Source organism: Lepus europaeus, chromosome 22 (genome assembly GCF_033115175.1).
Source record: "Lepus europaeus isolate LE1 chromosome 22, mLepTim1.pri, whole genome shotgun sequence".
NCBI lineage: Eukaryota > Metazoa > Chordata > Mammalia > Lagomorpha > Leporidae > Lepus > Lepus europaeus.
The window spans coordinates 17,694,366-17,766,454 of NC_084848.1; positions in this window are offsets into that span (position 1 = coordinate 17,694,366).

Here is a 72,089-nt window from a genome sequence, read left to right on the forward strand (position 1 = left end):
TCCTACAATGGTGTGTTGGGACAAAGTGGCTACTAAGAAAGACACTCTTCCTTATCTAGTCACTTGGGGAGAAATGGCATGGGAGAAATCTATGCTCAAGAGCTGCAATCATCAAGACAGGGCTTTCCAGCAAGAGAGAAGGTTTTGCTGGTAGAGCGTATAGCTCTTGAAAGTGAACAATCTGCAAATAAAATGATATCTTCCTCACAGGAAACAATGAGCCTGGCATAAAATACAATGAAGAGGTATAAGAATGATCACTCTTGGCCGGCGCTGCAGCTCAATAGGCTAATCCTCCGCCTGCAGCGCCGGCACACCAGGTTCTAGTCCCCGTCGGATTCTGTCCCGGTTGCTCCTCTTCCAGTCCAGCTCTCTGCTGTGGCCCAGGAGTGCAGTGGAGGATGGCCCAAATCCTTGGGCACTGCACTCGCATGGGAGACCAGGAGAAGCACCTGGCTCCTGGCTTCGGATCAGTGTGGTGCGCCAGCTGCAGCACACCAGCTGCAGCGGCCATCGGAGGGTGAACCAATGGTAAAGGAAGACCTTTCTCTCTCTGTCTCTCTCACTGTCAAAAAAAAAAAAAAAAATCACTCTCAGCCCTACTATGGCAGACCTACTTAAGCTGAGGAGATAGCTAATATTTTCATAGGATCCCCACTTATTCATAATGAATACATTACAAAAGTCACTCACAGAAGAGATTTTTTTATATAATACATGATCTATAATATAATTAATGAATAAATTAATTTTTAAATAAAACAACATAGAACAGTGCAAAGAAGAAAGATAAAAAGCTCTAAGCATTCCTCTTCTGAAATCCCAGACATCTCTATCTGAAATCCACAGATGGAAAGTAGAAAACCTAAAACCTGAATGTGGAGGTGACACTGCTTCCCCTGTTCTGTACTGGAGTGTCTGGGTTCAAGTTCCAGCTCTGCTTCTGATTCCAGCTTTCTGTTAATTCACATGCTGGAGGCAACAGATGATGGTGCAAGTGCTTAGGTCCCTGCCACGCCTTGGGGAGAAATGAATTGAGTTCCCTGATCCTGAATTTGGCTTACCCAGCTCTGACTATTGTGGGCATTTGAAGAGTAAACCAGTATATCTGTTTCTCTGTCTCTGTCTCTGTTTCTCAAGTAAGCAAAAATAAATAATCAAAATGACTGCCAATTCCAGTGCTGACTATTCCACTCTTCATCCAACTTTCTATACGCCTGGGAAATCAGTGGATGATGACTCAACTAGTTGGGTGCCCACCACCCATGTGGGAGACTCAAATGGGGTTACCAGAACCTGCTTCATCCTGGCCCAGCCTTAGCTCTTACAGCTATCTCAGCATTGAATCATTGAATGGAAGATCTCTCTCAATCTCTCTCCTTCTCTCTCTCTCTCTCTCTCTCTCTCTTCCTCTCTCTCTCTCTGTCCTCTGTGTCATTCTCTTTCAAATAAATAGAAGGATGATAATAGAAAAAAGAAAACTGTTGTCTATGACCTATGGCAGACACTGACATCTACTCTTCTGCTTGCATATTGTGTAGAAGTTATAGTACTATATATGTTATGTGTCTGTTCATGTGTATAAACATATATGTCTATATTCATACGTTTACTGATCTATTTATACACACATAGAGTTGTTATGGACAATTATAGTCCTATTAATTTACTGGGAAATTAAATATTTTAGGAAAATTGATGTCCCTCGAAATAATTAGATATCCATGACAATTGTAGTGACAATTTCATATTACAGAAAGACCCAAATAAAAGCAAATAAAAGATTTCATTGAGATCTCTCTTTCTGATAAAAAAGTTCAAATTGAATTAGAAATTAAAACTTTATGGGTGCAAGCAAAAATACCAGCTGATCCAGAAGAAAGACCTGCACTAAGTGTGATTGAAGTGAGATAAAAGATTTTGAGCAAAGTAGTGTATTGAAATTACTTCTCTACAAATGTGCGGCCTTTTCTTCTGGGTGGTGGAGTAAATGGATTGATTATTTTCTCTGCTCAGACTCCTTCTTTCTTAAAGATTAGCTGTCCTTCATTTTGAAGATTCTTCTCCTAATTCTAATATGTGGGGGTTAGAGGGAGATGCTCGTGTGAAAATGATTCCCAATCCACGAATGTGGATTTCTGAGTGAAACTGAGTCAATCAGAATCCACTTCAAGGATTTACTTAAATTAAAAGACGACACAGGACCTTCTCTCCCAGTGTCCTTCAGATTTAAGAATCCAAGCTTTGACAGGAGAAAATCTTTTATGTGTTATAAACCCAGTGTTTTACATAGGACACAGTAGAATGCCTAGTGGAAGGTGTCATTTATTTATTTTTAACCATTATACTCATCTATCTGCTGCCTGATGTACATACCCCTATCTTTGTAGGATTTGGGGCAGAATCTAAAATTGTGACCTTCTAGTGATTTGGAACAAAATCATCTCTTGTTCAAATTGAATATTATTAGTATTATTCTCTTTAATGCTGTTGTCCTTCCATGTTTTTTTTTTTAAATGATTTATTTATTTATTTTTGACAGGCAGAGTGGATAGTGAGAGAGAGAGACAGAGAGAAAGGTCTTCCTTTTCTGTTGGTTCACTCCCCAATGGCCCCCCAATTGCTGGTGCACTGCGCTAATCCGAAGCCAGAAGCCAGGTGCTTCTCCTGGTCTCCCATGCGGGTGCAGGGCCCAAGGACCTGGGCCATCCTCCAGTGCATTCCCGGGCCACAGCAGAGAGCTGGACTGGAAGAGAAGCACCCCAGCACCCCGACCGGGACTCGAACCCGATGTGTCGGCGTCATAGGCGGAGGATTAGACAGAGGGGCACACACACACAGAGGGAGAGAGCAACAGAGATCTTCCATTTGCTGGTTCACTCCACAAATGGCCGCAGTGGCTGTGGCTGGGTCAGGCTGAAGCCAAAAGCTAAGAACTCCATCCAGATCTCCTATGGGGGTGGCAGGGACACATTATTTGGGCCATTATCTGTTGTTTTCTAGACTCATTAACAGGGAACTGGATTGGATGAGAAGGAGCCAGGACTCAAGCCAGCACTCGTATGGGGTGCCAGCATCGCCGTGGGCAGTGCCACAATGCTAGCCTCTCGCCTTTCTCCTAGGTCATGTTTGATCTCCATTCTTTTCTTTCTGCCCACTCCTGTTTTAGGACAGGTGGTGAAGAATTAAAAAGAGAGAGAACTGGCTTTTTTCTTTAATTGGTGCCATTGCCACTTTCCCTCTACTGAGAACACCAGTTTAAAGAGTACTCTCGGGGTGCATGTGTGAGTGGTGTTGCAGCCTCTGCACAATATAGTTCTTTGATTTATAACATTTTTCTGATTTTCTTTCTGTACCCATAGCCCCTCTCACAGATGGGGCAGGCCTCTGAGGACAGGCACCATTAACTGTGCTCCAGCCTGTTTCCAGCTCATGAGTCATGCAGGGGGTAGATTACCACAATCCTCACTTCCAGCCATCCCATCACACTACTGCTCCCAGCAGCCTTTGGCTTTTCATAGTCCTGTGATGCCAAGGAGAAGCCACTACTTTAGTTCATTCACCAAACATCTGAGACCTGTGTCAGAGTCAGCACAGTGGTGATAGCAATAGATGGGTCTCCAGGCCGCTCAATTCAGCAAAAAAGCAGCTTCAGGGAGTTACTAAGCCCTCAATTAAAGTTCTCCTGCCACTTACAAAGTTCCATGGGTGCTAATGCATCTGGGAAAGCAGTAGAAGAAGACCCAAGTCCTGAGACCCATGCACTTACATGGGAGATCCTGAAGAAGCTCCAGGCTCTTGGCTTCAGCTTAGGCCAGCTGAAAAATGAATAAATAAATGGATAAAGGCAGAGTTGCAGAGAGAAAGAGAGAGAGAGAGAGAGAGAGAGAGAGAGAGAGAGAGAGAGAGATCTTCCATCTGCTGATTCACTCCCCAAATGGCTGCAATGGTCGGAGGTGAGCCAATCCAAAACTAAGAGCCAAGAACTTCTTCTGGGTCTCCCACACAGGTGCAGGGGCCCAAGCACTTGGGCCATCTTCTACTGCTTTCCCAGGCCATAGTAGAGAGTTAGTTCAGAAGTGGAACAGCGGGGACTCAAACTGGTGCCCATATGGGATACCAGCACTGCAGGTGGCAGCTTTGCCCAGTATGCCACTGTGCCAGCCCCAATTAAAAAAAAAAGTCTTTAAAAAAAAAGTTCCATGAGGATTATTCCAGACAATCTGTGAAAATGAAAAAAACCCATCTTCAAAGGAGAAAAATTAAGCCAAACCAGAGGGAAATCATAGGTGAAACAAAAAATATGCAATCTTCGTTGTGTTTAGGTCTCTTCTTCTGATTGTCTTGGAGCCAGCTTTGCATCTTTCCACTGGATAGTTACATGAAGCAGGAAGTTTTCCTTTTTTTTTTTTTTTTGACAGGCAGAGTTAGTGTGAGAGAGAGACAGAGAGAAAGGTCTTCCTTCTGTTGGTTCACCCCCCCAAATAGTGGCTACAGTCAGCGCACTGCGCCGATCCGAAGCCAGGAGCCAGGTGCTTCCTCCTGGTCTCCCATGCGGGTGCAGGGCCCAAGCAGGGCCAAGTGGGCCATCCTCCACTGCCTTCCTGGGCCACAGTAGAGAGCTGGACTGGAAGAGGACCAACTGGGACAGAACCGGCACCCCAACCAGGACTAGAACCCTGAGTACTGGCACCACAGGCGGAGGATTAGCCTAGTAAGCCTCAGCACTAGCCCCGTTTTGTGTCAGTTTGTGCTTTTAAAACTATTTAGTGCTTCTTTCTGGGACATTTTTTAGTATGATTCTATCTGCATTACAACGAACTGCACACAGTTTAACATAAAAGGTAGAAATATTCCAGGTATAAATAAAAATTTTCACATAGTGATTGCAACTGGAGAACCAAGGCTTGATGTTCCTTTAAAGCTCGTTATTTTTTCTGAATTAGAGAAATACTCAGGGATTCATGTTTAACAATTACTGGGTTTGTGGTATTTTATACATTTGATAGATAAAAATTTACAAATGCTTTCTATCCAAATAGCTGAGGCTACAACCTAGAAGTTTCATTAGTTTTGAACTACATACATACACAGAATTAAAATGCATCCACTTGGAGGGCAGAAAGGATATTCTGGGTCATCAAAGCCATCATTGAATAAAATATATTCCACATTCTTAAAGCATTCAGCGTAGTTAATTATCTAGTCTGACCTTGGGAATCTCCAGAGATCCTATTCCTGCTGAGTTTTGTTCCATTAAATATATAAAATAGTGTGCATTTACACTGACAGAGGAGTTGGAGCAGGAAAGAAGAAAAATATTTTTTCTTTCTTATATAAAATATCATTTTGTTCTAATAAATACAAATATTATTTTGAAAGCCTGACCCCATTACATTTTATTGAGTTTCACATATTTTTCCAAATTCCGAGCTCTAGAATGTAAGAGGCTCACCAGAGCTGCTATTTAGCTTGCAGATACTAAAGTTATATAAACTGCCACATATCTGCAGCATTCAGATGGTGAAGGTACTAAGATACTTCTAAAGATTTGCTTTTGTGAAAAGCAGAGTGACAGAGCAAGAGACAAAGGAAGCGAGAACGGGATAGATATCCGATTGTTCACTCCCTAAATGGCCACAATGACCACGTCCAAGCAAGGTGAAAGCCAGGAGGCCAGAACTCCATCCAGTTCTCCCATGTGAGCGTCAGGTGGGCATGTACATGAGCCATTATCGAGTGCTTTCCAAGGTGCATTAACAGAGAGTTAGATCAGAAGCTGAGCAGCCAGGATATGAAACAGCACCCAAATGTGGGATGTCAGCATTGCAAGCAGTAGCTTATTGTTCTGTCTCTGCCACAATGCAGGTCTCTGTCCCTGAAATATTTGTTTGAGGTTATAGCCAGTCAATAACTAGCCTGAAAACAAATGCTTTAAAAACAAACAACACAAGAGGTAGTTCTAAGTGAAAGCCTTGCAAGTGTGATAACTAAAACTCTGTGAGTATATATTAACATTTGACAACAGCTTCTACCCTTCCTCAAAGGATGATATGCCACTGCTCTATTTCCCCACTAGATTATCATTGGTTTTGACTCAGTGAGATTGCTCAGTTTTTAGTGACAAATTCTCTGCTTGTTGCTTCATACTCAAACAAGTTTATTGGACTGAAAATTCCAATCTAATATACAATCTAATATATATAAATAATATATAATCTAATACAAAGAAGAGTATATATATTCTGCTCCTAAAACCTATGCCACATGTATCTTTTCTTATAAAAGCAATTTGACTTGCCTTTGTTTCTAATTCCCATTACATTGATTAAAAAAATCATGTATCTTTAATGCTAAACTTAAAAATAATTGATGATCTCGTCACTACAAATAATGTGACCTGATTCACAATTTGGTGAATGTGACATCTGGCCAAAACTGAAACTCAAATGTTAAAACAATTGCAGGATTTTAAAAAATAATTACTCATTTCTGTACATTAAAACACTAAATTTATCCACATAAAATTGTTCTCATGGGTGATGGAGAAGTTAGGAACACAGAGCACAAGTCTGGTTCCATGAAAGATGGGAAGTTAAAGTAAATAATACGTGTAGAAATATGGTACTTAAAAGCTTTCTCATAGATATGCAAGGTGGCTTGTGCTCCGATCACAATGCTTTCTTCAATGAATCTTTTAGTTGGTATGACTAGAAATGTATTGTTACTGGAATGTATATCTATTTGCAAAAAAATATAGTCAAGAGGAAGAAAATAAATTGCTTATTATTTGACTTCAAATCAAAGAATGTTAATGATGGAAGAAATCTTGAGATCACCAATTTTAAAACTTTCCTCCACAAATATTAAATATAAATCTAAGAGAGAGTAACTGACCCTATAATCTATAAGGCCACAGAACCAGTAAATTTATTTGACTAGTAACATCATGATTTTTAAATCCAGATACTGATTTTTAAATCCAGATACAGCACCTTAGAATGAACAATGAAAGACTTTTGAAACTAGCTACCTGAAATTAATTTACTTTTTCAACTGTTTATTCACTTTTTTTCCAAAAATTCTAAGCAAATCTGGATGTTGTGACTTCATATAACTGACTTACCTATAGATGAAAATGATAAATTATTATTTATTTTTTAAAAAGATTTATTTGAAAGGCAGATTTACAGAGAGAAGGACACATGCACACATGCACACACACGAGAGAGAGAGAGAGAGAGAGAGAGAGAGAGAGAGAGCACTAGAGCAAGAGACAGAGAGAGAGATCTTCTATCCATTTGTTCATTCCCCAAATGGCTCCAACAGCCAGGACTGGGCCAGGCCAAAGACAAGAACTTCATCCATATCTTCCATGTGAGTACAGGAGTACTTGGGTGGTCTTGTACTGCTTTTTTAAGGTGTATTAGCAGGGAGCTGAATCAGAAGTAAACAGCTAGGACTTGAACTGGCGCCCACATGGAATGATGGCGTCACAGGCCACAGTTTAACCAGCTATGCCACAATGCTCGCCCAGAAAGGATACATTTCTAAAAAGGAAGATCAAAAGTAATTTTCTTCATTTCAATAAAATGAATATCAAGGTAATAAAAGCTGTGAACAGGGCTTCTTTTTCTCTTCTTATTTCTTTCCATCTTCTCTTCTTTCCTTTATTTTCTGGAATAAGTTCTATCCAAATAACATCAGGACCATGTGGGCAAGGATACTGGGAGGACTGCAGTGGCGCTGGGGAAGTGAAGTCAAACATTTTAGTCCAGGAGTGGGATGGATGCCCCACATCAGAGGCCCTGGATTGGATTCCCTGCTCCACTTTCAATTCCACCTTTCTGCTAATGTAGACCATGGGAAACAGCCATGATGGCTCCAGTAATTGTGGTAGACCTGAATTAAGTTCTTGGCTTCTGGCTTTGTTCCTGCCCAGTCTTGGCTATTATGAGCACTTGGGAAGAAACCAATAAATGGGAGCTCTTCCTGTTTCTCTGGCTCTTAATTTTTTTTTTTTTTAGAAGCAAGCAAGAAGAAAAGAAAATAGCCCAAGAAGTGTGACAATCATCTTTGCTAGGGAATAGTGGCAACCGATACATGTTATTGGATCACACCTGTTGGTGATGAGAACATCTACATGGATAGGAAACCTAATATAGGTGATCAGAACTCAAGCAGGGTGAGGAGAGTGACCATGTGCAGAGTGGTAGAAGACTCCTGGTCCCTTGTGTTAGACCCAGAGTAAGATGAGGGGCATGCACACAGAGGGGAGCTCTGAGATGATGTTGGCACTTTGTGAGAAAAGTGTCCTCACAAGACAGTGGTTTAGTATGTGGCGAGAATTCTTTTTTAAAGATTTATTTATTTATTTGAAAGGCAGAGTCACAAAGAATCAGAGGCAGAGACAGAGAGAGAGGTCTTTCATCCACTGGTTCACTCCCCAGAATGGCTGCAATGGCCGGAGCTGCGCTTATCTGATGCCAGGAGCCAGGAGCTTATCAGGCGCCCAAGGACTTGGGCCATCTTCTACTGCTTTCCCAGGACACACAGAGAACTGGATTGGAAGTGGAGTAGCTGGGACTCGAAATGGTGCCCATATGGGATTCTGGCACTGCAGGTGGTGGCTTTACCTGCTATGCCACAGTACCGCCACCCCCCCACCTTTGTTTCTCCTCCATCTTCTATTCCCATTCTTATTTTTACTAAGATCTATTTTAAATTAACTTTATACACATAAGATTAACCCTACGAGAGTATTGCAAGAGTATTAATCGAATTGTCAGGACAACACCCTCATGACTCACTTACCTCCAAAAGTCCCACCTTCTAATCTTATCATGTGAGGTTAGGGTTTTAACATGTGATTTAGGGGAGCGGATAAAAATATTTAGACCATAAAAATACAAAATACAGACATATTTCATATAATATAGACATATATTTCTTACCTTTGTCCATTTAGAGGGCCTGGGAACAATTACACCCCAAAGGGGGGCACACCTAATGCTCTAATCTTGATTTTTAAATATAATTGCCACTTACAGGATCTGGGACTCCTTGTAGAAGTGGCTGATCCTATGGCTGTTAATAGGAAAAGTAAAAAAAAAAATGGGTCTACAACATATTGTTAGAATATATGGAGTACTCAATATAGATTATACGAAAGGAAGAGAGGCCACCTTGAAATGTATTCAATTAAGCAACTCTGGGATGACTTAAGCCCCAAAATGCAGTAGGATTATAACCTGTTGAATAAATAGAAATCCAGGATATAAATGAATGGACAAAATTTGAGGTTTGAGATATTCTCATACTCTCAGATTGCTTCTCAACAAGCACTAATTACAAATAAGACTGATTTTTTTTTTCAAGATTCATTTTATTTTAGTGGAAAGGCAGATCGAAAGTGAGAGAGAGAGAGAGAGAGAGAGAGAACAAGAGAGAGAGACTTCTGTCTGCTGGTTCACTCTCCAAATGAACACAACAGCTTGGGCTGGTTGAGGCAGAAGCTAGGAGCCTCAAGCTCCATCCAGGTAGCCCACATGGATGGCAGGACCCAAGAACCAAGGCCATTCTTTGCTGCCTTCACAGGCAAACCAGCAGGGAGCTGGATTAGAAGCAGAGTGGCTGGACACATACTAGCTCTCCAACATGGGATGCCAGGATTGTGGGTGGCAGCTCAGCTCGCTGTGACACAAGGCCAGCCCCAAGTGGGCACATCTGGGAGAGGACTCCTTAATCAAATGATCACTGTAACATTATCAAGAAGGGACAAATCAACAGCTCCTATCACCCGACAGGATGCCTTGGGAAGAACAAAACAGCACTTCATAGATGTTTCTGATGTGGGTCATAACTTAAATCAGCTCCTTCAGAAATAAAAAGTGAGCTCAAAATGAGGGACATTTGTCAAGATAACTTGTCTGTAATCTTCAAAAAATGTTCAGGGGGCCGGCGCTGTGGTGCAGCAGGTTAACGCCCTGTCCTGAAGTGCCAGCCTCCCATTTGGGAGCCAGTTCTAGTCCCGGCTGCCCTCTTCCAATCCAGCTCTCTGGGGTAACAGTGGAAGATGGCCCAAGTCCTTAGGCCCCTGCACCCATGTGGGAAACCCGGAAGAAGCTCCTGGCTCCTGGCTTCAGATCGGCGCAGCTCCAGCCATTGCGGCCAATTGGGGAGTGAACCAGCAGATGGAAGACCTCTCTCTCTCTCTCTCTGTCTCTCTCTCTCCCTTTCCTCTCTCTGTGTAACTCTGACTTTCAAATAAATAAATAAATAAATCTTTTAAAAAATGTTCAGGTCAGGAAGGAAAAGGAAGGATGAGAAACAACTCATTGAAGGAGACCAAGAGATTAATAATGTGACTCTGAACCAGATTCTTTTGCTATAAACCCATTGTTGGGATCGTTAGTAAAACTGAAATGGAGGATAGAAGAATGAGGATGCATTACATGACTACACTAATCAGTGTTCCCCAGAATCAATAACGTACACATATATTACATAAAGAGATGCACATATATGCTACATACAGATATATTATCAGCTGGCACTGGTTCTACATTTGCAAAATTGTGAAACTCGTGGTTTCTGCTGCATAGAAAAAAAGGATGTGCTTTGGTGCTGTATAGAAAGTAGGTTTGGATGGTGCACAGAAGGGAGGCTTGAGCACACACAGAAAGGAAGGGAGTTTGGATATTGCACAGAAAAGAGATTGTCACACAGGCTGTTCTACAGTCAGTTGCATTGCTGGCGTTGTCTTGTCATGGGTTGTGTTGTGCCCTCAGAGATATTAAACTGCTGGTCAGCTGGGCCTGTCACTCAGCAGTTAGGCTGGTATGTCAGACCTCAGCCTCTTCCTGTAACAATACCTACTGATTCATATTATTTCTTGCCTCAGAGATTTCCATCCCTTGACCATAAAGAGAGGTTGAGGAAGGAAAGTCCGTCTTCTTAGCTTCTTGCTGCAGCAGGATATCACTCTGCCCCTACAGGCCTGAAGATCCCCTTCTGACTGATCTAAAGATGTTGTTTGAGGGGCTGGAGGTCTGTCACCCCAGTTGTTGGCAATGGCAGGCATCCCTGGATACCATCATTCTGGCATGAAACTGTTGAATTTTAGAAGAGACAAATTTGACAATTAGGAAAAGTACAATTGGGCAAAGAAAGAACAAGGGTAAGGACCATGTTGAAAAAGGGAGAATGTTGCTTACTGCCTCACAGACAATAGGAGTTGACTGGCTTCCCTTACCAAAGTCACAGAGCCACTTGGCTTGTTTATAAATCCTTAAGATATAGTTTTCCATAAGTACACTGTTGTTAATGTAAATATGACAGATTTCATTAGTCACTGCATGTTTTTGCCTTATTATTACCAGTAGGTATTCCAAAAACAGTTGGCTGTCCATGACTACTTCAGCTAGGGAATCAATAGAATTATGTAGTTACTGAATAGCCTATAGTTACTGGTTTGGGCTGAGTTACCCAAGGCATTAAACAGGCTCCTTCAAGCAGCTTCATGAAATGTAGCAAGATATCCTCCTATTACAGTAGAAAAGCTTACCAAGGGCTATTCCTGCCAACAGCAGTTTCCTAAGAAAAATAGTAGAAGTGGAAAAAGCATGTCACCTGGGAAATGCAATAGACTTAATGTCTTTCTCCAGGGAGAAGTTTATGGAAAAGCAGAAATTTTACTTATCTTTTAGCTTTTTTGAAGATAAACTTGAGATCCTCAGCCGGCTCACAAAAATAAGCAGAATTATCCTCTGGGTATACCTGTGAAGTCAAGGGGTAGGAGTTTAGTGCCTGGAAGATGTGTTCAGCTAAAATTTCTCGGCTGATCATCTGGACTGTTGTTCTTCTGCACATTGGAATACCCATTTTTCTTAAATTTTGCTTTTTTCATTATTCACCAAAAATGCTAACTCTCAGGATCTTATAGCCATTTTCTACAGTTTCTTCTGATTGTGCTGATTGATGAAATAGGTACCAAGAAGGACTTTTCCTTCATGAGTGTTGGGGTATATGTAAGTATATTTTCTTAAGACCTCTACCATCCATCCCTGGAATACAGCTGGATTTTCTTCCTTATGCTGTGTTACTGCCTGATTTTGTCATAATTTACTGACTTGAAAATGCATTTTCTCATTCTGGTCAGTTAACAGATAGCTATATGTCTCAGTGTTTTAAATAATCGTGGTCTCTTTGGTGAATTCAATTAGCTTCTATCATTGGAGCTTCTGTAGGTCCCACAGCATATTGGCTGGGTTGGTCTGTTGACCTACAAGGGAGTCAGCATAAGCTTGGGTTTCAGCCCAGATACCCTGTTTCTCCTCTGGAATGCAACAAGTGGATAAGGAAATGTGTATGTTAGATGAAGGTCAGAGGTAAGACTTGAAGCTCTTCAGTAAATTTGGTAAAATTTTCTGAAAACCTTTTGTTTATGTTGACCTAAGTCATTCATGGAGATAGGGACATGTACTCTAATTGTCCTACCGTCTCTGCCACCTGTCTCAGGGGACAAAACTTACTTGTATATGGCTGGTAACAAGCGCCCCCTGCTAGTAACTCTAGTTGGGTTGTCTGCTGGTAGAGGGAAAGAGGGTGTGTTGTAGGATGGAGGCTATGGGCCAATGGAAAGTGAAGGGAAATTGGGGTCTGAGGGAGAGAGAAGGACCTGGTGCCCCCTGTGGATATTTCTAGCACTGAGACCTGCTGACCTAAGAGTGGTAGAAAACTGGGTGGTAGAAGACCCTCAACAGTGAGCCATCTGCCATATCTCCCCATTCTTCCTCTATACCAGTGACTGTATGAAAGCAGGGAGAAAATTATATCCTATAGGTCTTTCTAAGACTTGGGCTTTGGAAGAAGGTCATGAAGGCTGGGGTTTAGAGAAATGCTGACCATCTTTGCTGCCTCTTACAAAAGAGGTCTTGTTGGAAGATGATATAAAATTGAGTGTCCTGGGGCCAGCACTATGGTATAGCAGGTAAAGCCACTGACTGCAGTGCCGGCATCCCCTATGGGTGCCAGTTCAAGGCCTGGCTGCTCTACTTCCAATCCAACTCTCTACCATGGCTTGGGAAAGCAGTGGAAGATGACCACCACAGTGCGCTGGCTGCAGTGGCCATTGGGGGGTGAACCAACAGAAAAGGAAAACCTTTCTCTCTGTCTCTCTCTCTCTCACTGTCCACTCTGCCTGTCAAAAAAAAATTGAGTGTCCTGTTTGGAGGCCAGATCTCCCCATTTTTTAGCCTATTTTATGGCCAGGAAGTTTGCAAAAAGAAGATAACCATATTTTTGATTTTAACATCTACTTGTCAAGTTTCCCAGCTTATTTTTTATTTATATAAAGGGAGAAAATTTCATGTATTTCATACATGCAGTGTTAAGCACATAATGATACTTCCCACTGTACCTTCCCCTTCCCTCACTCTCACCATCTCTCCTCCTTCTTTTCTTACTTATCTTTTAATTTTTACAATGTCATACTTTCAATTTACTTTATAATCACAAGTTTAACCCTCCACTAAATAAAGAATTGAGCAAATACTAGTAGAAATGGTATAGACATGCGCTATATCAATAATCAAATCTCAAAATGTCCATTTTGCTCAAACACTTTATATTTTTTGTACTCTATATATTAGCACAAATCAGAGGAAACATCATGTTTGTGTTTCTGGAACTGGTTTATTTCACTAAGCATAATGGTCTCCAGTTGCATCCATTTTGTTGTGAAAGAAAGGATTTCTTTCTTTTTAATGGCTGAGTAGTATTCCATTTTGTATATGTACCATGACAACCTAGCAAAGAGTCCATGGGAATGGATGGAGAGTTATCTATAGCTTTGAAAACATTCTTTGTGAACTCAGGAGAGAAAAAAAAAAGACATGGCTCTTTGACAGCCCCATGTTGTGCCCAGATATTTATTCCAAACCCTGGGGCATTTTAGGACTAAGACAGATCCAACATTCCAGGATATTGACCTGTTCTTTTTGCACCCATCACTGCATCCAGCATCTTTAGACTTTGAAGTTTTTCTGGTGCTTTAAAGTGGGTATCAAGAATCCTTGGACCTGGAGCTTTAGGGAAATTGGTTGCAAAAAATTTTAAAGTTTAGTTATTTTTCAGCAAGGCTATAACCTGATTGGCACTTCAGGTCCCATCATTAGCAATCAGAGATGATCAATAAAATAACCCTAAAAATTATCAACTGAAGGTAAGGTAGAGGACCCTTCTCTTGAAAAATAAGGACTTTCTAATGGAGTTTTCATCATTTGTGTCCTTGGTCATGGCCACCTGCAGACCCTTCATTTTATGCTTTCCCATGGTGTATGACAACACTCTAACAAATGGCAAAGAAAACAGGACCCCTAAGTAAAAGGGGGAGGGTCAGTGTTGGTCAGATATTGATGCCAGGAGTGTGAGGGTGGTCATGTGTCAAGGGTTTTTCCACAGAGATAGCAAGGGTGCTCAGGGGAGATGGCAGAGTCTATTTGTTATATAAAGGCAGATGCTAACTGCATGGGGACCAAATACATCATGGGTAAAGATGACAAGTTAAGCAACGGGGCAGTCATCTCCAAGAAGCCAAAGGCTGGGTGTTTAGAAGGAGTAGGCAAAAGAGAATTAGGTAAGATGTAAAGGCTATGTATAGTCAGTGATGGAAAAATATAGTGGAGACCCCCCAGGCACTGAACCATTTGGGAACAAGTTGTATCCACTTTTACAAGTATTCCTCATGGGGGAACCAAAGGTGTACTATCTTCACAGTATCACCTCTTAGCCTTCTCACCTCGAAGAGTCACAGGAGGGAGCAGACCCAGTTGGGTTAAGGGGAGTTAGCTCATAGTGGATAAGAATGCAAGGAGAGAAAGGCAGAAGGAAACCATGAACCTGAAGCACAGGGAAGTGAGAGTCAGGCAAAACTCACCAATCAGTATCTGGATGGGCTTCCAACTCCTGCTCTAATACCTGGCTGACTCACCAGTTAAGTAGTAGGCAGTGAGCCCTTGGCTGGGCTTTTTCCAGGCTCTTCTCTCCATGTGTGAAAGAGTTCAAAGTGGAGGCATAAGGCTGCCTGGGAAAGCAGGATTATTTTTAAAAAGAAAAGGAAAGGTGCACACTAAAGCAATAAGTGTGGGAAAGCTCAAAAGAGAGAGAGAGAAAGAATGAATAAAAAGCCAAAGCACACATAAAAACCCCAAGCAAACAAGCAAAAACCCTCAATAAGATTCAGGCCTTATAACTGTCAAAAGGCGTAGGGGAGATGGTATCTAGTGTAGAGCTTAACTGAATATTCAAGAGGGGCCAGAATTTGTGTAGGGCTTGAGTTCTGCCCATTTCCATACCCTTTTTTTGGGGAAATATTTGAAGTGCTATGGCATCAGAGATGTGATGGGAGTGTGAGTATCATTTTATCTGTCACTTTTACTTTTTAAAGATTTATTTTTATTTTTTTTGAAATCGAGAGAGAGAGAGAGAGGTAAAAAGTTCTTCCATCCACTGGTTCATTTCCCCAAATGGCTGTAGCAGCCAGAGCTGGGCCAGGCCAAAGCCAGGAGCCAGGAGCTTTTTCCAGGTCTCTCACTTGGGTGCAGGGGCCAAGAACTGGGCAAGGCCATTAGCAGAAAGCTGGATTGGAAGTGAAGAAGCCAGAACTTGAACCGGAGGCCACATGGGATATCACATTTGCAGGAGGCAGCTTAACCCACTACGCTACAAAGCCAGCCCCATCATTTTATTATAATGACATTATAATGAGCTAAAGGTCATCATACTGCAGCCATGTTGGATATTTGCTGCTGGCTTTGGTTCTACATTTGCAACATTGTGGAACTTGTGATTTCCAAAACACAGAAAAGGGCAAGGACAGGAATTGGTGGTATGCAGAAATGGAATTTGGATGGTCCATAAAAAGGGAGAATTGGGTGTTGTGCAGAAAAGGAGGGGAATTTTGACGGAGCACAGAAGTGGCTGTCATGTGTCAGGTTGGGCTGTCCCACAGAGAGTCCTGCCACTGCTCGTGTTAAACTAAGGTCAGCTAAGGATATCATGTGGCATATGGGCCACAGCTCTCAAACTGCAGATCAGCTGCAGCTGTCCATCTCAGGTCCTTTATCATACTGCCTACCTGGCAATATCAATCCTAGCTATATTTGTCTATATTCTGTAAGATTTTGATTTTTCAAATTTGTTGTTATAATAGAGGAAATGAAATAATGTTATATGTTGGTGAATATTCTATTACAGGTATAAGTTCCCCTGTTGAGGAGTATGATACAGGCTTTAAGGCTGTGTTCTACAGTGTGTTGGATTGTAAGTCTGTCCACTCTGCATGTTAAGGTTGAGATGGGACTGATGTTGTGGCATAGCAGGTAGAAGTGCCACCTCTGATGCCAGCATCAAATATGGATGCTGGTTCAAGTCCTGGCTATTTCACTTCCTATCCAGCTCCAAGCTGGTGGCCTGGGAAAGCAATGGAGAATGCCTCAAGTACTTCTGCCCCTGCCACTAAGTGGGACCTGAATGAAGCTCTTGGCTCTTGGCATTGGCCTGGCCCAGCATTGGCCATTGTGGCCATCTGGGGAGTAAATAGGTGAATGGAAGATCTCCTTGTCTCTCACTCTCTCTGTAACTCTTTCAAATAAATAAATACATTTTTTAAAAAAGAAGTTGAGATCAGGTAATTTTTTGGGTCCTTATAGCAAGAATATCTGGGTCCATAACAATATGAAGATAACTAAAGGATTATTTGGGCAAAATCAAATTTATATTAGAGCACAAGCATTCCCTGAAGCTGGTACAGTAGCAATGCTCCTTTATCCATGGGCTTATTCCAAGATCTCCAGGTAATATCTAAAACTATGGTTAGTACTAAATCCTATAATTCTTACATTGTTCTTAGACATATATGCTTACAATAAAGTTTAATTAAGAAATTAAGAAAAGAGACTAATAATACTAAACAACATTTTTTTTTGACAGGCAGAGTGAACAGTGAGAGAGAGAGACAGAGAGAAAGGTCTTCCTTTTGCTGTTGGTTCATCCTCCAATGGCTGCCATGGCCGGCACGCTGTGGCCGGTGCACCGCGCTGATCCGAAGGCAGAAGCCAGGTGCTTCTCCTGGTCTCCCATGGGGTGCAGGGCCCAATCACTTGGGCCATCCTCCACTGCACTCCCGGGCCATAGAGCAAGGCAGAGCATTAGCCTGTTGAGCCATGGCGCCGGCCACAACAAAAATTTTAATACTATATTATGATACAGGTTACGTGACAAGTCTCTCAAAATATCTTATTGCATTATACATCTTCTTGTGATGATGTGAGATGGTATGATGCCCAAGTGATGAGGTAAAGTGAGGTGAATGACTTGGGCATCAGGATGTAGCATTAGGTTACTACTTAAGGACTGCTAGAACACATTCACTGGGTATGATACTGCAAAAGTTGATCTGACAACCAGACGGCTAACAAATGACTAATGAGCTGGTAGTGTATATAGCATGGACACATTGCAAAAAGAAATGATTCATGTCCAAAGCCGATAGCATGAGCTTCCATTTTGTCACTCAGAATAGAGCATGATTTTAAATGTACAAATTGTTGACTTTTGGGATTTTCTATTTAATATTTTCAGACCTTGGTTGCCTGTCAATAACCAAACATGCAGAAAGTGAAACTAGAGATAAGGGGGATTGTTGCACATTGAAAAAGGAATGTTCTACAAATCATACTCTAGAAAATGTTCCATGCTAACTTGCTAGCTTTCTGTGGAGCCAGTTCTTGGTCTCGTAGTGAATGAGATCAAAAGCACATAGGCTAATGGATTATTTGTTCATTCTTCGAGTGTATACATATTTTAGTTACTTCAGGCACCAAACAGCCTAAGATCAAAAACTATTCTGAGCCTCATACAGATTGAAGCCTTCCTATGTCTTCTTTCCTTTCTTGGCTGAATCCTCCTATAGCTTACCCAGGGGCAGGTCAGAAGCCCCACAGCAGAAAAGCTGGCATGGTCAGTTTGTCTCCCCTGCTTTACACAGTGCTAGATACACACACACACACACACACACACCCCTCCCCATGTCAAGCTTTGTTCTGACTCATTCACAGTAGGAAGGAAGATGTGGGAAAAATTGCTGGAAAGAGCATCATAGATTCTTTTTGGACATTGTCATGAGAATGGTGTTCTCTAGGATAAACAGAACTCAAAGCTAATTTTTTTTTTGGTGGGATACCTTCTTGTTTTCATAGAGTACCATTTCTGGGAGCTTTTTACATTCACAGAGGATACACACTCTGGCTGGCTGCACAGAATACTCCCTGGGCCGGCGTCATGGCTCAATGGACTAATCCTCCGCCTGTGGCGCCGGCACACCGGGTTCTAGTCCTTGTCGGGGCGCCGGATTCTGTCCCGGTTGCTCCTCTTCCAGTCCAACTCTCTGCTGTGGCCTGGGAGTGCAGTGGAGGATGGCCCAGGTCCTTGGGCCCTACACCCGCATAGGAGACCAGGAGAAGCACCTGGCTCCTGGCTTCGGATCAGCGCAGTGCGCCGGTCTCAGCACGCTGGCTGCAGCGGCCATTGGGGGTTGGAACAACAGAAGGAAGACCTTTCTCCCTTTCTCTCTGTCTCTCTCTCTCTCTCTCACTGTCCACTCTGCCTGTCAAAAAAAAAAAAAAAAAAAAAAAAAAAAAGACCACTCCCTGAAGATTTTGCTTTTCAGGCCATTTCCAAGCACCCTTGCTCTCAAGGAGTCATACTGAGTTTCCAGGCAGATCGCTTGTGTAAAATCACCTGCAGAAGGTTTTAGAATGACTTAACTGCTCCTGCACTCTCCTTAGTCCCTCGCACATTCATTCCCTTCTCTCTATTCTACAGAAGTCTGTATCTGACCTACAACTGAAGCAAGTCACATACCATGCTAGACAAACTGCTTCAGCTTGCCTGTCTCAGGCGAATTCTCAGTTTTGATGCAGGCATGAGTTCACTGGCTCTCCAGATTTCAGTGGCATAAACAAAGTACTGAAATCAGTCCTGTGAATTAAAAAGAGGAAGGAAAACAATAAGAAAAATGTTAATATACTCCAATACCTTATTCTGAAGACATTCTCTCACCAAACTCCACTTCTCTGGCCATTGTACTTGGGAAGTTTGATATTGTTGAGTGATTTAAGGGAAGAATATCCAAAAAGGAAATCTAAACTATCTTGGTAATGCTTGATGCTATTTGTACAATATTTTGGTCCTCTAACTACAGCATATGATGTCCTTTCCCCATTGATAGGGTGGTCTGCCTAGTTCTGTTGGTGTTCAGAGCTATATAACCAGCTGTGGCCAATAAGTTGTGAGTAGAATTGACAAGTGTCATATGTGGACAGAAACATGTAACACAGTTTCAAAACCTACCAGAATTCTATTTCTATTTCTTGTGAAAACCAGCAGTATTCCAGATCAAGGCTATTCTCAACCTAGGTGTTAGAGTAGTTGTGTTTAAGGTAAAGTCTCAGTCAACTGCCGTGCTGTGCAGCATGAGTTAGATATGATAACTTGTGGTTGAGCTACTCAGAGGCTGTCACAACCTAATCAATCTATATTGATTTAAAACTTCTGCAGATTTGGTCAAACAGGGCTGGTGTTACGGTGCAGTGTGTTAAGCCACTACTTGTGACACTGATATCACATACTGGAATGCCAGTTTGAGTTGCAGCTGCTTCACTTCCACTCCTGCTTCCTGCTACTATGCCTGGAAAGTCAGCAGAAGATGGCCCGAGTGCTTGGGTCCCTGATGTTCATCTGTAAGACCAGGGTGGAGTTCCTAGCTCCTGAAATTGGCCTGACCCAGCATTATGCAAATCTGACCATAACTTTCTTATTTTATTTTATTAAAATTGTTGTTGTTATTGGAATATCAACCCTTAATGCAATGTTTTTAAACCTCTTCTCTTCCTGCATCTAACTTGTCTATATTATTTAACTCCCAAGACTGGTATTAAGTAGACAGGTTTGACCTGGCTCTAGTCTATGACTGGGTCATGGGAGACAAGGAATGAACTAGCACAAATATGTTAGTCTTTTCTTAGGTCCAGTGTTTGGCTTTGGATAAAGCTGCATTTTTGTGGATTTTGCAATTCCATTTGTACCACAATGATTCTCAGAATACCATTAGTAGAATATTATAGTCAATAATCAATTATGAGTAATTTTATATTAATTTAACAAAAGGAGAATATGTTGGTGAATTGTTAAAATATTCATCTCTTTCTTAACTTTTTTATGTAGAAACTTAATAGAAATGTTTCTGTGAAATCTAAGATAACCTTGGAATGAATCTACTCTCTTAGAGTATATGTTCTCCTTGGACATTTATTAAGGACCCTAACATTTTATTCTGCTGTAAATTTTAGTTGCTATCCTATTCTTTACAGCCAACTTTTCAAGGTTTAATACCAATTCCTAATTTGACTTTAAACTTGGCAAGTTTTTGATTGTGTGTAATATAATAGGAACTTCAAGTTCCCTCATTAATCTCTCCTGCTTTTGTTGTATTCTTTTGGATGCAGCAAAAGCAGTATGAGGGTGGTGAACATCAACTGTAATTGTTATTTGTGAGAAGTAGATGTGCTTAGATTCTGCTGAAAGCAAGTTGTATATAGTCCTTTGGGGAAGAACAATGTACAAAAAATTATATATATATATATATACATATATATATACTATATATATATTTATGGCAAAATTTTCTTTCAAACTCAGTGCTGAAACTAGTTAAATTGAATTTTTACTCTAATAAATAATTTACTATAATATTAGTCTACTTAATTTTTACTATCCCCACATAAAAATGTACATTATAAAGTACCATATGATATTTCTTTTTTTTTAAAGATTTATTTATTATTTGAAAGTCAGAGTTACACAGAGAGAGGAGAGGCAGAGAGAGAGAGAGAGAGAGAGAGAGAGAGGGATATCTTCCATCCACTGGTTCATTCCCCAGTTGGCCGCCACAACGGCTGGAGCTGAGCTGACGCGAAGCCAGGAGCCAGGAGCTTCTTCCGGGTTTCCCACGTGGGTGGAGAGGCCCAAGTACCTGGGCCATCTTCTACTGATTTCCCAGGCCATAGCAGAGACCTGGATAGGAAGTGGAGCAGCCAGGTTTCGAACCGGTGCCCATATGGGATGCTGGTGCTTCAGGCCACTATGTTAACCCACTGTGCCACAGCACTGGCCCCCATATGATATTTCAATATGGTTAATACACTTTATTGTTCAAATCAGGGTAAACATATCTTCTATTTACCTGGTTTTTTTTGTTTGTTTGTTTGTTTCTTTGCAGTGAAAACCTCCTAATACTATCTTATATAATTGAAGATACGTAAATGAAGTAGCTATGTTTCATCCATAAATTTTAGCATAGAATGTGGATTTTCAAACCCAAAACTCAGGCTTCTTAAATAAGGAAGGTCCATCAATTGCTTTAGGTAGTATTCCCTGAAATTCACAATAGTCCAGAATGAAATCAAACTCTACCTGGGATTTCTTCAAGGAATAATTTTAAATTTTAACAAAAACCACAGTGAAGATTTAGTATTCAGTTTAGAAGTTATTATAAATGCCAAATTTTGTCTTAAGTAAAAATTAAAGTTTCATAATGTACTTTATATCAAGTGTATCATATGAAATTAGTTAAATAAGGTATAACAACAGCTAACCATTAACCAAATTCAACTTGTTACTGTGTTATAGTTTATGACACAAAATTCTTACCTAATTCCTTCATAAATCATGTCTTTTTTAATGCAGTAACTTTGGAAATATTTTCATTAGGGTCAAGGAATTCATAAAAGTTTTCCTTAATCGATTTTGATAAACATATTTGGAGAAAGTTGGGTAGAGTTGAGAACATTCCACATCTTTATTTAAAAAAAAAAAATCTGATTTGGGGCTGGCGCTTGGGAGCAACAGGTTAAATCCCAGTCGTGCAGTGCCAGCATCCCACATGGGTGCTGGTTTTGTTCCAGCTGCTCCACTTCTGATCTAGCTCCCTGCTAATGCACCTGGGAACGCAGCCAAGGTTGGCCCAAGTGCTTGGGCCCCTGCACCCATGTGGGAGACCTGGAAGAAGCCCCTGGATCATGGCTTCGGACCAGATTGGCTCAGCTCTGGCAGTTGCAGCCATTTGGGAAATGAACCAGCAGATAGCAGACCTCTCTTTTCTGTCTCTACCTTTCTCTGTAACTCTTTGTCTTTCAAATAAATAAATAAATCTTAAAAAGAAAATAGGTCTGATTTGATTTCTTCTTGAGTTACTATAAATTCATCTTTAGAAACCATCATCTCCTTTTCTAGAGACCTTTGATTTCATGTCACCCTCTCCCATGCCGTTAACGTCACACCCCACCTATCTCAGCACTATATTGTTCATAATTTCATGCCAGCTAATGTACTAATTGGTTGTTACTATCAAGACCCTAAAGTTGATACTATCATTATTTTCTTACTGATGAAGGCAGTGCTGTTTGAGAAGATAAATAAATTCACCAATGTCAAAATTAACCCTAACTCAGATACAGTTGCTGTCAAGTTTCTTACTGTTGTGTAGATCTGCTTTCTAGAAGTTACATCTCATTCTAATGCACTATTTACATAAAATCTGAGAAATGTCTAAATAAGGCAATTTGGACAATTTAACATACCTTTAACTACATTTCTTGTTTCCTAAATCCATGAAGTGATTTTTGTCCTCTTTCTTTCATTGTTTTGATTTATTTACTCTTCTCTCCTAGCAAATATTGTTTGTTCTTCAGGCTTTCCTTTTGTTATCCCTAGAATTTGGAATTGGTGAAACCATTTGAAGTCTGGGGAATTTAAATTCAGGACACAGGAGTGGAAGAAACACCCTCCTCAAAGCAGCGTGAATATTGTTCCCTGCTAACTGATGATGATGGATCCTGGAGTATTAGGCGAATTTTAGAGGAAAGGTCCTCCTTGTGAGATCCATTTCTCCCGAGTGAGATACGTCATACTCACCTACATGGTGTTTATTAATAGCCTTGTTTTTCACATGAGGAAATTCAGGCTCAGAAAAGTCACAAGCTCATGTAGGGACATTTACCGGGTACATGGCAAAGGTAGAGTGCAATACCTCTTATTTCTGAATGGGGATAAATAGCAAAGAATTTTTTTTGCCCCACACAAAATGTGTAAGAACAGGGAGGAATTCATGATCCAGAGGGTGTAAGAGATGACTTGAGGCAGTAGTCTTGCTTTCCCGTTTTTCTTTTTAACATAGACCAACTTTCAAAAGTTACCTCCTCCCTGCCTCTGACAAACTGCATGTCTAGTGTGAGGGTTTTTTATATGGAAACATGCATTATGAAAAAGGTATGCAAGCATTTAACAATTTTTCACCAAAATAAATTTATCTTTTAATTTCACTTTCCCACAAATGTTTTGAAGTACACACATATTTACCATATCTATTGCTTTATTACTACTTATGTTTACCTTAATATTCTTACTTATAGGATTATTATTCACAGATACATTAATTGCTACATTTCTGTAGAGGACAGAAAGTAAAATAAAGCTATTTTTCTTCTGGGAAATGAAAAGGCTATATTAAATCTGGTATATATATATATATATATATATATATATATAGATACACATGTATATGGAAACGACAAAATTGTGGAACTCTCTTTTTAAAAGTTAAAGCACAGCAGTGTTTGCCTTTGCCATTAGATGTATGTGTTTCTGTTTGTTTATTTATAAAATAGCTATTTATGTGAAATCCATATCCTGTGGAGTGACTGCAGGTGCTTAATTGCTTTGCCTTAAGCAAACCATTACTGCACTATCTCTCTATTACAGTATATGGCCAAAATGCTATGAGTAGAAATAACTTTTAACTAAAGTTTTATATCCTATTTTACAAACAATTCCTTTTCAGTATTAAGTAAACTTATTTTTATCTAATACTCCTTTTTTTTTGTTAATGGACCATAAGACAATGGAAAGTTCAGCTATCATAATTCACTCGACAAACTTGGTTAAAAGTCATGAAGAATTTCAGAACGTGTCAACCTAAAATATATCTCTTTGATAAATGGATTATTTTAAGGTAAAGACTAGTGAGAACCAGCAGATGAAGTAAAATTTCCCAAATAAGGGCACTTGTTTTTCCTTGTGCAATCGAAATTTCCATTTGTAGTCCTTTCTTTCATGTACCAGAAGAGGACTCAGCGCTTACAAATGGAGAGGATGAGCATTCAGTTTGATAAACCTCACTGAACAATCATTGCTTAACACACCTTTCCTGATTACCTACATAGAGTTTGTCTCCCTCACCCAGAAGTCCCAAGCACTTTTTCCTTTGTTTTACTCTGAGATAATATAAGAACTTAAGTAGCCTATTGGGTTACTCATCACTAAGTGTACATGTATGATGCACATGCAAACAAATTTCTGTCTCTTTCTCTCATTAATCTACCTTTTTTCCAGTCTAACCTATAGGGACCAACCTGGAGAGCCTACGATAGGTTGAGAAAGATATGGTTTCATTCCCTCCAGTCGAAACAAAGATGAAATGCACATCTTATTGGCCAGTTTTCACTGTTCTAAGTAGAATATGAACTGAATAATACAAAAAATGGATTTACTGTGAACATAGATAATGTATATGTGAATTTTAGATAATGTTTGCATGGCAATATTTTGCTTCTTAAAGTATCTATATCCTTTTGGAGTTTTAAATCCTATTCCTTCTTTTCAAAATAGGAAGCTGCTATTATTTATTTTATTCACTTGTAGGCATAGAAGAGAAAAATATATTTTTCCACCCATTCTAGGTTTATTGTTGAGGGCCCTATAACAAATATAGACTGGTAAGAGAAAAGTACAGCACTATTTTATTATGTGTTATGTGATAAGAAGTTTTTATGAGGAAATGAATACCTGAAAAATGGCTAAACCTATATATTTTTTATGCTGAAGTGGACAATCATGGAGCAATATGATTGGACAACAAGGTCTGAGCTCTTGGTCTTTGACTGGGGCTGGGGCATAACAAGGCTTGTTGATTCTTGGTTCACAGTTTTGTCTGAACCTTGGTCTTCAGGGTAAGTATATTTCTTTCTTCCAGGTATAGGGAAGGCACTGCTCATGAGCATCTTATGAACTACCTTAAGGGAGGGTACAAATATTCTTCTTGGTTAAAAATAATCGGCTTCAGGAAAGAAGGGTAGGGCAACATCAGAGAAAACTTCTAGCTTCTGCTATTTTTGAGTATGACAGAGTGAAATATTTTTGGGGTAGTGTATCCCAAAATCTGTCATTTGATTCCAACAGCTTTTACTCTATACACCCCATCACTACTACCTACAATCTTGGCACATGTAATAAGGATAAGTGGTCTTCTAACAATGACCTGAAATAGATTTTGTATGTACATGTAGAGGTATATTTTATCTTTACATCTTTCTGTTGGTAGTAATAAAAAGAGAGAGAGAGAGGAAAGGGTAAGAGAGACTAGGAGGAAGTTCGTATCTGAAAGTTTCTGTGTTTTATTAAGGAATCCATTACTACATCATTCCACTAAAGTTACCATAAAATGCTTTATTATTTGATTATTTGTTTACCTTTTTAAAGTCAAGGTAATAGTTCACATTCTTAGGCTAAAATGAGTGTTTAAGTGTGTAAAATTTAGATTTTTCATTTCCCTTGTTGTCTGTCCACCAACTTCCAGTGAGACATGGCATGAAAAATTTGGGGCAATAATACTTTTGTGAGTATGATAGCTTTCCTACATGACCCAAAATTTATGCATGGTAAGACATTAGTGGACTAATGTACCAAAAGAGAAATAATCTTAGTATAGGAGTTATTTGCTGTCATCTTCTCTCCATTTTTCAAAATTATCTGTCACTTCTAGAAAGTACTGTTTTCATTCTGGAACTCAGTAACCTCCAAGTCACCCTTTGAGCTATCCAAGCCACTTCAACTGGAGCATTCAGTCCAGCCAACCTTGTCAAGGCTCCACTAAACTGTATTATTTCTCTACCCCTTTCAAAAATCTGTATATTAGGGGAAGGCACTCTACTAAGCTTTACTAGGGAAAAAAGGTAAAAATGGGTAACAGACATAGGTAATTAGCTATAAAATCTAAATAGGGCATAATATTTTCAAAAAGGTTTGGCTCCTATAGTAATGTAATATATAAGTGAAATACATATTTTAGAAATAAGCACTATTTTACAGCCATTTTAATATCAGCTTGTAAGTTAATTTTAAAAATCTGATAATAAGAGTGTGTATGGATGTGTTCTAAACATTTTGGTGATACCTGGGATTGGAAATATCTTTAATAGCCTAATGTTCAGACACTCCAATATGGGAATCCCAGTATTCAAAAAAACATGAAAAGGAAAAATATGCTGACATTCACTGTATCATCAACTGTAATAAAAAGGAGAAAATGAACAGCAGAAAACAAAAAAATCTTAAAATAGCAATGCTTGCATGAATTTTGAAGTATCAACTTGAGTAGATAGGAGCTTTATAATAGGGAGAGAAAAGATTATTTTTGGTTGTTCAAAGATGAGTTTAAGTACATACTTGATAGACATTATACTGACTATGGTCATATTTATTTTCTTATACAATCCTTAGAACAACCATATAAAGTAAAAATTTGTAAAGCATCACAATATATAACAAATTTTATTCATATTATATTTACAAGTAGCATGTAGATATTTGTTCAAAAAGAGGATTCAAAGGCAATCCAGGAAAATAAAAATAGATTTGTTCTGTGATGTTAGGAATTTTTTAAATTCTCTTTGATGTTCTTGAATTATTTTCATGATATGAAAAAAATAGGACTAAAGAGGTATAAAACTAGTAAAAATACTTGCAAAGCCTAAAATGGTAATCAATTAGATATATACAATGACAAGACATAAATGTCCTAGATAGTGAGTAATACAAACAGAAAAGACACCTTTTGTTTTAGAGAAAATAACAGCTTAGAGAATCATATAATAGAGACAATTTAATTTCCATTTGCAACTTGGTTGAATGTGAGAGTTTGATGCTATTGTGCATTAGTTTAAACTATCTATTTAGAAAAAAGAAAAAAAAACTGAAAAATGTCACAGGGGATTTCTTAGAGGTAATCATTTAATTGCTTGAAAAAGAAATCAGAAATAATTCACCTCTTGTAAACATATCCTCAACTAAAGATGTTTCAGGCTTTCTAGTAACGTATTTCCTGGATTTAAGTTTTAGCCTATACTGCAGGATTGAGTAGAAAAAAGAACACTTACACTTTGAAATTCAAGAGAATGTCCTCTAGTTGGCATATGATAGAATTTTGGCTTTTGAAGTCAGAACTTTTCATCTCATTTGGATTCTAAACAAGGTCAAACATCACGTTCATTATATGTCAAATCCTGGCCTTGGCAATTGTCTAAGTGGAAGTCAACATGGAATTGATTTTAGAAGAATGCCAGCTATTAAAAAGTAAGAAATTCCAGGGCTGGTGTTGTGGTGTAGCCAGATAAAGCCACCTCTTGCAGTGCCAGCATCCCATATGGATGCCAGTTTGATTCCCCACTGCTCTACTTCTGATCCAGCTCCTGGCTAATGTGCCTGGGAAAGCAGTGGAGGATGGCCCAAGTGCTTGGGACCCTGCACCCACATGGGAGACCTGGATGAAGCTCCTGGCTCCTGGCACAGGCCTGGCCAAGCCCCAGCTGTTACGGCCATTTGGGATATGAACCAGCAGATGGAAGATCTCTCTCTGACTCTCTCTCTCTTCCTCTCTTTCTCTCTAATTCTAACTTTCAAATAAATAAATAGATCTTTACAAAAAATAAAAATTCTTCCTAATAGAAAAATGAATAAAACTAAAAGCTGACTTTTACAGATTGCTTGTTTGTAGTTGAGACCAATAGAAAAGTAAACATTATCTAGTAGGTTAATAATATATTTCCTTATCTTATTAATGACATTTCCTTTTTTGAAAGATTTATTTATTTATTTGAAAGGCAGAATTGCAGAGAGAGGAGAGAGACAGAGAAATTTTCTATCCACTGGTTCACGTCCCATGGTCAGGGGCTGGGTCAGGTGGAAGCCAGGAGCGAGGAGCTTCTCCCATGTTCCCCACATTGGTTCAGGGGCCCAAGCACTTGGGCCATCATCTGCTGCATTCCCAGATGCATTAGCACAGAGCTGGCTTGAAAGTGGAGCAGCCAGGATTCAAACTGGTGCTGATATGGGATGCCAGTGCCATAGGCAAAGGCTTAACCTTCTAGGGCACAGTGCCAGCCCCTTTGACATTTCTCTTAAAAACATAGTCAGTCACTCATCTTCAACAAAGAAAAATTGGAAATAATTTTTCCCCTTTTTGTCTGAAATAAGTAGAATCAGAATGTACTAGAATAAAAAAAAATTGGAAAGACTGTAGAGTGGAGAACATTGTCAGGGGAAAATCTGTATATCTGGACAAGGAGAGAGTAATAAGGTTAGAAACAGAGTCAAAGGCCAATATATGTAGCAGCCTGTGAAGGGGTCACTCAGAATTTCTGGAGAGACAGGCACTAAAAGCAAACACTAAAGTGTGTTTACATTTTTTACAACTATACATGTAAGACAGCCAGAAGCCAAGTTGAGCTTTGACATGGTAGAATAAAATCTTCAAGCAAGATTAAGCTGCACATTTTCTACACCCACCTGCTCTGCTAATGAGCTTGCTTCCAATATGCTAATGAATTTACAGTGAGAAAAACTACATTGAAATGAAGTAAACAGTCATTGGAAGCAGAGCCATGGGAGTTCCCAGAAGATCCTCTTAGAAAGAAATTCTAATTGAAGTGAAGAGGGTTGCTCTGTGGATCTGGAACGATGGATCAAGGCTTACCTGCGATTTCAAGATGATAGACACTCTCTAAAATAGGTTCTGTCATTGCCCTCTCTGACTGTGCCTAAGTCTGTACAGTTAATAAAATCTATATGTAAGATACACTCATGTTGTCTTACATAATCATTTTATGAACATTACCACCTGAAAATAAAGTGTAGGCGTTACAAAATATGGTAGGCTGGACACATTTAGCAAAAACAAACACAAGTGTGAATACCCTGATCAGAGAAATTTGAATTACTGATAAATATTAAATACTTCTTTAGTATAAATGTGGTCCATCTAATATTTAGATAAATGATGAATTATATTTCTAATATATATATATATGTCACAAGTATAGTGTGAAATATGCTTATACAATGGAGAAAGTCATTGTTTACAAGAAATTCAAGTTTAACTGAGTATTCCTAGAAAGGAGACATGTATAAGTTGATCCATGTAATCCAGGTTCCCACCTTTCCCTTGCAATACATGGGAGTTCAAGGATTCTAATGTTAATCTGCTTGGAGCTGGAAATTAACCAATGTCAGCTAAAATAACCCTCAAATTCTAATGGAACCTGAAAAATTTGCAAGGTTCCTCCTATGCAAATGTTTCAAGTCATATTCACAGAAAACCAATCCTGAATAACATAATCCAGAATGTTGCAATCTGAAAGGATCGGAATCTCCAAAGTGTAAAATTTCAAGAACATAATTCTGGAGAAAGTAATTTAAACAAGTCTTTAAAGCATACATACATTTTAAAAGGGAGATTTATTTGAGAGACATATGAAAACAAGACAGAACACTGCATAAACCAGTTTACGCTATAAAATAGGCAGTAACGCAGATGTTTTTATAAGCATAAACAATCAGGTAAAATGACAACCAAAAAAGGTATAGCAGTTATGAGTAGAGAAATCATGTTTGACCTATAAAAATAGGTCAAAAAGCAAAATATGTAACACATATAACTATGGTTGATAATTGTGCACCCAGCTTTCCCATTGCTCTTATTTGAAATACCATGATACACATACTATGTCTTTGATGAGATTAATCAAAAAACATTAATGGGTTAATTGACAAAAGAGCTAAGATCTTGAGCAATTTTATATTCATCAAATGTAGATGTGCAAAAAAGACATCTCTATATACTGAAGGTTTCAACAATTTCACATACAGGTACAATTCAGACACATGAAGTTAATATTTAGATAATATACTTATAAGGAGTGAAATTTACCAAAAAAATGCATAAACCCAATTAGAATTTTCTAAAAATCTTCACATAGTTGATAATTCTAGTATTAGAAACATTAAGATGAAATACATAGAATAGAAAACTGCAAAAAATAATGCCAACAATTTAAAATAGTGAGAAAAAAAGAAAAAGAAAAAAATAGTACGACATGCCAGAAAATATGTTACAAAGCTCATGGACAATTGTTTGGGGGTAGACCATAAGAGTTGGTAAACTTTCATGATTATAAGTTATAATTTGAAATTTTGCATCACTGTGGCTAGCTGGGTTTTTTCTTTGGTTGGATCTTTAGTTTGTTTTTGTTTTTTGTTTGTTTGTTTTAGATCATGATTCACCTAAAAAAAGTTACTCAAAAGTTCATGGAAAATACATGTTATGAAAAAACTACACATGAATTTCAATATTATTTGTACAAAAATGTGTTTTTAATTGCCTTTGTCCTTAAACTTTTGAAAGTAGCCTTGTTGATTCACATTTGTATTCTGTGTTTAAAATTCACCTGTGATTTGATACAGGTTGACCTGAGGATTACCTATTACATTGTCCATCTACTGTGCCATGCTGCTATGCTATATGACATATGGGGAATCCACTCCTCATGTGCCCACAGACAGATCACAGATTTTGCAGAAAATATACTGGTAATTGAATAGCAAACCACTAAGTGTCTTCTTATCCTACCTTGCACATAATCATTCTCACATTAGTCAATTATTTTGTTGACAAATATTGCTTCAATTCACCAGAAGTTACTGGACTTCATCAGCTGGAAGGAATACAGATGCAACTGAATGATGCATTTTTAAACTTAAGTTTTAGGTGTTCTTTCTTGTGACTAGTCAACTCATCTTAATTTTCCACAAACTGAATTGAACTGACTAGGAAAAAAAAAGACTTATTTGGTAGCATAAAATTCACTTTTGGAAGGATTGTTCGCACCTAATTCCAAATTTGTCATTACAATTTGAGGATTCAATTGAAATCTTTTTTCTTCTGCAAATTCTACCAAATTGTCAAGTGATGGTTTAGAAAGTGTTTCCTTTTTTATATTCAGTAGTATATAAATAAGGAAAAAATAGAATTTTTGAATCTAAAAAGGGCATAAATTGTGTATATTTGATAAAAAGCAGTGGGGAGAATTTTGAACACACTATCAATTAGCTAAAATGAGTATACACTAATTTTTCTATGCTAGATTTAGTAGCAAGTATAAAAAGTCTGTCTTTGACAGTCAAGTTCTTAATTAAGAATATCTCACCATTTTACTGTTTTGTGACACTAGGAGAAGCTCTATATGAACTAGTGTCATTGGTTCAGAGTTGCTAAGCATATCACAGTCTTTTTGGTCTTAGACGAAAGCTAAGAAAGATGAAAGCTTAATAAAGCTACTTTATTAAGGTAAGTATGCTGTATACATGAAGAAGCAGTAGTGCACAGTGAATAATTTGGTGACCATCCTGTGTACAAACAAAAAGGCAGTCATAGATCCCCTGAGAATTTAGCTTTTGATTCTTCATAAATGTTGGACCTCTCAGTTGCAGAGATGCCCACTTGCTCGGGAGGACACCCAAAGATCCAGACTCCAGACCAGTTGATGCAAAAAGCACGAGGTTTTTATTGAACGTTTGCGCAAACGGGCCCCCACCTCAGGCGGTGAGGAGCCCCGAGCGGCAGTTTCACACAGGTTATATAGACAACGAATTAGCATATTCCTAATGCGCATGCGTAGGATTGGTCAGTTCAGAGGGACCATTAGCATATGGGAGAACGCTGGCGAAGAATGCTGGTGGAGAGTGCTGGTGGAGAATGCAGAGGTGCCACGGGATTGGCTGGTTCGGAGGGACAATTAGCATACCAGAGAATGCTGAGGGAGAGTGCTGGGGGAGAGTGCTGAGGGAGAGTGCTGAGGGAGAGTGCTGAGGTGTTACAGGATTGGCCGGTCGCAGTGACATCATAAGTGCGCGCCTAGAGACTCTCCGAAGGGGAGGGGCAGCTCTGCTCTGGGCGTGCCCAGAGGTTTCCTGGAGGGGAGGGGCAGTTCTGCTCTGGGCGTGCCTAGAGATTCTCTGAAGGGGATTGACTTTTCCTTCCCAGAGAAAGTCCTGCCCGCTAGACTCTGGGGAACATCTAACCTCTTAAGAAGCCCCTGATATTTGCCCAGGCCTAGTTTCTTGTCCCTCCCCCCATAAGGGTCCTTCAATAAATAGCTCTTTTCTCCCACTGGAAACTGGTTTTGGGAATTCAACATTCAGAATTTCAGTATTTGTGATTTTAATCATTTGGGGTTCTAATTTTTGGGATTTTAGATTTTGGGTAATTTGTTTTTTCAGGATTTCAATATTTGGTATGATTGTACTTTGAGATTATGATCAGCTTTTCAATGGAAGGCCTCTCTTCACAGCTCTGATTTGGAAGACTTCTGGGGGAAGTCTTGGTATTTATAGTTTAATAAGCACTTTAGATAAATCTGTTATAGATAATCTTCAGGCTTCACTTGAGAAAATAATCTGGCCCAAACCTCCTTTAAAAAATAAGTAAGTTCTAGACAATAAAATAATTCTATAATCTGTCAATTTTATTGTATTAAATATTAAAACAAAAATTATAGTTCATAGTTCATTTGTAATAATAATAAGATCATTCATTTGAAATAAGAACACTTATGTAAGAATAAAATCATATTTATGAAAGTTATTATATTTTCCAAAAATAACAAAATAGTTAAAATTACTTTATTATTTTTCTTTATTTTTCAATATTTTTTCAAATTTCCTTAACATATATTTTAATAAAAAGAGTTGGTTTGGCATATCTTTTGCATGTAATTTTTTATGTTGTATTTTTCCTTGTATCTAAAGAAAACTTGGCCCTATACAGATTCAAAGTTTTAAGACAGATGTATTTTAAATCCCTTTTCAGCTAATAGTGGATATTGTTTTTTTTTAAAAAGCCAATGAGTAGTAACCATCATATTAACTGTACAATGAGTCTGTTTTATAATGTTTTCCAGGCAATCAAGCTTTTAGTGTAAAATGTGGAAAAATGTTAAACAACACAATATTGTTTTATAAGCCTATGCCTGGAACTTAAAAAGAATCATATGTGTAAATATTTAATGGAAACATTTTAAAACAAAGTATCCTTGAATTTTACTGGGCAAATATAACCCATGAATAAATTCTAAACATCTATGTTTGTGTGTGTGTGTGTATTTTATTCCTATTTTATGTATGTATGTATATATATATATATATGTGAATATATTTTATATATATTCTGTGTGTATACGTATATGTGTGTATGTGTGTTTAATGAAAGAATTTTCTTTTCAGTTTAAGTAAACCTTAAGCTCTTCCCAAAGCTAGTTTCTTTATTTCCCTTTTTTTTTTTTTTTAAATTTTACTTTAATAGGCACAGAGTTAGACAACAAAGACAGAGAATCCCCATCTGTTGGCTCGCTCTACAGATGCCAACAGCATGGGCTGGCTGGGCTCAAACCTGGGAGTAGTCAGGAAGTCAATCCATGTTTCCCACATAGTTACCAGGAATCCAATCATTTGAGTCATTTCCATGCCTTTAGGGTCCATGTTAGTAGCAGACTGGACTCAGGAGCCAGACTCAGGAATTGAACCCCGGTACTCCAGTGTGGTCTGCAGGCATCCCATAAACCAGCTGGAGTCTAAATTGCTACACCAAATGCCTGACCTGCTAAATTCTATTCGAATATGAGATAATAAACCTGCTAAATAAAGAACAATAATTTTAATTCTTTTTATTTTATACCAAAAGTCTGAATAAGCTTTAAACTTGTATGATGTCTCTGCTCCACCATTTTTCAAGAAAAAAAATTTTAAAATACAGGTATTGAAAAAAACTACAGAAAATAATATCTGTTCATGAATTGATTTTTCAGATTTATTTTACTCTACTGTTCCCATAACACTACTACAAAATACTGATGAATAGACATCCATGTTGCCTTTGTACCCTGGGAGAAATGTGACCCAGAGAGAGAAGGAAAAAATAAAAAAACAAAATTCTTAAAATCACTCAGAATTAGTTCTGGTAAATAATTAAGTCCTCCCCCCACCCTGCTTCCTAGTGTATTGTCTATTACAGAGGGGAAGAAAGACAGCTGAAGGCAAATTTGTCACTAAGAACTTTCTGAAAGATCTGTGCAACACACAAGACAGCTCCTTTCTCATTTAGGGCTTGTTTTCTATCTGCTACATTTTGTCCTTATTTCTTCTCTCCTCTTTTGTCTTTTTCTGCCATCCTTGTGCTTCATGTTTGAAGTGTGTTCATTTATTTTCCTTGAGCTCTCTGCTGCCTTTGTTCAGATTCAGCTGCAAAATTCCATTGTAATAGGAGTTTCTACCGTCTTACCCAAACAGGCACATATGGGGTGTCATTAAGGATTATACGCAGAAAGCAAGTGACATGTGACTCACAGTCACCATCATAATAACTTCCTTTAGGACACCTACGTATGCTGCGTGCATCAGCAAAATAATCTGAGTCCTCAAAATTATGCACAAATTGTTTCAGTGTACTAGTTTGAAAATTTGTATATTTAATTTTAAACAATCACTACTTTCATATTATATATAGAGAAAGGCCAGAAAGCATTATAACTGTAAGAACACATTTAGGGGATCAAAAATATCATGGACGGGTAGTATGTATATGAATATACATATGTGTATAACAGTCTTACCCTTTATGTCAGTATTGAACAAAGAATAAACACTTTCTCACAAACCTGATATAGTTTTTCACATAAAGATATCAGAAAAGTAGCATATTTAAGTAGTTCAAGGAAAATATGGATTGAGATCTTGGTTTATAATTTTTCAAATTATTGTTTAGAGTAATCATATGTATTCCTAAGAGAGTGTCAATTTGTACGAACTTTATCGAAAGCCGTTTGGCAATACATATTAAGAATTTTTTAGATTTTTTTTTTTTTACTCAAATCTACTTCCTATAGCTTTTCCTAAGGCAGGATAATTTACCCTTTATTAAAAGATAAGAAGCAAATACAATTTCTATATGAGGATGTTCATTGTAGCTTTTTAATTGCAGAAAAATGAATAATTGAAAACAATCTAATATCCAACAAAAAATAATATTTTAGCTAAATCATGGGATTTCTAGGGGTTATTATGTTGCCAATAAACATCAGACTTTCAAGGATAGCTAAGACAAAATAGATGTGTATATATACAAATCTGTCCCATATTTATATTTATATATATATATATTTAATGAAAATACACATTTAATATATATTTTCATAGACAGTTTTGGGAATATGGGTATAATTTTGCATGGGAAAATAATCAGGAAATACCAAAGCATTAATAATTGGTATCTCTGTGTAGTAAGATTTTGGGTAACTAAAAACTTCATAGAAGAGGCCTTCGAAATACTCATGGAAAATGCATATTGTGCAAAAACTATTCATGGATTTCAAAAGTTTTTTGCAGACACATAAACATATTTTAATTCCATTTTCCACGAGTTTTTTTGATGTACCCTCATACATTTCCATATTCTACTATTGTTAGTAATGAAAAGGTAAAAATACACAAAAAAATCCTCATATTTCCAGCATTTATTTTTCAAAAACCTTTGCAAGCTTCCAACAGTGACTTTTGGTCTCAATGTATTTAGCAAATGAGCTTGGATGCTAAAACCACTTTCAAAGTTACCCTTTCGCCTGCATCCCTGGGGGCTTATAAATGTGATAAACACCTTTGGCCAAAGCTTATGGGTCAGCACCATTTTCAGCAAAATCAAATAATCCTATTACTTTTGTTTTTTATGTGTATGAACAAAGACCGCTCCAACTGTACATTGTGACACCCCAGGATGTCTACTGATTGTCCCACTTCATACTGGACTTGGGCCTTTAAATGAGCCCAGGTATGTTTTAATAACCTTGGAACTGGGGACTCTTTTCCACCATTCCCATACCCAGCCAGTTGCTGTATTTCTTGGCAGAGGCAAGCTTATTTCTAAGGAAAGAGAAATATTTCCATTCTTTAATAAGTCATTCCAAGTTTCCTGTGATGTTATAAATAATCGGGCAAACAGCCGGCTTTATTCTGCTTAATTTGATATGGCAGATTTGAAATGTCGAAAAGTTCACTCTCAACATAAGCCATGCAACTGGACTCTGACCAATACTCTCATTCCTGATGGGATAAACTTTATCATCAAGCTCACTCAGGAAGGCAGCTGAGACCCTGCCTGCCTTCTCAGGCGCTGACTGATAGAGAGGTCTGAGCTGGCCGCGCATGCTGTGAGCATGAGGTCAGCCCTTCCTGGGTTTTCTCTAGGGGGACAGGCAACCAGCCTGACAAACTTAGCTAATATACCTGTCATTCAAGGGTGAGGAGAAGGGGACTAGAAAAACAAAGTTGAAATTAATGTGTGAGTAATTGGAAGAAGAAGCATTAAATATCATTTCAGGGTAAACATTTCGATAAAAGAGACATATTTTAGTCTCTCCATAACACTTTGTGTCAAATGTTCTTCATGACCAAGTTCAAGGGCTGATTTATATTTTGGAAGTCCACAGAGAACTGAATTCTGGGCGTAGAAATGAAGGTCACCTGACAGTGGTGATGAAAGATAAAACTACCATAAATTCAGATGCTTGGCTGAGATTTTTAAATCTGTTGAAAGAGCTTAAAGGGCATTTCGCCAATTAGTCTGATTTTTAATAGGATGTTTGTGTTGTTTCAGTTCTTTGCCTTGTATTTATAAATCAAACATCCTCTGATGAAATAGTTCAAGTGTGGTTTACATTGATTCCTAAAAGTTATTGAAGGAGGAAAAAAATTTAATTGTGATGCTTGATTTAATGAGTTTGAATATTAAGCAATTTCCTTTAATAATACAATTGTTCAAAGTAAACTGTTCATAGCTCATCTGGTATTATTTTTTGAATTTGTATTTCATCCAAATCAGATCTCTTTTTCTTTCCAGTTTGTTATTATTCTTTAGGCTGTTCATGTTCCAGTTAAGATCAACGAAGGAAGGGTTTTTCTGGTGATAAACGTGTCGAGCTGATTAGGACTAGCTAAAACCAAATGTAAGCTGCGAGATCAGGTTTCGAATTCTTACAATGTTTAAAATATATTGGCTTGCAATTTTTTTTTAAAAGAGGCAAAAAGCAAACAACACAAAACAGGATTCATAGTTTGTAAAAATACAAATGAGCTTGTGTTTCCATGTGGCCACTTGAATATTAACTCTGATTAATGAATACCACTTTTTCTTTAAGGACTAGACTGTAAGTATTGTGTGAGAATTCTGCATATGCAGAGGAAAAACACACAGAAGCCTTGCACACAGCTAGTGACAGGCAGTGAATGCCTTAGGCCAAAGGGCTCCTGGATTCCCTCCATTCAGCCCTAATGCCCACGGTTTGCCTCCTTCACAGGATGATTCTGAACTCTCATCTTTCCTATTCTTTTCCAGGTGGAAACACCACCACCATGTATTTCAAACTGCATTCATTAGGCAGCTGTCGCGCCTTCACTTAATTTTCTTTCTTGTTTATTTTTTAATTCATCTAATCTCCCTGTGGGTATTTCGATGCTTAAGTAGTACATTAGTAGTACTACATGTAGTGGTACTTATGTAGTAGTACATAAGTAGTACTACAAAATGGATAGCTGAAAACATCAGAAATTTATTGTCTCACCATATTGGAGGCTGAAATCAAGTCACTGCCTGCAGTGCCGGTATCCCATGTATGCTGATTCGAGCCCAGCCACTCCACTTCTGATCCAGCTCTCTGCTATGGCCTGAGAAAACAGTAGAATATGGCCCGAGTCCTTGGGCCTCTGCACCAACATGGGAGACCCAGGAGAGGTTCCTAGCTTCTGGCTTTTTTTTTTTTTTTTTCCTGACCGGCATATCGGACAATGAGAGAGAAAGACAGAGAGGAAGGTCTTCCTTTTTCAGTTGGTTCACTGCCATCAATGGCCGCTGCGGCCGGCACACCACGCTGATCCGAAGCCAGAAGCCAGGTGCTTCTCCTGGTCTCCCATGCGGGTGCAGGGCTCAAGGACTTGGGCCATCCTCCACTGCCTTCCCAGGCCATAGCAGAGAGCTGGACTGGAAGAGGAGCAACTGGTACAGAATCCAGTGCCCCGACTGGGACTAGAACCTGGTGTGCCGGCGCTGCAGGTGGAGGATTAGCCTATTGAGCCATGGCGCCGGCCATAACTTCTGGCTTAAGTTTGGCCCAGCTCCAGCTGTTGCAGCCATTGGGGAGTGAACCAGTATACTGAAGACCCTCCCCCCACCGCCTCTCAAATAAATAAGTGCATCTTTTAAATAAGAGATATTTTCAGGGCTATGCTCCATCTGAAGCCTGTAGGAAAATGCACCCTTGCCTCTTCCAAGCTCCTGAGGTCTTAGTGGAAACCCTGTGGCATTCTTTGTTTTGCAACTGTATAGTTCCATTACTGCCTTCACTGTCATATGACATTCTCCCTGTAATTCTGTCTTTACATGGAAATATTCTTATAAGGACAGTGGTCATACTGGGTTAGAGGCCCAGCTGGATTAGGTTCATACTCTAATATTATCTCATGTTAACTAATTATGTGTACAATGACCCAATTTCCAAATAGGATCATATACTGTCTTGGGGAGTAGGGAACACAATTCAACCCATAAAAGTTATTGAATAAGCAATATCTAGAATTCTATCTCTAATTTTGTTCTACAGTGAGTAGAATATATATATATATATATATATATATATATATATATATATATATATATATAATGTTGCTTTATAATGAGTGTAGCTATACATTGAGTTCATTTTTTATGTAATTTAAGCAACAAATTGTCAAAAGTCAATGTGAACAGTCACAAGGATATTGAACCCCACAGAAGATTTAATTCTGAAATTTCTGTCTACATAATTTTTTTTTCAACTAATAGTAAGATGGGGAAAAAAACCTGATATAATATTCTCAGGTTGAGACACCCTTTTTTAATAAAGTCAATATAGAGTTTAATTGCCTATGTTTTTGTAAAAGGTTTATTTATTTATTTAGAAAGTCAAAATTACAGAATAAGGCAGAGAGAGAGAGAGAGAGAGTGTGTGTGTGTGTGTGAGAGAGAGAGAGAGAGAAATCTTACATCTGTTGGTTCATTCTCCAAATGGCTGCAACAGCTGGGATTAGGCCAGACCTAAGCCAGGAGCCAGGAGCTTCTCCTCAGTCTCTCATATAGCTGCAGGGACCCAAGCACTTAGGCCATCCTCCACTGATTTCCCATATATATTAGCAAGGAGTTGGATCAGAAGTGGAGCAGCCAGGACTATAACTGGTACCCTTTTGGGTGCTGGCATTGTAGCTGATGGTTTAACCTGCTACTCCACAATCCTATCCCCTTATTGGCTATATTTTACTGAAATATTACTGAGAGACATTTCTTACCCAAACAATCCTATGACAGATAAGGACAGTCATAATAAAGATGCCAGGATATTACTTTGGAGCAAGTGAGATCATTATGCAATTTTGTTACTTAGGAAGACAAAGGACAGAATACATTTTGTACTATGAAATGATATACTCTGTGCTTTCAGAATTCAATTTTTTCCTTTCATTTCTTCTCAGGAAATCCACTGGATTAACAGTGGGCTATGATTTTTCTGCTATACTAAACATGTAGAATTTGCTTAAAATGCTCAAATCTTCAGAGATAAGTCTACGATGTTCTAAACAACTTTTAACAATAAAAATGGATAAAATAATTTATTCCATTAGAATTAAAAAGAAATCCCAAATAAGTCATAGAAATTTTTACTTTCTGAAGGCATTCATTTTTTCCATAATTTATTAACTCTTTATTCAAGTTATTGTTTGCTACTGAATTACATCAAAAGATACAAACACTTAATTTCCATAAATTATTATTTCATGCATACCTGAATAGAACTAATTTTTCAAGTAGCCTGTGATAAGTGCTATACTCAAAATATAAAAGTAGGAATGCTGAATAAAGGTCAAGAAAGTTTGTAATTTATGGCTCAGACAACCAGAGGTACAACAGCTAGCTTGGTGTGTGTGCACAAGCACGCATTTATTCCTTCTTCATGGTAGCTGTTCAGTGTGGTTCAGCTGAGATGGTGTAGTCTACTCTTTGTAGCCACTTAGGGAGCCCTTGCTTCAGTACTTGCATTACCATCCATGCACAAGCTAAAAAATGGCAAATCACTCACTCAACGGCTTTTCAAGCTTCCATCCAGAAGGACCTGCATCATTGTTGTCACTTCTTCCCAAATTCTCTGATCAAATCAACTATTGCTGCCATGACAAAATGCAAAGTGGGAAATCTTGAGGTAGTGGAGGTATGGGTAGTATAACCATAAAGTTGAAGAACAATGGGACCTTTGCCTCCATTAAAGTAGCTGTTGACCTTTGAAAGATGAGATAGTATTTCAGTATGTGGAAATTGTGCCAGGGTCACAACACTCAAAATAATGGAAAAGAAAACTGGGAAATTGTTGCTAAAATTTTTGTAAGTGGCAGATGTTTATATTTGACCAATGATAAGTGCTGTGGGAACAAAATGTGGCAAAAGTAAATTGTTACTAGCAAGGATCTTCTGTTCATTTTACTCTGAGACTGAAAATAGGTGCAATAACTTTATTTGGCTAACTGTGATGACTTTCTTGGATAGCATACAGTCCTCCAAAATTCAGACTAATAATTATCAAAGCCTAATAGAGGTGTTGCTATAAATAGATTTTGCAGCTACAATTAGAGCCTCTAATCTTTTGACTTTTCATGAAGAGGGGGTGGATTTTCCTAGATAACCAAACTGAATGAGTTGTAAGATTTTAAAATTAAGTCTGGGGTTTCTCAGAAAGGTAAAAAATTCAACCAATTCAGCCTACAGACAATGACTCTGGGACAATAGGAATCTACCCAGCCCATGATCTACCTTTCTGGGCTGCCTACCCTGTGATACATTCTAGCTTTTTGTCCAGCTCCTGCATTTTCTTAATTGAATCTGTTATAATAAATCTCTTCTTATTTGTAGCTCCTACTGGTTCCATTTCTTAGGTTGGACACTAATTGATATGGAAGTGATCATAGGAAGTACTTGGGGTAGTAAATAAATGGAGAAAATGATGCAACCCCAAAAACTATTTTTAATGAACAAGATTTTGTCATTGGCAGCTTAGTTTTATTCCCTTGGATACCTTCTGAAAGGCTATGTAGAATATTCCTTCAAACCCCTGTATGGATGATGGAGAAAACTGAGGTACTTACCCATTAACTCAAGTTCCTCTGTATCTGAGGCATCTATACTCCTCACTGGACTTCTGCTCTCATTTCCTATGAGCATAGAACTTCTGCAGGAAGAAGAGGGAAAATGCCAAGAGAAACCTGAAAAGATATGACTATGTATGGATAGAATCTGAGCGAAGTCTGTGTAAAAGATTTGGCTTCTATTCTATGTTACTGGGAAGACATGGACACTTTTTTAGAAAGAGAGTAAAATGGGAGCTTAATAGGGGAAGCTGGGTATGGTTCATTTATTGTGACAAAGATACAAATATGAGAAGTTAATAGGGAAAAAGGAATGGATGTGTATAAGGGAACTCTGTGTATTACTATCGTACAATTGTTGCTCTGTAAATTTAAAACATTCTGAAATAAAATGTTAAAAAATAAGAAAAAATCAGACACTGAAAGTGAATCAATATGAGCAAAGTACAATCTCAATCCTTCTAGAAATTTCTGATGCATTAAATCTATTGCAATGAAATTACACAAGCTTTACAAGACTTGCATGCCTGCTGATGGAGGAAGGAGTTAATGCTGTGAGGATTATATAGAGGATAAGGAAAAATATTTACTACACAATCTTGAGGAAGAAGACAGCTGGATGATCCCTGTCAATGGGGACCTGGACAAAGTGAAAAACTATGTAAAAGGGAAAAATCTGCATAAAAATTCAGAGAATTGCACAGGAAACCAGATCAAAATCCTTTAGTGTGCTTGAAAATGTGTGCCTGTGGATATAAAACTGTGAACAGAGAAGACTGAGGAGTTAGGCAAGGGCATGGCTTTGGAGTGGACTTAAGAAAAAAAAAATCTTGATTTTCCTTCCATCGTCTGCAGAGAAAATTCCATGCTTTGCTACTTGGCTTGGAGCTGAGTCCTACCTCAATAAATGTGCTATTTTTGTTCCACGTTCTCTGCTTTTCATTTTTGTTTGGTGCTTGGGAAACCAAACAATTCACCACTGTATCTGAGCTCCCTCATTCTCTTGGTCTTTTTTCACGTGCCAAGGTGGCCAAATCAATTTGACATCAAAAAGCACTTACCTGCGAAAAGCAGGAGGGAGAAACTGGAACCTAGGTATAACATTACTATTCAAAACCCAAACACGAGGCTGCCGCATGCTGGATGCAGGCACAGGCTTGGTTACCAGTTCCCTGAAAAATTAAGAAATACAAATTTTGAAAACATGGTGTTTCATTTTCTCTGCATCTTGATCTAATTATTACCAGCAGGTACAGTTGGCCAATAATCATGTCTCTTTCCTCTTGGACTTTACATAAAAAGCATTAGCTTTCATTTGTTTTCTTTATTTTTCTCTGAATACGGGGGAAGTATTCCATGCCAGCTCCTCCTCATACCTTCTTTTCTATTTTATAAGCTTTGATTCACCTGTAAAACACATTTTTATAAAAGCCAGAGAAATAACTGGCCATAAAAAGCCTACATGCCTGATCGTGGTCCCTGTTGTTAGCAATCCAGAAAAGGCCTCCCGCTCGCAGCAGGCATTGCTTGGCAGCTCCTGTCTCCACTTTGTTTCTTCTCCAACTGTTGTGCGCACAAGCCTGGCAGGGGCAGAACAGCCGAAACATTTTTTTTTTTTTTTTTCATAATCACTTGACAGTGTTTTCTTAAAGCCTCCCAGTTTTACCAACAAAGTAATGGCTACAGCAGATTCATCCTGATAACTACAGGATGGGTGCATGTTGTGTCTGAAGAGGTGGGAGAAAGCAGAAGTAAAGAGATATGCAAATAACCCCCCACACAGTCATAGGTCTTTTAAATCTACACAGGCCACCTTTTTTTACAATTTTATTTTTATCTTTTTTGCTACGTCCAGGAAAAGAAGTGGTGAAAATATATTGCCAGCATGTATTACCTTTCTAGGTTTCACTAGAAAATCTCAAATGCATGTCCTTAACATTTATCTCTACAGGCAAAATGCCAAACCCTTTAGAAAATTTAGGGGGAACAAAACTTACTGTATGGTAATGATTATTACAAAACATTAGTCCTCCCAAACTTTTTTTTGAAAGATTTATTTATTTATTTGAAAGTAAGAGTTACACAGAGAAAAAAAAGAGAAGCAGAGAGAGAGAGAGAGAGAGAGAGAGGTATTCTATCCACTGGTTCATTCCCCAGTTGTCTGCAATGGCTGGAGCTGCGCTGATCCAAAGCCAGGAGCCAAGAGCTTCTTCTCAGTCTCCCATGTGGGTGCAGGGGCCCAAGAACTTAGGCCATCTTTTACTGCTTTCCCAGGCCACAGCAGAGAGCTTGATAGGAAATGGAGCAGCCAGGACACTAGCCAGTGCCCATATGGGATGCCGGCACTGCTGGCGGTGGCTAAAACTGCTATGCCACAGTGCCAGCCCCCACTCCCACACTTTTGTAATGTTTATATTTGCTCTGTATCTCATACTTTAACAGTAAAATATGTGGCCGTTTATGAGTAGTTTGATACTATTGACATTTCAGGGAAATTGTACGAATGACTCAGGCTCTTGAATTGTGTTTTCTGGAAGAGCAATGCTGTGAAATGTTGGCAGCTCTCTGTGAGAAGCGGACCTGTTAGTATTTAATTTGGCAAATATTGTGTTAACAAAGTTAACTACTTTCCTTTCTGCTAGATTCTCCCGTGCTTTAAGGTAGAATGCACGCTAAGGTCTCAAGAAGCTACAGTTATCCAGAACAACACGGGAAACCATTTTGGAAAATGTAAAGCACTTTGTAGCTACAAGGCTGGACATTTCTAGCTGCATTCTGACTTCTGAGAAAAATTCCAGATGTAAATTACAACAGGAGGCCTTTGGGGTCTTTTTCACTGTCTACCTACAGTGCATTACCAATGAAAGGGTCACAGTTGTTTAATACATCTGGACTGATTCATTAAACTGTTGAAGACAGGAAGGTGAGTATTGGCGGTTGACATCTTCTTTAAAAGTTGACTCCATTCAATCTTGGTGTTAAATTGGAAATTACATAGAAAATTAATCATTTTTTTAAAAAAATATCATGCAGGATCTCTGTCATTAATGTGCTGTACACTGTTATTTAATGCTATAACTAGTACTCCAACAGTATTTTTTCACTTTGTGTTGCTATGTGAGGGCAAACTGTTGAAATCTTTATATATGCTAAACTGATTTTCTGTATATAAAGAGAATTGAAAATGAATCTTGATGTGAATGGAAGGGGAGAGCGAGCGGGAGGGGGGAGGGTTGCAGGTGGGAGGGAAGTTATGGGGGGGAAGCCATTGTAATCCATAAGCTGTACTTTAGAAATTAATATTCATTAAATAAAAGATAACAATAGTTGACTCCAGGGCTAATGTGGCTCAGTGGGTTAAACCACTGCCTATGACAAGGCTTCCCATGTGAGAGTACTGTTAGAGTCTCTGTGTCCTATCCAGATCCTTGCTAATGTGCCCGTGAAAGCAGTAGAGTTGGCCCAAGTGCGTGGGCCTCTGCCACCCACAAATGCAGTTTCTGGCTGTTGGCTTCAGCCTTGCCCAGGCCTGGCCACTGGGGCCATTTTGGTTATCAATCAGCAAATCAAAGATCTCTTTCTCTCTGCCTCTGTCACTCTGCTTTTCAAATAAATAAATACTTAAAAATATAAAATATAGAAGATGGATCTACAAAAACATATGATAACAGACTCAAGTCCAGAAGAAACTTAATAACAAATATGAGTAAGTTAACATTTTTCTATTGGTAGGGAAATGAAAATGGGACATTCTATAGGACTTAGGATATATTTTGGCCGGTGCCGTGGCTCAACAGGCTAATCCTCCACCTTGCGGCGCCGGCACACCAGGTTCTAGTCCCGGTTGGGGCATCGGATTCTGTCCTGGTTGCCCCTCTTCCAGGCCAGCTCTCTGCTATGGCCCGGGAAGGCAGTGGAGAATGGCCCAGGTCCTTGGGCCCTGCACCCACATGGGAGACCAGGAGAAGCACCTGGCTTCTGGCTTCGGATCAGCGAGATGCGCCAGCCGCAGCGGCCATTGGAGGGTGAACCAATGGCCAAAAGGAAGACCTTTCTCTCTGTCTCTCTCTCACTATCCACTCTGCCTGTAAAAAAAAAAAAAAAAAAAAAAAGAAAAGAATAGTACTAATAAGTGAAGTGAAAGTTTCAAAAATAAAGATTTTAAGTCGAAACAAATATTTTAAAGCAATCAAAACTACCCCAAAATTGAATTATATTTTAGGAATATAAAGAAAATAATATGTAAATAAATCAGCATGGTTTTCAGTGTTAAATTTTTTTTAAAGATTTTATTTGAAAGTCAGAGTTAAACAGAGAGAGAAGGAGAGGCAGAGAGAGAGAGAGAGAGAGGTCTTCCATCCACTGGTTCACTCCCCAATTGGTAGCAAGAGCTGGAGCTGGGCCGATCTAAAGCCAGGAGCCAGGAGCATCTTCTGGATCTCCCAAGTGGGTACCGGGGCTCAAGGACTTGGGCCATCATCTACTGTTTTTCTAGGTCATAGCAGAGAGCTGGAGCCGTGACTCAAACCGGTGCCCATATAGGATGCCGGTACTGCAGGCAGCAGCTTTACCCACTATGCCACAGTGCCGGCCCCTCAGAGTTAAATTTGACTGGCCTTATGAGATTTTTGCATTGCATGAAAAGGTGAAGATCATTGTTTTTATTGATTTGTTTGAAAGGCAGAGCAATGGTGAGAGAGATAGGGAGAGGGGGTAGAGAGAGAGAGAAGAAGAAGAAAGAGGAGGAGGAGGAGGAGGAGAGGGAGGAGGAGGAGGGGGAGGAGGAAGAGGAGGAAGACGAGGAGGAGGAGAGGGAGAAGGAGGAGGGGGAGGAGGGGGAGAAGGAGGCAGAGGAGGGCTGGTGTTGTGGCATAGCAGGTAAAGCTGCTCCCTGCAATGTCAGCATCCATGAGCACCATTCAAGTCCTGGCTGTTCTGCTTCAGATCCAGCTCCCTACTGATGTGCCTGGGAAAACAGTAGATGTCTCAAGTCCTTGGCCCCCTACACCCACGTGGGAGACCTGGAAGAAAATTCCAGTTCCTGGCTTTGGATCAGCCCAGCTCCGCTGTTGCAGCCATTTGGGGAGGGAACCAGTGGATGGATGATCTCTGTCTCCTTCTCTATCTCTAAACTCTGCCTTTCAAATCAACAAATAGATTTCTAAAAAAGAAGAAAGAAAGAAAGGCAGGAAGAATAAATCATAGTTTCACTCTCCAGCCAGTCAAAGCAGCCAGTTTTGGGCCAGGCAGACATCAAGAGCCTAGAATTCCATCCTGGTTTCCCACAGAGGTGATGGGGACTCAAATACTTAGATAATCTTCCACTGCCTTCCCATATACATGAGCAGGAAGCTGGATTGGAAAATGAACAGGGACTGGCACTGGTAATCAAGGAATATATGTAATTGCTTCTATCTTCTATCCCTCCCTCCGTCTCTTTCCCTTTCTTTTCCTTCTTTCCTTGTTTCATTATATTTTTATTTTCAGACCTACTGTTTTTATAATAACATGCTGTCAAAGGACCTAAATGAGGTCCCATGATAACTAAATTCCTCATTCCTTTTTTTTTTTTATTTGACAGATAGAGTTAGACAGTGAGAGAGAGAGACAGAGAGAAAGGTCTTCCTTCCATTGGTTCACCCCCCAAATGGCTGCTACAGCCGGAGCTACGCCAATCCAAAGCCAGGAGCCAGGTGTTTCTTCCTGGTCTCCCACGCAGGTGCAGGACTGGAAGAGGAGCAACTGGGACTAGAACTGGTACCCATATGGGATGCTGGTGCTGCAGGCAGAGGATTAACCAAGTGAGCCATGGTGCCGGCCCCTAAATTCCTCATTTCTGAGGGTAACTTTGAATCATCTACCACCTTTCACTGAGCTCTGCTTCTTAAAGGTTCCACCATCTCAATACCACCATGAACTGGGGACCCAACTGCTTCCACATGAACCTTTTGGAAACATGCTGAAACCATGTACACACCATGGAAATGTATTAAGAACATTCTGGATATAAGGAAACTAAGAAGCAAGGAAGACAGAAGAGAATAAAAATGAAAGAATAAAAGGGAAATAAAAACAGAGGGAGAAAGAAAGAGGGAAAGAATGAGATACAGAAAGAGAGGGAATACAGAAGTAAGGAGAAGAGGGAAAAGGAAGAGAGAGGGGGGAGAAAAGGAACTAAAGAAAGAAAGAGAACAAGCATCCTAAACATGTGAGGCTTAAAAGTGAACATTAAGTAAGTATCACAAGTCAATCGGCCAAGAACTTGTAATGCATGACGATGAAAGTCAGAAGTGATCAAACCGGATATGGTGGTAGATGGCAGACCAGGAGGATTAATACCAATTATGGCTTGATGTCAATTATAGCTGGGAAGGGTCTCCTTCCATTAACCCTCCTATATTATTTCTTTTGTGGTGAATATGGCCAGTGAACATATTGAAGACTCTGTGAAAGATGGACTTAATGAGGGCACAAATGGATTCAAGTGCACGGTTAGCTGTGTCTTCTGCCTTGCACACATCTTGTCAGTCCATCTTTTACTCCTGCAATTGCTGCTGCCACTAGGTAGGCTAGAACATACATTTTACATCCTCTTCTTTGTTACTTAAGTTATCCTATTTGGTGGCTAAATATCCATTAATGTTTACTATGGAAAAATAGCAGTCCAAAGAATTGAGAGGAAAAGTAACATAAAATTTCTTCTAATTCATCTCACCCATATAGTCTTCTATAAACTCTTTACAGCTTGCTATAATTCTGTCCAAATTTCCTTTGATGAGCGTGTAGTAAACAAAAAAATTTAAAACCAAAATTGCATCAAAGCCATTTCATAGAGATTTTGTGTAACTTATGATTATTTGTGGTAGCAGTAAAATTTTGTCAGTTTTCACCTCCATCATCATCAACTTCATCATTGTCATCCATTATTAGAACCTAGTCTTTACTTCCCTAAATATAAGGTGTCATGTTCAGGGACATATATTGTTTATACTCTCAGAGCCCTTACAATTTATTTGAGGAAACCAATCTAATCTCCATATCAGAGTAACCACTTATCAGGACAAACAAATGAGTAGAGTGGGTAGAAGAAATAGGGAGGAGAATAAATGAGTGGATACAGTTTTGATAGTGTAGAAAATTAGAATGATCAGTGTGACAAACTGAATGTCTCTGTCCTTCCAGAATTAATTTGCTGAAACCTAAGCCACAGGTGCTGTGATCCAAATGATTGTACCTTTCACGCTCAAACTATATATTGAAACATGATATCCAAAATAATTGTGTTAGGAGATGGGGCCTATGGGAAAGTGGTTAAGGCATGAGAGAGCCCCTGTGAATGCTTCAGGGGGCTTTGTCTTCCTGTCTGCCATGTGAGGACACATCTAAGTCCTGCCTATAAGTCAGAGCAAGCCCTCAACAAACACTGAATCTGTTAGCAACTTGATCTTAGAGATCCAGCCTCTACATAAGTGTGAACAATGCTTTTGTGTTGTTTACCCAATATCAGGTATTTTTAAATGGGAACCTATACAAAGAGACAAACATGATGGTATCCGGAGGTGGGGCAAGTGGTGGGGGATTCTCTCTCATGACTGCACTTGATGCCCTAATAATGGAGACTCCAGGGAGTCATTTGCCCCTCTGCTTTGTGAAAATAGAGTGAGAAGATGGCCATTGATGAACCAGAAAGCATATCATATCAGACACAAAATCTTTGACTGAAACTCTAAAAAAATTATGTTGTTTATAACTCACCAAGTCAGTGGAAATGTGTTACAGAAATCCAAAGTGCCTAAGACACTAGGTAAAGTGAGTCTATGTACACAAAGTGAGGTTTGTGATAAAAGTGGGTCTTTATCATGGTGCATGGGGCATATAATCAGAGTGATATCGGAATTTGCCCCCTGAAATATTGAAATGTGGCCCCTTAAAGTTTCCCAGAAGTCCCATCTGGGTCACCATATGACATCAGAATTTGGACCCCTAAAAATTACACCAAAATGTGGCCCTTTAAAGTTCCCCAGAAGTCGAGTCTGGAGTGCCACATATATTATCAGAATTTGGGGTGCCACATGATACCACTATATGCTTATTAATAAATCCCCAATATTAATAAGCCCAAGTGGGTTCTTGCCTAATATTTAGAGAAGAATTCTAAGTACCAGCATAAATGAACGAGGCAGCATGGTACATTTTAAGCTTTTATTTAGTGCGAAAGATGCATAGGAGAGTGAGCGCTTTATCTAAGAGAGAGAGAGGTAAATCTGGGTTCATACCAAGCACCAGGAACCAGCCACGTGGAGGAGCATCTAGGCCAGGAAGCCTAGGGCAGGTGACCCGAAGGTCATGTGCCCTGGAGGCTCAGGGCTACAGTCATCCCCCTCCTGGCCAGAGGCCAGGGCAAAGAAGAGGCCGGACACACTGTGTCCCAGGCTTTTAACCCACTTCCAAAGGGGAGTGGTTAATTAACCTGATTGGCTGGTGTCTCCTCAGGAGTGGCCAGGTAGGGGCATGAGGTCACAGAGGGGCGTGGTCTTCCAGTTCACAAACATGATCAATTTTAACCCGTAAGCCTGCCTACTTCAAGAGGACTTTAGAATTGGTGTATTATGAAATTGATGTCTGTCAGATATTTTGTGAATAGTAGAATGATATGAGGAATATGCTGTACCATAATACAAATCTGAGAGTCTGAGGGAAAAATATTTAAATTATATAGCTCAGCAAGAAGTCTATGATGGTAAGCCCAGTCTGGAGAAATGAAGAAATGAAAGAAATTCAGAATGCCGGTCATGGCAACTAACTTGAGAGTCCTCAGAGAAGATAGCTTCTTAAGGACACTTTCTTAGCTACCTTGTTAAAATAGCAATAATTGGGCAGGAATTGAGGGTTAAGTTACCACATCTCATATTAGAGTGCTGATTCAAAATCCAACTCCTCTATTTCCAATCCAGCTTCCTGCTAATACATCCTGGGTAACAGCAGACGATGGCTCAGAGCTTGGGCCTCTATCACGCACAAGAGAGACCTAGATGGACTTCTAGTCCTCTGGTTTAGGCCTGCTGCAGCCTTGGCTGTTTTGGACATTTGGGGAGTGAAATAGTGGATGGGAAATTCTCTCTCATGCTCTGTTGCTCTACTTTTCAAGTAGATGAATATAAATAAATATTTTATATCTATAATTAACATTCATGATCTAGTCTAATAATTCATTTTATTTTTGGACAGGCAGAGTGGACAGTGGCCGGCGCACCGCGCTGATCCGAAGGCAGAAGCCAGGTGCTTCTCCTGGTCTCCCATGGGGTGCAGGGCCCAAGGACTTGGGCCATCCTCCACTGCACTCCTGGGCCACAGCAGAGAGCTGACCTGGAAGAGGGGCAACTGGGACAGAATTCGGCGCCCTGACTGGGACTAGAACCTGGTGTGCCGGTGCCGCAGGCAGAGGATTAGCCTATTGAGCTGCGGTGCCGGCCTAATAATTCATTTTTCATTCATAGTCTAATAATGACTTTTTTTTCGTTGAAATATACAGATTTTATTTAAAAATTTTGTTCTTTGCATCCATAACGTCTGCAGTTCCTATTTAGGATTTGTTGTTCAATGTAGTTTAAAAATGTGAGGTAAACTATATTTGTTCTTAGGGTTATGTACACTAAAAGAATCTGTTCTTTAAAACTATCAGGCTAAAACTTGCAGAAGTAAAATTACATTACAGAGTATGAGGTTTCTAGATATACGCTGAAAAGATTGTGCATTGCAGAGGACTTTCGTGTACTGCAAAGCGTTGGTCCGTTGTTGCTGTGGTTGTTCTAAGCTGGGCGTCTTTGGCATGAAGAGCTGCTTATCATGAATGTCAAGTGCAAATTGACACATGCATTTAAGAGAGAATATCTTTTTCCTTCGGCTTTTGGGATTAAGCAACGTGTCTCAGTCTGTCCCAAGTACTGAACCGTTTTGTCTTTGGTGTTCCAAAGGAACTGCTCAGTAGAAGTGAGGGAAGAGAATAAATGAAGTAGGCTATTTTATGTGAACAATGCTTCAGAATTTTTAAGGGGTGATTCACGCACCAAGCAGATGAGTAGGGATGATCATTGCTCATGCTCTGTAGTAAGACCCCAGGAATGTGGCCAATGTCAGTTCTTGCCAGGGACACTTTCATGTCTGGGACAGCAGATTGGTGTCCCATTCCAAGGAGTACACATGCAAAAAGCCTGCAGCCAGCTGTTGAGGATTTAGTCCATTCATTAAAATAAAGGGAGTGGTTCAGAATTTGCCATACTGTGAAAGAGAAAAAAAAATTCTCCAAACTTAAACAATTAATCTCCACACAAAGACTAAGTTAAAACTAGCATATTTTACTAGATTGTTTTAAAATTGATGCTAACTCCCAATCTAACCTCTTCAGAGGAGAATTTTGAAACCACATTTGTCAATAATGCTTTATTTATTTAATTAACAGAGACCTAGCTTCAAAAGGACCAGTTTATATGCCCGGATCCACAAGTATTAGTTTCAGTCACACTGAGCATATGAAAGAAAAGGAAATATTTTTAATCACAGAGGGTTTTTTTTTTTTTTTGAACCTTAGTATTATGCTTCTTACACTAAACAGCAAAATCTGTATGTATTAAAGAATTCAATGTCTAAGGTCTGGAACAAGACAAAGATGAACACTTTCATATCTCTTATTCAAGTCTGTATTATAATTTCTTACCAAGAGCAATTAGGGAAGAGAAAGAATTAAAGGCATCTGAATTGGAAAGGAGGAAGTCACAATCACCATGTTTGTAGAAGACATGATTTTATTCAAGAAAAAAAAAATGTAGACACTGCAACAAAACACTGTTAAACATATTTTAAAAAGCATTTTTTAAAAAGGGTTGTTTATTTGAAAGGCAAAGTTACAGAGAGAAGGGGAGGGAGGGAGGGAGGGAGGGAGGGAGAAAGAGAGGAGGGTGAGAGAGAGGGAGGGGGGAGAGAGGGAGGGAGGTGAGAGAGATAGAGAGAGAGGGAGAGAGGGAGAGAGAGAAAGGAGAGAGCTTCCATCCACTGGTTCGCTCCCCAAATGGCTGCAATGGCTGGGATTGGGCCAGGCCAAAGCCATTATCCTAGAATTCCATCTGGGTCACCCATATAGATGCAGGGGTCCAAGAACTTGGATCATCTTGTGCTGCTTTCCAAGATGCATTAGCAGGTAGCCAGATCAGAAGTGGAGTAGCTGTGACTTGAACCAGTACCCTTCTGGGATTGCTGGCATTTCAGGTAGCAGCTTAACCCATTGAGCCACAATGCTGGCCTCAAACAGTAACATTTTTATACATTGATAATAATCTTGCTGAAACAGAAATCAAGAAAACAATCCAATTCACAACACCAATAAAGAAGTGAGATAATAAAAGAAGTGAAAGAGCTCTACAATGAAAACTATAAAACGTTGATGAAAGAAACCATGGCGGACACAAACACAAAAATGGAAATATATTTCATGTTAATGGATTGGAAGAATGAATTTTATTATATTGCCCATAATAGCCAAAGCAATCTCGAGATGCAATAAAATCCATTTCAAAAGACTGATGATATTCTTTACGAAAATAGAAAAAATATTCTTAAAATTCATTTTGAGCCATAAAAAACCCAGAATAGCCAAAGAAATCCTGAACAACAATAAAATAAAGCTGGAAACATCACAAGGCCTTACTTCAAAGCACACTACAAAGTGATAGTAATAAAAACAGTGTGGCGCTGGAGTAAAAACTGACACATAAATCAATGGCATAAGAATAAGACCCAGAAGCTGATTCATGTACATGCAGCCAACTGATCTGTGACAAAAGTTTTAAGATTATACATTGGAGAAAGGATAGTCTCTTTATCAGTGGTAAGCAAAAATATACATATATAGAAAAATGGAACTAGATTCCTATTCCTTATCGTATACAGAGATTATTTCAGGGTGACTCAAAGGTCTAAATGTAAAACTTGCAACTAGGAAATTACTAGAAAGAAACACAGGGGAAATATTTCAAGACATTGGTGTACGCCATGATTGTTTTTGTATAAGACACCAAGGGCACAGGCGAAAAAAGCAAGACCAGGATGATGTCAAACTAACATATTTCTTCACAGCTAAGGAAACAACCAACAGAATAAAGGAACAACTGACAGGATGAGAAAAAAAATGTTTGCAAGCTCTTTCCTGACAAAGAATTAAAACTCAGAAACACACAAACAGAAAATAAACTGATCCAACTAAGAAATGAGTAAAGAATCTGAAAAAATTTTTCAAAGAAGAAATACAAATGGCCTGTAAATCAAAACTGCGATGAGTTCTCACCTCATCCAAGTCTGAATGGCTGTTATCAAAATGAAGGGACGTAACAATCGCTTCTTAGGATGTGGAGAAAAGGGAACACATGTATCCTGATGGGGGTCTTTGAATTAATAAAAAAATAAAACCACTATGGAAAACAGTACAGAGATTCCTTAAAAAATAGAAGTCCCTTATCATCCAGCAATCTCACCACTGGGAATACATCCAAGAGCACTGAAATTATTATGCCAATGAAAGTGGTCTCCTTCAACAGATGAATGGATAAACAAACACACATAAAATATAGATTTCAGATATGTGGAATACTATTCAGCCATATAAAACAATGAAATCTTCTCATTTGCAGCAAAACGGACATTATGCTCAGTGAAATAAACCAGATACAGAAAGCTAAATACCACATGTTCTCCCTCATATATAGAAGCCCAACAAACAAGCTTCAATGTGAACAATAGCATAGTAATTTCTGGAGGCAAGGAGACGTGGAAGGATATAAAGAGAGAATTGGATAATAGTCACAAAATACAAGTTAGATATAAAGAATGAGTTCCCACTACACTGTGGGCTCATGATAGTTCATAATAACCAATTATATATTTTTTGAGCAAATACAGGAAATAGAAGTAAGATCTGGGGCTAGTGTTGTGGCACAGCCTAAGATGATGCTTAGAATGTCAGCATCCCATATTCAAATACTAGTTTATGTCCCAGCTGCTCCACTTCTAATCTAACTTCCTGCTAATGCATCAGGGAGGCCCACATGCCTGGGCCCCTACCTCCCATGTCAGAGGCCTGGATGGAGTTTCTGGCTCCTGGAACAGCCTTGGCTGTTGGAGGCATTTTCAGTATGAACTAGTGGATAGAAACTCTCTGTTTTTCCTACTCTGTCATTCTGCCTTTCAAATAAGTAAATAAATTTTCTTTAAAAAAAAAAAAAAAGAAAGAACAGCACTAAGTCTTCAATCCTAAAGTAATGATAAAGAATAGGAAATGTTAATTAAGCTGATTTCATCAGCACATGCTGTATACATGTATTGTAATGCCACACAGATTCCCATGTGTACATACAATGGTTTAATCAAAAGCAAATGGACTGACTCACATCATCATTCTTTCTGTGGTAAATCTGCCCTTGAAGCAATAATTTTAGGTAACTGCGGGCAAGAAAATAGCATGATTGCTGGGGGACTCCATGTCACTCAGAGGATCCAAACCATTCCCTAGGATGGTAAACTTTCGGCATTTAACAGCACCCATAAATTCCTCCATGGTGGAGCTAGCACCATGTTTTATGCCCCAGATTAGTCAATAATGAATAAGATTACATTGGCGTGTTAATTACTGCTTTCTTAATTACAAGTGAGATTATGTTCTTTTGAACACTATGATTAATGGCAATTTAACTTTCTTTTTAAATTGCCTAATTACTGCTGTAAATAAATTTTTCCCCTTTATTTCTTTTTGAAAAAAAAAATCTTATTTGATTTTAGATCTCTCACTTTCTAAATATATAGGTTCACAGAAACAACATATAAATGTACAGATATAGATATTTGTATTCCCAGATCTATTTATTTATTTTATTTTATTTTTTATTTTTTATTTTTTTATTTTTTTTTTATTTTTGACAGGCAGAGTGGACAGTGAGAGAGAGAGAGAGACAGAAAGGTCTTCCTTTGCCATTTGTTCACCCTCCAATGGCCGCCGAGGCTGGGCACTGCGGCCGGCGCACCGCGCTGTTCCAATGGCAGGAGCCAGGTGCTTCTCCTGGTCTCCCATGGGGTGCAGGGCCCAAGCACTTGGGCCATCCTCCACTGCACTCCCTGGCCACAGCAGAGAGCTGGCCTGGAAGAGGGGCAACCGGGACAGGATCGGTTCTGTGACTGGGACTAGAACCCGGTTTGCTGGCGCCGCAAGGCGGAGGATTAGCCTACTGAGCCGCGGCGCCGGCTATCCCAGATCTATTTATTATAAGGCATTGGCTCACATGATTATGGAAGCTAAAATGTCCAGTGATCAAGTCTGTTATCTGAGACCCCAGATAGTCAATGGCCTGAGAGCCAGATAGCTCATAGTGGAGATTCCAATGTGGTCCTGAAGTCCTGACAACCAGCAACATCAAGGGCAGAAGATGGGTGTCCCAGTTCAGTCAGGTGGAGAACAGGTCTGATCTTCATCTGCCATTTTGTTATGTCCAGGCCCTCAGTGGAGAGGGTGATGCTGTGGTGAATACAGTACTCCACCTCAAAATGTCTCTTTATAACATTTTGAGTTAGTCTGAGACACTGCAGACATAGAAATAACTATGAACTATGCTTTTGAAAGAAATTTACGGGGTTGGTGCTGTGCATAGCATTGCTGTAATCCCATATGGGTGCCGGTTCGAGACCGGGCTGCTCCACTTCTGATCCAGCTCTCTGTTACGGTCTGGGAAAGCACTGGAAGATGGCCCAAGTCCTTGGGCCCCTGCACCACGTGGGAGACCTGGAAGAAGCTCCAGGCTCCTGGCTTTGGATCAGTGCAGCTCCAGCCGTTGCGGCCAATTGGGGAGTGAACCAGCAGATGGGAGACCTCTGTCTCTTTCTCTCTGCCTCTCCTCTCTGTGTAACTCTGACTTTCAATGAATAAATAAATCTTTTAAAAAAATAAATAGTAATAAAATGTTAGGAAACCAAGTTTGTCACCAACGTATTTGTTTACATTGGGCTATTCGATCTCTAAAGACCATCGTATTTATAAAAGGCTGGTTAAAGCTGGTAAACTGGCCGGCGCCGTGGCTCAGTAGGCTAATCCTCCGCCTTGCGGCGCCGGCACACCGGGTTCTAGTCCCGGTCGGGGCACTGATCCTGTCCTGGTTGCCCCTCTTCCAGGCCAGCTCTCTGCTGTGGCCAGGGAGTGCAGTGGAGGATGGTCCAAGTCCTTGGGCCCTGCACCCCATGGGAGACCAGGAGAAGCACCTGGCTCCTGCCATCGGAACAGCGTGGTGCGCTGGCCGCAGCGCGCCTACAGTGGCGGCCATTGGAGGGTGAACCAATGGCAAAAAGGAAGACCTTTCTCTCTGTCTCCCTCTACTGTCCACTCTGCCTGTCCAAAAAAAAAAAAAAAAAAAAAAAAAAGCTGGTAAACTACCTGTTATGTGGTTAAATACACAAATTGAAAAAATATGACTTTGAACAGCAAACCAAGATGAAATAACTTTTTCCTTTAAATAGGCTGGTTCATTTTAAAAAAATATTTACATAAGGGGAAAAATTTCCATGTATTATATATATATATATATATATATAGTTTTAAGAGCATAATGAGGAGCTGGTGTTGTGGCTTAGTGGGTAAAAACGCCACCTGCAGTGCCGGCATCCAATATGGGAGCAGGTTCGAGTCCCGGCTGCTCCACTTCCAATGCATCTCTCTTCTATGATCTGGGAAAGCAATGGAAGTTGGCCCAAGTCCTTGGGCCCCTGCACCTGCATGGGAGACCTGGAAGAAGCTCCTGGCTCCTAGCTTTGGATCAGCACAGCTCTGGCTGTTGCAGCCAACTGGGCAGTGAACCAGCGGATAGAAGACCTCCCTCTCTCTCTGCCTCTTCTTCTCTCTATGTGTAAATCTGACTTTCAAATAAGTAAATAAATCTTTATAAAAAACTAGAGTGCATAATGATACTTCACACCCTACTTTCCCTCCCTCCATCCCTCCCACGCTTCTTTCTCATTCCTTTCTTATTTTTCTTTTAATTTTTACAATGACGTACTATCAATTTATAATCACAAGATTAACCCTCTGATAAAAAATAATTCAACAAGTAATAAATAGAGTAACTACAGTTCCTCAAGAGTATAAACAAAGGCTATAAACAATAAACAAATCTCAGAGGCTGCCGTTGTGGCATAATGGGTTAGGCTGCCATCTGTGACACTGGCATCCCATATGGGCACTAATTTGAGTCCCAACTACTCCACTTCCAATCTAGCTCCCTGTTAACGCTCCTGGGAAAACAACAGATGATGGCCCAAGTCTTTGGGGCCTCTGCACCCATGTGGGAGGCCTGGATAAAGCTCCTGGCTTTGCCCTGGCCCAGACCTGGTCATTGCAACCATTTGTAGTACATTAGCAGGTGGAAGATCAATCTCTCTCTTCCTCTCTCTCCCAATAACTCTGCCATTCAAATAAATAAAATCAATATTTTAAAAAATGATCAAATTTCAAAATGTCACTTTTGTTCATATAACTTTTTTTGTACTCTGTATATTAGTTACCATAAATCAGGAAAAACATGGTATCAGTGGACTGACTTATTCCACTGAGCAAAATAGTCTCCAATTGTATCTGATTGTTGCAAAAGACAGGATTTCATTCGTTTTTACCGATGAGTCGTATTCTATCATGCATATAGGTCACTTTTTTTTTATCCAGCTATCATTTGATGGACATTTGATTTGTAACTATATCTTAGCTGTTGTGAGTGGTGCTGCTATAAACATGGGGTTACAGATAACTTTTTCATACACTGATTTCATTTCCTTTGGGTAAATTCCCAGGAGTGGGATGGCTGGGTCATATGCTAGATCTATTTTCAGATTTCTGAGGAATCTGCAAGCTGTCTTCCATAATGGTTGTACTAGTTTACATTCTCACCAACATTGGATTAATGTACCTTTTTCTCCACATCCCCAGCAGCATTTGTTGTTGATTGATTTTGGATGACAGCCATTCTAACCAGGGCAAAGTGAAATCTCATTGTGGTTTTTATTTGTATTTCCCTGATGGCTGGATCCTTGAGCATGTTTTCATGTGTCTGTTGGCCATTTTTTTTTCCATCTTCTGAAAAAATTCTTGTTAATTTCCTTAGTCCATTTCTTAACTGGATTTCTTGTTTTGTTGTTGAGTTTCTTGAGCTCCTTATCAATGTCGAATATTAATTATTTAACAGATGTATAGTTTGCAAATATTTAACCCATTCTGTCAGTTTCCTCTTTATTTTGTTGAGTGTTTCTTTTGCTGTGTAGAAGGTTCTTAGCTTGATGAATTCACATTTGTCTATCTTTGCCTTTATTGACAGTGCTTCTGGGGTCTTATCCAAGAAATCTTGGCCTTTACCAATGTCTCACAGTGTTTTCCCTGTATTTTTCTTTTTCACTCCTACTTGTATCTGCAAAATCCATCAAAATACAATGTATAATTAGTTATCTATTCCTTTAAAACTACATAGTTTATTCAATTTCCAAATGACATAAATAGCAAAAAACAAATGTTAACATTCTGTATGTCATATCTATTTCTAAAAGTAATGCTCACAATAACAGCTTCTTTAAGAGGATGTCTGATCTACCAATTACCTTTCAAACTAACATTATTTTTAAAATCTAATATTAACACATACTTTAAAGATTTATGTTAAAATTTATTTTATGTATATTAAAATATTTTCTTTTTGTACTGATTACTAAAAATAATGTGGAGCTACTGGAACACTCATTCATTAACGTGGATTGTAAAATAGTAAGCCACTTTGGAAGACATTTTGGCAGATTCTTATAAAACGAAACATATTTAGACTGCACAGTCCAGCAACGTTGCACATTGATTTGTGACCACTCGAGCTGAAAATATGACCACAGAAAAATCTACATACAAATATTTATAGTACCTTTTTTGTAACTGCGTAAACCTGGATGCAACCAAGATATCCATCAGTAGATAGATGGATACCTAAACTATGATACTTTCTGGGCAATGGGATATTTGTCATTGTTAAGAGCAAATGAACTTTTGCGCCATCAAAATATCATAGAGGACACTTGATAGATATTACTAAGTGAAAGAAGACAATCTGAAAAGTCTACATCCTATAGTTTCCAGCTGTATGGAATTCTAACTAAGGCAGAAATATGGAGATAGTAAAAGAATTTTTGTTTAGAGAGGCTTAAGAATGGACTAGGGATGAATAGGTAGATTACAAAGGATTTGAGGGATAGTGAAACCTATTCTGTATGATACAACAGTGAGATATATGTGTCATCATACATTTATCAAAACCCACAGAATATATGGTGCTAAAAATAACACTAATGTAAACTACATACTTTATGTGATAATGATGTGTCAATAAACATGCATGGGTTGTAACAAATGTACAACTCTGGTACATAATAACGGAGTGGCTGTGGATATGTAGGAGCATGGTATGTACGGAAAATCTATATTTATTTAACATTTCTTGTAAATCCAAAAGTGTTCTAAAAATTGTACATGTCTTTAAAACTGTGGGGTTAGTGTGTGTTGGACTGGTTAAGACATCACTTGGGATGTTCACATTCCATGTCAGAGTCCTTGTTTTGTGTCCCATTTCCTTTACTTCCCATTCAGTTTTCTGCTAATCCTCACCCTGTGAGGCAGCAGGTAATGGCTCAAGTACAGGGTCCCTGTTAAACATGTCAGAGACCTGGATAGAATTCCAGGCTCCTTACTTCATCAAGACCTAGCCTTGGAAGTTGCAAGCATTTGGAGAATAAACCAGGAGATAGAAGATTGATCTCTCTCTCTCTGTCTCTCTCTGTTGTTAAATAAAAAGTGAAAATAAATAAATTTAAAATCCTATGTTTATGCAGTTGCAACTTATAAAAATACATATATTAACCCCTCTATTTGCTTATTTTACTACATACTAACTACCTACCACTTGTTTTTCCACTTGCAATTTCACATCTCAAATACACTAAGAGATCAGAGAGAGATATATCCTGGTTCTAACCATTTCAGAATTCTCAATTTCATTTTTCTTTAATTTTATACCCAACCAAGGTAGTTGTCTAGTCACATATTCATCTGAATAATTATGAGAACACTTTCATAGTCAGTACATATCCAAAGAATTTAGTTTTCATTTGTTTATGAGTATGACATTGTTCTAATCATTTCAGATCATAGATACACTACTCTAGATCTGTCCCTCAAACACATTTCTGCATTCTGGGATGAGGAAGATAATAAGGGGGAGTTATACAATATTAATCTGGTTGTCTCCAGAACTAAGGATCAATTGATACTGCAAAGACCCAATTATTCTTTGGTGGTATTAACTTCACAGGAAGAGGTGAGTTTACTTCGGAAGTAATCTCTCAGAAGTAGAAGTTTTAGCCAGAGCCATTAGGAAAGGAAAATAAATCAAAGGCATACAAATTTAAAAGAGGAAGTCAAATCATCCCTATTTGTAGATGACATGATTCTATTTATAGAGGTTCCAAAAGAGTCCATTGGGAGACCATCAGATACCAGCTCACAGGACAGCATTGGCACTCTGACTCCAGACAACTCAGATTTTAATTATTATTAGGGAACTGGAAACATGGACAAAAAAGGAAAAGTGAAATTAAGAGATTATGTTTAGATAGGTATAGTCTTCAAATGAAGAAAAGACACAGAATCAAAATTAACCTTTTGTAGGGAGGGTTTCCCCAGTTAAATTTATAGTCCATCATCAATGGATTCCAAATAATTAGCATATACTTATGTTCTTCTTGGTGAGGTGAAAACAAATATTTTCCTCCCCATTTCTTCTTTTGAACTGAGTCTACTCACAGGAAGCTGGCTTTTGTCTCTGGTTTTCCACCTTCTATTTCTCCTGGACAAATCCTCAAGTGGAGTCTCTCTCCTGCCTATTGTGATTTTGAGTAGTTTGTTGTTTAATTTGGGATAAAATTAGCAAATCAATTTGTCTATTTTTCCTGTTTAGTTTCTATTGTTAAAAAATGGGCATGTTTTGTTTCTCCATTTGTCTTTTATTGCTCAATCCATTCTGAAATTGGGAATGATATTTATTTATTAGTTATTTTTAGTTTATTTTTTGAGCCACCCACATATGTTCAGGGACCCAGGTACTGGAACCTGATGCCCTCCAGGATGTACATAGGCAGGAAGTTGTAATTGGAAATGGAGATATGACTCAAACCTATGGAATAAAGCCATCCTGGCTGGTATCTTAACTGTTGAACCAAATACGTCCTCCAGTCATGATCTTTAAATATATCAGTATCTCTGAGATATGAAACAATATGCCATAAGTCAGTGTATCTAAGAGTTAGCATTAGAGTTAAGAGAGACTATTTCCCTCATGAGAGAGAGTGCAAAAATATTTCTTCAAGTTGCAGAGAGAGAACAGATGAGAATTTTTAAGAGGGACCTCTATGATCTAGACCCTAGAAGGCTACATGCTTTGTGGATATTTAGGGAATCAGAGAGCAGAAAAGGAGATGGGGTTCTGCTTCTTTTTAGTATCAGAATACTCAGGAGATAAATATGTTACAGAGGATGAACAATTGCTTGGTGTGACTCCAGTGATGGGCTCATCCACAGATGTACAAAAATCTCTGTGTCTCAGCATTGCACAGCAGAATACAGATTCAGTTGCCCCTTTTAGGAACATGGAGAATACAGTATAAAAAGCTAACAGGGCTAAGATAGAAAAATCGCTAGGAAAAACTACAAAGCATTCATAGTTCATTGTGCTCTCAAATCTCACATGGGAAGTTCGAGGGGGCAGTCTGAATGGACATGCTCCCCAAGACTCCTGGTACACTCTATTCCTCCTCCTAGAGTGGCCTAAAGCTATGACCATTGCCAAGTCGAAACAAAGCTGTCCATAAATGTGGGATGCACTGGTTTTCTGAATTGAATGAAAATAAATTTCAGTTACCTCCTATGATTAAGGGCTTCATATATAGAAATAGAATTGAAACAAAGAAAAGGGCTTTTTCAACATACCAGAATTTTGTGGAATTGAATTTACAGCATTCTGAAAATATAAAATGAGCTAAATTCTACCCCTTATAGGTTTAATGACCAATTTACTTTTTCACATGGCTTCACCTGAGCAGCTATCATGACCCCCCCCCCCCCTTTTCCTATCAAAGTCTCAGACAAATGATCTTATTTCCTTCAACTTCTCCTTTGGATACATGGCTTTGCTATGCTTCACCATTGCTGTTTACCAAATGTATTTGTTTATATTCCATTTAAAGAGCCAGACACTAACTTGCTCATAGTAATCTTGATCACTCTGACAAATTAAGGGCAAAATGAGGCCAACGTTTCTTTTCTTAAGTACTATACTCTTAAGGCATGAAAAAAACTAAGATTAATTATCATAGTTACTACACTCCACTGTGGATTCCCATTGATTTCATCATCACTTAATGCCTTTAGGTCTTCTCCTCAATGGCTTTTAATAAATAATGTCTCCCTCATCCGTAGCCATGGAGTTTTTTTTAAATAACCTTCAGGATTATGTATTTATTACTATTAACCTTCATTATGGTAGACATTAATCCATATACAGTTCCATAGTATTGGCTAAGTTAATAATTTGGTAATAATATGTTTCATCAGTGCCTCATTAAGTGCATAACCATTTATTCAGAAAGGCAGCTATTTGGAATGAACTTCGGAGAAGGAGGATGGGACTGAATGTGGAATTACTCAGAGGATTACGTGTTATTTCTCCTGCTGCATCTGCTATTGCATTTAGTTTTGTTTTCAGTAAAAAAAGGAGCAAGTGCCATCACAGTCATTCACTAACAGGCACGTGGAGCAAGGAAGGATCCAAATTGTTTTCTATGAATGAATCAATGAATGCCTCTACAGAAATAGAACATTTTAGAGCTGTTTGGGTCTTTGTGTACAGCAAAATGAGCTAGCTCATTGTGTAGAATGGATGTCCACGGTTTTTAAGGCATTTACCCAAGGGTATAGAAATGTTTAGTAAAAAAGATATGTCTAAAATATTTTAACTCAAAATAAAATGTCTTTGGGTAACTTTGTTAATGTTTCTGGTTCTATAAAGAATAAATTAAATGATCCTTTCCACATTCCATCCAAAGACAACTTTAATACTCACAATTGGCTTTATCTTTCCGGTGATAAATATTTGCTATTTCTTAAATTTTACTGTAAAATGATCATTTGCAGATTCTTTGCCCTTCTGTCTGACTTTTTCTAGATATTCTCCAGTTAATGATTGCTCACTTCTTGGCCAGCGCCACAGCTCAATAGGCTAATCCTCTGCCTTGCGGCTCCGGCACACCAGGTTCTAGTCCCAGTCGGGGCGCCGGATTCTGTCCCGGTTGCCCCTCTTCCAGGCCAGCTCTCTGCTGTGGCCTGGGAGTGCAGTGGAGGATGGCCCAAGTGCTTGGGCCCTGCACCTCATGGGAGACCAGGATAAGCACCTGGTTCCTGGCTTTGGATCAGCGCCACAGCGCACCAGCCGCGGCAGCCATTGGAGGGTGAACCAACGGCAAAAGGAAGCCCTTTCTCTCTGTCTCTCTCACTGTCCACTCTGCCTGTCAAAGAAGAAAAAGAATGATTGCTCACTTCTAAAGTATAAAGGAACAAATTCCATACTATATTTGACTGCAGAAGTTTAGGATTTAGTGCTGTATCTTTTTTGAAAAGTAGGAACACATATTGCTAGCTGATTTAATGCCTATTGTGTGAAATGTGGACTTTCATTCCTATTTTCATCTGCAAATACCCCCAAATTAGCATTTCAAGTCGCAGTGTCAAAAGTTTACTTCAATATTCTACCCCAAAAATGAAAGATATGGTTTGACAGGAACATGCTAAAGCAAAACATAAGAATAAAATAAAATGAAATGAAGTCCCAAGAAAAATTGTTTTGCTGAGAAATAGTTGCCCAGTTTGTGTCAGATTTTTTGAGTCTAGATCTTACCGTATTTGGTATCCTAAATTCTATAAAATGGCATGATAGTAAATACTATCAATGGTATCTACTCAGGGGTTTTCTAATGAAAGCTAAAAAGTATTCTAACAGTGAGTAAATACCTAACAGATTCCAATTCTTTACAAGTCTGGTAGAAAACTTCCATTACAACATAATCTGTATTGGGGCCATTGCTGTGGCTTCTGCTGGCTAATGTAGAAGCCCCAGCCAGCAGGTCCAAGTGACAGCCGGGCCTACCCTGAATGACAACCAGCCCTACCCCATCCAAATCTCATTTCCCTGTACCACCCAATCCACTTTCCGTTCACTGACCAGATCCCCCTTCTGTGTACTTGCTAGCCACCACACTCCCTTTTCATGTAGTAGAAACCACCACTTCTGCCATGTTGCAAATTAGAACCAGCACCAGCTAGAGATCTCCAACATGGCTTTAGGCTGCCTCCTCAAAATGATCTTTATGTCATTAAAATAAATTTTATTTATTAATTAAAATAAAATTTCCTAGCCAACCCTCCAACTCCTCTCATGCACCTGATGCCATGAAACTTTGGAAATTTACAATAAAGGACAAGGAAATGGGTGGTACTCAAAATTTGCCCATACCCCTCAATTCAACACCTTGGAATATTCTATCAAACCTGCTCAGGGCACCACCCCTATGCTTCCAGATCCTAATATACAAGGACAGTGAGCCTTGTTGATTGCAACTCTTTCTCTATCAAGCTAACTTTCACTTATTCCTTGGGTATTTCCTCTATGTAAATCTTGCTTCTCTGCTCACATTTATCTATATCTATATTTATTCATAATAAATATATATCTATATTTATATATTATATATAAATCTATATCTATATTTATCTATATCTCTTCCTTTGTGTGTGTGTGTGGAGACAAGAACCAGAACAGAGCCTAGCTTGGGGGCCATCTCACAATATGCAAATTGTGAAGCTTACAAAATAAATATGTTTATTAGTGACAGGGATTACACAATTTGCACAAGCATAAATCTAAATGAGAACCATGCCTGTTCTAAACCATGAACATGTTTAAGACCTAAATAATGTAGTTTATTTATTGACTACAAAGATGGCATGTGTTTGATATTTTTGTTTGCCACAATACCTAAATGCCTGGGTTGTTAGAATTTTATAAATTTAAAATATAAATACATATTATATATCTATCATTAAAAAGCAATATATGTATGAGCCGGCGATGTGGTGTAGTGGATGGAGCCACCTCCTGCAATGCCAGCATCTAGTTCCAGCTGCTCCACTTCTGATCCAGCTCTCTGCTATGGCCTGGGAAAGCAACAGAAAAGGCCCACGTCTTTGGGCCCCTGCACTTTTACATGTCAGACCTGGAAGAAGCTCTTAGTTCCTGGCTCCTGGCTTCAGATCAACACAGCTTCGGCCATTGCTGTCAACTAGGGAGTGAATCAGTGGATGGAAGACCTCTCTCTCTGCCCCTCCTTCTTTTTATGTGTAACTCTTTCAAATAAATAAATAAATCTTAAAAAAAAAATAAGGCCGGTGTTATAGCTCAATAGGCTAATCCTCTGCCTGCGGCACCTGCACACAAGGTTCTAGTCCCGGTCAGGGTGCCAGGTTCTGTCCCTGTTGCTCCTCTTCCAGTCCAGCTCTCTGCTGTGGCCTGGAAAAGCAGTGGAAGATGGCCCAGGTCCTTTGGCCATGTGCCCACATGGGAGACCAGGAGAAGCACCTGGCTCCCGGCTTTGGATCAGCGCTGTGCGCCGGCTGCAGTGCGCCGGCCGCGGTGGCCACTTGAGGGGTGAACCAATGGCAAAAGGAAGACCTCTCTCTCTCTCTCTCTCTCTCTCTCTCTCCCATTCAAATAATAAATAAATACATAACATCTCATAATAACGCACTTCTCATAACATATCCCTTCCATTAAATGATGCATGAGTATGTATGAACTAGAAAATTTTCTAAAACATTTATTCCCAGATACTAACAGTGATAAGCTCAGGAAAGTGAGATGTAGGGAAACATCTGAAAATTCATAGATGTACTTGGAAAATAGTTTATCAACTGTCTTTTTGAATGAATATTTAATGAAATCTGAGAGGTGACAACATATGAATGTTGGCATTATTAGACCTCAGGTGAGTAGATGGAATTTGTGTGCTGGAATAAAAGGGAGCAGGTAATGACTTTTAATTACTCCATTATATTTCAGATATTGTGCCAAGTACTTTGACTAAATAATGAGTTGAATTATCTCAAGAACTATTTAAAATGATATCTACCTCATCAAATTATCGAGTTGATTAAATTAGACCATGAAATTTACATTTTCAGAATCACTGGCAAAGCAAAACAAAATATTAAGTATTAGCTGAACTCTTAGTATGTGTGGTGTTATAAATACTTTACAAGAATTATATTTTAATTATATTCAAAACACCCTTAAGAGGAGGCTGCATTTTATATATGAGAAAATTGGAGTGCAGCGAGTTTTATAGTTAATTTACCAGTAGTTGAGCAGATTTTACCCAGGCTTCCTGACTTCATTTCATGACTTCCAAACTACTAGGAAGTTCTTTATAAGCAAAATATTCATTTAGTTATTTACTTATTTGAAAGGCAGAGAGGGGGGAAGAGATATATTATATATATATATATATATATATATAGAGAGAGAGAGAGAGAGAGAGAGAGAGAGAGAAAGAGAGATCTTTCATATGTTGGTTGACTCCCCAAATGGCCCCAACAGCAGAGGTTGGGACAGGCTGAAGCCAGGAGCCATGATCATTATTGAGGTCTCTCACATGGATGTCATGGAGTCAAGTATGTGAGGTATTATTTGCTGCTTCCCAACCACGTTAGTAGGAAGCTGGATCAGAAACAGAGTAAACAGGATGTGAACTGGCACTCCAATATGGGATGCAGGTATCTCAAGCAGTGCTCAGCATGCTGTGCCACAATGCTATCCCCAAGAAGTTCTTAATAACTCACAACTGCTATGATTTTAATGGTAACAATGACAGATTAGCTGGAAGGAAATTGTAAAAGATAAAAGATATTTTGAAACAAAAATATAAAGCTTGGTTTAAAATTGTTTAAAGGAAATCCTAAGCAAAATGTTGATTAAATTTCAATGAGGAAATTAAAGAAATACTAATAATCTAAGCAGAAATAAGAATGGAAGTGAGGAGTTAAATATTCTAATATACAGAATAAAGGTCTTTGGGAATGGTGGTGTGCTATGCAAATGGAAAAGACTAATGTAAAACACAATGCTATTACAAAAACTACACAATCTGCTTTAAGAACCATGACTTCATGGTTTAGATCATAATAGTAACAGTAGGATAGGGAGACAAGAGAAGAATTACAGGGCCAAAGTATTGTTAATATAAGTAAGGGTGAATAAAATCAGTAAGGATAAAAGACAAGAACTAGTCCCTCAAAATTTCCCATAAATCTGATGAATGTTACATTCAGGTTTTTTTTTTTTTAAATTTAAGTATGTATGTATGTATGTATGTATGTATCTATCTATCTATCTATCTATCTATCTATCTCTAAAAGAGGCGGGGAGAGATTGTCCTTCTGCTGATTGATTCCCCAAATGGACACAACAGCTGAGGCTGGGCTAGGCTGAAGCCAGAAGCAAAGAACTCCATCAAGTTTTCCCATGTGAGTAGTAGGAACCTAAGCACCTGGGCCATCATCTGTTACCTCCCAGGCAAATTAGCAGAAGGCTGGATTAGAAGCAGAGGAGATCGAATTTGAATCAACACTCTGACATGTGATGCTGGCGTTCCAAACAAGGGCCCAACATGCTCACAATGCTGGCCCCCCGCTTAGATGTTTTTAGTGAATTTTTTTTCTATTCCATAATGATTTTGGTTGGAATCCACTGATACTTTTTCCACAATTACCTTGGGAAGCATGTATTATGTTGAGTTCTTTAAAAGTTAGCCATTTTTACTCTCATTATTTTTTTCTCTATTTGTGGCATTCTAAAACTCACAAATTATTCCATTGTTCAAAATGACAATTTTTGGATTGCATAATGTACATTTGTACCTTTGGGGTATTTTGGAGAAATAATAATCAACTAAGTTATTTACTTAAAATTCAGCTTCCAATATGTGTCCATTTCACACATTTTTAATTGAAATAACCTCAGGGATTTAATATAAGCAGTTATTATTTTCATAGATCATGATAATTACTTCAGATAACTTTTGACTCTTTTTTAGGTTTATTTTAAAATGCACCCAGGGCCTCAAAAGACTTCATTATGGTCAATTAGTTAAATAACACATTTTTAAAGGATTGTTAAAAAAGATTTAAAAACATGGTTATAGCTTTGTTGAGAACTGTAAAATATCTTAAAAGATTTTGTTGTTTATTTTTATGTTATTTTAAATTTAGTTTTTAATAGATCAATGTGATTTGTAGATTCAATTCTAAGAACATACTATACTATACTTAATTTTGTGGCAAATGGTAGAATTTCATCTTTTTTAATACCTGAATAATATTCCATTATTTATTTATTTAATTTTTTGACAGGCAGAGTGGACAGTGAGAGAGAGACAGAGAGAAAGGTCTTCCTTTACCGTTGGTTCACCCTCCAATGGCCGCCGCGGTTGGCGCGCTGCGGCCGGCACACCGCGCTGATCCGATGGCAGGAGCCAGGTGCTTCTCCTGGTCTCCCATGGGGTGCAGGGCCCAAGGACTTGGGCCATCCTCCACTGCACTCCCTGGCCACAGCAGAGAGCTGGCCTGGAAGAGGGGCAACCGGGACAGAATCCGGTGCCCCGACCGGGACTAGAACCCGGTGTGCCAGCGCCGCAAGGTGGAGGATTAGCCTAGTGAGCCGCGGCGCCGGCTCATATTCCATTATTTATATATACCACGTTTTCCTTATCCATTCATGTTATGATGGACACCTTGGTTGATTCCAAATTTTGGCCATGGTGAAGTCTTCCATAAACATAGTGGCACAGGTATCTCTGAAACATTGTGTTCAAGTCTTTTGGGTATATACCCAGTAGCAGGATTGCTGGATCATATGGCAAGACTATTTCCAGCTTTTTAAAGAAATCTCCACACTGTTTTCCACAGTGGCCAGCACTAATTTACATTCCTACCACCAGTGTACAAGTGTTCCCCTGCCTCCACATCCTTGCCTGCACTTGTTATTCTCTGTGTTTTGGATTTTAACCATTCTGACAGTGGTGATGTGATAGCTCATTGTGGTTTTGATTTGCATTTCCCTGTGATGCATGGTAATGTTTAGCATTTTTTCAAATATTTGTTGTCCGTTTATATTTCTTCCTTTGTGAATTGTCTATTGAAGTCCTTTGCCCATTTCTCAACTGGATTGGTTGTTTTCATTGTTCAGTTTTTTTAAATGATTTTTTTATTTTATTTTTTAAAGATTTTATTTATTTATTTGAGAGGTAGAGTTACAAACAGAGGGAGAGACAGAGAGAAAGGTCTTTCGTCCTTTGGTTCACTCCCTAAATGGCTGCAATGGCTGGAGCTGTGCCTATCCCATGCCAAGAGCCAGGTGCTTCTTTCTGGTCTGGTGCAGGGGCCCAAGCACTTGGGTCATCTTCTACTGCTTTCCCAGGTCACAGCAGAGAGCTGGACTGGAAGAGGAGGAGCCGGGACTAGAACCAGTGCCCATATGGGATGCTGGCACCACAGGCGGAGGATAACCTGCACCACTGCGCTGGCCCCTGCTGTTCAGTTTTTTAGTTGCTGATATATTGAGGATATTAATCCTTTTACAAATGAGTGGTTTGCAAATATTTTTCTCTTTCTGTTAGATATATCTTCACTCTATTAATCATTTCCTTTATTTTGCAAAAAGCTTCTGAGTTTGATATAGTCCCATTTGTCTAGTTTTGCTTTTGTTGCCTGTGCTTTCCAGATCTTGTCCATGAAGTAGTCCCCTACACCAATATCATAGAGTATTTTCCCTGCAATTTCTTCCAGCAACTTAATAGTCTCAGGTCTTAAATTTAGGGCTTTGGTCCATCTTGAGTTGATTTTTGTATATGGTGAGAGGTATGGGTCTAATTTCATCCTTCTACATATATGAATACAGTTTTGCCAGCACCATTTGTTGAAGACACTGTCTTTTATTTTCTTTTTTAAAAAGATAAAAAGATTTTGGGGCCGATGCTGTGGCTTAGCGGGTACAGCCTCCACCTACTGTGCCGGCATCCCATATGGGTGCCAGTTCGAGTCCAGGCTGTTCTACTTCTGATCCAGTTCTCTGCTGTGGTCTGGGACAGCGGTGAAAGATGGCCCAAGTCCGTGGGCCCCTGCACCCATGTGGGAGACCTGGAGAAAGCTCCTGGCTCCTGGCTTCAGATCAGCACAGGTCCGGATGTTCTGGCCAATTGGGGAGTGAACCAGCAGATGGAAGACCTCTCTCTCTCTCTCTCTGCCTCTCCTCTCTCTGTGTAACTCTTTCAAGTAAAATAAATAAATGTTTTTAAAAAGATAATATTTATTTGAAAGTCATAATTAAAGAGAGAAAAGGAGAGATATAGAGAGAGGTCTTCCATCTGCTGGTTCACTCCCCAGAGGGCTGCAAAGGCCAGGACTGGGCCAAGCTGAAACCAGGAGCCAGGAGCCCAAGAACTTGAAGTATCTTTTGCTGCTTTCCCAGGCCATTAGCAGGGAGCTGGATTGGAAGTGGTGCAGCTGGGACACAAATCGGTGTCCGTATATGATTCCAGCATTGCAGGCAGCAGTTTTACCTGCTAAGCCACAATGTCAGGCCTAAGAGACTATCTTTACTCCACCGTGTAGTTGGCTGTATTTATGTGGATTAATTTCTGGGCTTTCTATTGTGTTCCATTAATCTACGTATCAGCTATGACATTACCATGCTGTTTTAATTAAGTAGCTTTGTAGTATGCTTTGAAGTTAGGTATTGTGATGCCTCCAGCTTGGTGTTCCTTGTTTAGAATCCCTTGGTGATTTTGGGTCTTTTTTAGGATTCCTTTTTTAATTCTGTAAAGAATGTCATTGGTATTTTGATAGTGATTATGTTGAATCTGTAGATTGCTTTAGGTAGTACAGACATTTTAATTATATTTATTCTGATCCATGAGCAGGGAATATATTTCCATTTTGTGTGTGTGTATCTTTGATGATTTCTTTCATTGATGTTTGATAATTTTCACTGTAGAGATCTTTCACATCTTTGAAATATTTCCTCCTAAATATTTGATTTTTTGTGTCTATTGTGAATGGGATTTTTTTGCTTGATTTCTTTTTCTGTGAGTTCATCACTAGTGTATGAAAATGCTACTGTGTTTAGTACAGTTATTCTGTAACTTGCAACTTAACTGGTTTATCAATTCTACTATCTTTTTGGTGAATTTTTTAAGTTTTACCATGTACAACATCATATGATCTGCATACATGGATAATTCGACTTCCTCTTTTCTAATTTTGATGTCCTTTATATATTTATCCTTCCTAATTGTTCTTGCTAAAACTTCCAATACTATATTTAATA